This window comes from Haliotis rufescens, unplaced genomic scaffold, assembly GCF_023055435.1.
Source record: "Haliotis rufescens isolate VD_foot unplaced genomic scaffold, xgHalRufe1.0.p SCAF_54, whole genome shotgun sequence".
NCBI lineage: Eukaryota > Metazoa > Mollusca > Gastropoda > Lepetellida > Haliotidae > Haliotis > Haliotis rufescens.
The window spans coordinates 1-53449 of record NW_025964268.1 but is presented as its reverse complement, the minus strand read 5'-3'; the positions used below and the strand labels follow the sequence as shown (position 1 = coordinate 53449).

The following is a 53449-nucleotide window of genomic DNA, read 5'->3' as shown; positions in this document are numbered from 1 at the left end:
TGTGTAATTCTAAGGTAGCCGAATCAGCGAGAACCATTAATATGCCCACAAAAGACATAAATGTTATGGCCACATAGCCAATGCTTTTAGAACTAGCTCGTTCATCCGGAGCACTCGTCCTTTTGCGAACCTGTTGTGCAAGCTGATCTGTCTCAATTAAGAGTTTTTCTTTGATCTCTTGGATAATCTTCTTTCTCTCTTTCTCCTCCACGTGTATATTGCACTTACATGGGCAGAGCTTCACTGTTGTCGCCGTAGTTGCCTGCTGAGGAGAAGTTGTAGGAGACGTTGAAGATGACAACGTCACGGCTTCAGAAGGTAGTAAAAGATAACCTGACGTGAGACTACTTTGTAAAGAGTTCTCAAGAGAAGGGTCTGGCGTTGCTACGTCTTGTGTGGACTCCATTGTGAAGGGGAATATAGGATGAGAAGTCACTGTTGAAGGTAAACCGACCAACATGTCTGTGCCTGGATAAGTGTTGTATGTCCCACTTGGACTTGATGCTTCCAGGAGTTCCTCATCAGTTGACATAGGATGTGACGTATGTGTTGCTGATAGAGATACGCCGACAGTTCCAATAAAGGACGATTCATCAAAACCAGGCGAAGGAGAGAAAATACCTGAACTGCTGGGAGTGTCTTGTGTTAGTGAAGAAGATTTTGCTGATATTGGCTCGTCTGTGACAAACGGAACCGTTGGTGCAACTGAAGATTCGTCTGTACGAAAGACAGATTCAGTTGGTACAACCGAAGGTTCCTCTGTACCAAACAAAGATCCAGTTGGTACAACCAAAGGTTCCTCTGTATCAAACAAAGATTCAGTTGGTACAACCGAAGGTTCATCTGTACCAAACCAAGATTCATTTAGTACAAGTGAAGGTTCCTCTGTCACAAACACAGATTCTGTTATCTCAAGCGAACTTCCCACTGTACCAAACACTGAGACAACGGTAGTGTCCTCTATTACGGACTGTTCAAAAACTGACTGTGATAACACATAACTGGTAGACGTACTCTCCACAGACATACTGGAAGTGCTCTGCAGATCCGATACATTCAAACCTATAAGATAAGAATGAATGAATCAAGATAATGAAGATGAGTGAGTATGGTGTCATGTTAATAATTTATCAATATCATAGTGAGTGAGTATGGTGTCATGTTAATAATCTATCGATATCATAGTGAGTGAGTATGGTGTCATGTTAATAATCTATCAATATCATAGTGAGTGAGTATGGTTTACGCCGCTTTTAGCAATATTCCAGCAATATCGCAGAAATGGGCTTCACACGTTGTACCCATGTCGGGAATCGAACCCGGGTCTTCGGCGTGAAGAGCGAACGCTTTACCCACTAGCCTACCCGACCGCCCCTATCAATAACGGGGAACACAAGAAGGTTGGGAATCGAAGCCGGGCCTTCAGTGTGACGAACGAAAGCTTGAACCACTGCGCCCATGGAAAGTACGACATATGAATAATTGAATTCCGGTCCTCTTTTCTATTGACAATAGGGCGGCCGGGTGCCCTAGCGGTTAAAGCGTTCGCTCGTCACGCCGAAGGCCCGGGTTCGATTCCCTACATTGGGACAAAGCGGCGTAAAACCATACTCCCTCCCCTACTATTGACAATGGCGTATTGTCCCTATATTATACATCGATGAAACTGTCATTGATATTGCTTAATTCAGTGTTAAATATCTAATTGTCTCCAAATGTCAAGGGGGAACTGCATTACTGAAACTGTAACAAACTTTAATACTATATTGGAAAAATGTTATTGTGACAAATACATTATGTAAATAAGCCAAATATTGCCAAATGACGATTTGATCTTACCTTGAATTGGTTGGACATGAGTGGCTTCGCCAAAGTATATACCTGAAACGTATAGGGCATATGTTCAACTAAACATGGCCAAACGTTACCGCTATTAAGGGATTCGAATCTGGTTATTTATACTGATGGACATGAAGAAACAGATTTAAAGGGAGGCTCTTGTCTGACAGGAAATATGGTTGGTAACGTATTTTTGAATTATGGGTCATCAAACGACCTACCCATGTCATTTTAAGTTTATGTGTACCAAAAGATAATAAACCAAAACAATCCCTATAAACTTGGCGTCCATTATCATTAGTATTGGTTTTCTATACGGTTGTCTCCACAGCTATATCGCATGGATTAAAATTTGCTTTGGATTTTCTCTGATTTTCTTTAGTCTACATTTGCACTCTGCCCGAAGTTTCTTCTTGATATGGGCATTCTGGAGTTTGTCCCTAATCTGCATCCCTAAGTACGTATAAGCCTGACCTTCCACAAGATGGTCAATAACTCCTCCTCCAAGTAAACTGACTGATCCTCCCTCCTCTACCTTGCCACGTTTCAAATGAAGAATGTTGCATTTGTCCAAAGGATATGCCGATATCATTAGAAAAGGACCCGACAAAAATGCAAGCAGAATCTGGTTGAGTTTTTTTAGTATAGATCCTCCATTGGCAATAAGTTGAAGGTCATCCATGTAAAGGAGGTGCATAAGGGGTGTTGGGCATCTGTGCTGAGGAGGTCCCGGGTGATAACCTTCCTCTTTGCTGAGCAAAAAGCTTAAAAGATTTAGTGACAAACAGAAAAGCAAAGGGCTAAAAGAATCGCCCTGAAATATTCCTCTTCTGATAGAAATGGGTCCCGAAGTCACCACCTGTCCTTGCGAATACATCTCAAGTTGAGTTGACCAGCAATTCATTAAAGACTTGAGTAAAACAAGTAGCCGCTCGGGGAAGCCAATACATTCCGTTGTGACCTCAAAATCCATTCGTGAGGTACAGAATCGTAAGCTTTTCTGTAGTCTATCCAACACATTGAGAGGTTACGGTGGTAAGTTTTAGCCTTTTCAAGGATCATTTTCTGAACTAGTAGTTGATCCTTACAACCCCAACATCCCTTTCTGGCTCCTTTCTGCTCCATGTAAATAATGTCATTAGATGCGCAGTATGATGACACGATCTCTGTAAGGCCTCTTGTAAATACTTTGTATTGTGTATTCAGATAAGTATTGTTCGACCCTTGCACAACCAAGTCGTAACATCCACTGTATGCACAAGAGAATTAAAACAGTGAAGTAATGGTGTTTTTGACACAAGGTAACGGTTTCGAATACCACCAGGTCCTGGCGCCATATTAGATTTGGCCTTTTTAATTTTTAATGTCACGCTTGCATCCCAGGTACCAAGTTGTCCGACTCCCCATTGTTCTCGGTACATCGTAATAATGATGCTAAAATAATAAATAAAGCGACAAAACCCTTTCCATTTCCAATAGAAATCTCTACATAAAGCAGAGTCGATTTACGATTCCGACTATATCATGAGCCTGTGTTTATGAATCACTAAGAAACTGTGATGATACCAGGTGTTCGCGAAATGGTGAGCGTATCCTGCCCAAACTGTGGCATCCGTCACAAACACATGTAGAGGCGTGTAAATTGTTCACCCGAAAAAATATTGGAACATAATTGTACAACGCAAAATAGGGAATTGCATCGGACATCATTTTTGGCACTGATGCGTCAAATTTGGAAATATCTTCCACATGTATACCATAAAACTTTCTGAAACCTTTACTGAGGCCTTGAATGTTGTAACCTTGATCAAGCAACTTTTGAGCAAAGAGTTGTATGACGCGCTTTGAAATCTTGGTAGAAAGTGCATGCTCGATTGTATCTCAAAAGTTGCAAAATGTAAACACCAAAGGCTGGAGCTGCTGGAATATTGCTCAACATGAATGGAAAGTTGATTTTGGGAAGGTTAAGTCATCTCTCTTGTCATACAGTCTTGTGGAGAGTGTTTTGTCACTCTTTATGCATGAATACCCCTATAATGAATGGCCAATGTGTATGAGATCAATAACCTGAAGCATAAGCCATATATATTATTTCCAGAGTATACAAAATTTTTATGAAGATTTACTGATGTCTTGGTGGGATTTAATAGAAAACATTTGTATTCCTGCCGTTAGGATTTTTTGGAAAATGTCTCGTTAAAGGATAAAAGCCAAACGGTTGTCTACCAATAATGGTCTACAAAGGGCAACAGATTTATTAATGATTCATAAAAGGGACACATTCTCCCATATGTACAATTCACGGAGAAATACAACATTGAAATTAAAAATCTTACCTTCCTTTACTTTTAATCTATTTCATTTGTTAACAACCTGAAAAGGTTCTCCATATTTCTTTAAAATATTTATGGACAAACAAATTACCAGGAATCAACACTTTTAAAAATGGGAATGCCTGCTTAGAAGTGAAATCTACGAAGCAGATCGTAAACACAACTATCTTATACTGTTCAGGTGTACAAAGTCATGTAAATTTCAATGGTTTCAATATCAAATATTACATCATATTCTCCCTTTATAAAGTTGAATACACCGTTTTGGTGAGTGTCAAAAGGTATCCAATATGGAAAACTGGTTCACAAAAGGGAAAACAAACAACGTGCGTAGGAGTACAACTTTGGTAAAATGGAAACATGGAGCCGCATCTCTTCCTGCATGCATACCTGACACTATTGGGAACTAAACATGGAGACCGCTGAATTATTTAGAAAATCAAACCCAATGTCAAATGGTTGTCACAACATAGTCGACTTTCATTTCTTTTTGTGTTATTTACTTATCTTACATTAAAAGAAATAATTTATTTGCCGGCGATAGCACAAAGCTCGGCAAGCTGCTTCTGACATTGTGTTCACAGAGCGCGATACTTTAAAATATGATAACAACAAGGAGGAACAGGTTTGTAGTATAACCAGCAAATTCAAGAAAAAGTATTTTTAGTTTAAGTTTTTATCACATAATGAATTGCATCGTTGTGGGAGAGCGGAAGGTCTATGGTTCGATCCCCGTCCGCGTGATACCAAAAGACGTTAAAAGATAATACTTGTTGTTACCCTGCCTGGGGCTCGGCATTAAAGGGATATAACAAGGACCGGTCATCAGGGAGTTGGTACACTGCGTCTGGGTGGGATATCCATGTTAAACGTCGGCTAGCATTATTAAACCGTTCACCTCACTCCATCGCTGTTGATCCACCAGAGCTCGATGCGACTTTTGAAGTCATATTACTTTTTGCGATTACGAAGTTGAGTTTGATAGGATTTCACGCATTCTTGACCGTATTATTTAAGTGAAATTAGAATCTCATCAGCATAATAAATTTAGCCGCCTACTTTTACAAATATGTTAGAGTCTCAAGGGGAAGCAGTATATCCGAAATCATAGTTAAATATCTACGCATTTACTCATGTATTCCACCTAAACTATATAAAGTACAATAGATCATTATTCTTCGACACTGATTTTGAACAGTTAGTGACAAACATTATTCGTATAAGACCCCATGAAGCCTAGGGTACATTGTGTGTATTACTAGAACTATTATTGATCCGGGATGTCCATTCTTGTTCAAAATTATCTTGCAATCTCCGAGTAAATATAACATCAGGAACTTTTTGTGCCATCCATACAAATCCAAATCCATACAAAAACAAGCTTTTCTGAAAACTTACGCCTAGAATATATCCTCTTCATTGTCGGAAGTTTGCAACATAATGTAACAGCTCTTATCATACCTATTCTGTGGCAATCTCGTTAACCTAATCAAATACTTTATAATCCGGTTATATATGTATATATATATATAGGGTATCGACCAAATTCTCAAAGGGCTGCGTAGTTCGAGGCTTTCTATCCAATGTTTAGTCAGAATTTACAGAATTTAGTGTTAATTATTTCAATTGTTTCCAAGTTGCGCCACCTCAAATTTACGAGCCATATAAAAGTATTGGCTGAGTTTTGCAATCAAAGATTTTAAAGGCCGCCTGCATAGATATATCGTAAAAAAGTATCTCAAATTGCTTTACCACAGTGGGGGCCTTTTCTGCCTTCTTTGCCAAAGTATAATATGTTTTTGAAAACTTATTTGAAAACCAGAAGAGATTAGACCTAAATATCTATAATATACTCAACAACAAAAGTTCCTGTGACACCAATATTTTAGTGTATTTTTCAGGAAGTAAAGTTTGGTTTTCAATGGTGTTGTACATGTATGGAATCAAGTCACAAAAACGCAACTGCAACAGAAAAGCATGCATTCCATGCAAAAGTTGACTTTTATGGAAGCACCATGCATTCCACTACCCAAGAATGGGTATAAAAACATTAAGCGTTAACGGGATTCCATGTGCATTGTTTAGCATCGTGCTGACAACAACCACTCAGGAAAACAACAAAATTACGCAATTATTCAACATTACGAAATGCCACGCCTCTCCGAAAATGAGCGTCTGCGAGCCATTTGTATGCTTGAAGCAGGATCGAGTCAACGAGATGTTGCAAGACAATTTAACGTCCACAGATACACCATTTGGTGTTTATGGCAACGTTGGCAACAGACGAATGCAGTCAGAGACCATCCTCGGAGAGGCAGGCCACGCGTTACCAATAATCGACAAGACAACTGGATTCGAACAACACACCTACGAAATCGATTCCAGCCAGCAACAGTGACTACAAGAAGCATCCCTGGCCTTCGACGAATATCTTCACAAACCGTACGTCGTCGCCTCAGATGTGCAGGAATTGTCGCCAGAAGACTCGCCAGACGTCCCATTTTGACAGGAAACCACCGTCAAGCAGACAGCGTCTACGCTGGACGGCCATGCCGTTGGGACAAGTTCTACTCACTGACGAGTCTGGTTTTCACCCCAGTCACATCGATGGACGGATTCGAGTGTACCGACGTCGAGGTGAACGTTACGTCAATCATTGTGTCATGGGAGAAGATCGGTTCGGGGGCGGCATCGTTATTGTATGGGGTGGGATTACAGCAAGATAGAGGACCCGTTTGATAGTGGTAGAGGGAAATATCAATGGACAGCGCTACCGCGACGAGATAATCGGCCCTGTTGTTCTACCGTTTTTGCGTCGTCGTGGCCTAGGCATAACCTTTCAACATGACAACGCCCGGCCTCATATTGCTCGACTTGTTCAGGAATCTCTTCAACAAAACAACGTGAATGTCATCCCCTAGCCGGCTCGCTCCCCTGATCTCTCGCCAATCGAGCACATGTGGGATGAGATGGATCGGCGCCTTCGACGTCAACCACGTGTTCCACAGACACTCCAGGAACTTCGAAACATGCTCCAGCAGATATGGACAGATATCCCACAGGACTTTGTGCGACGCCTGGTCCATTCCATGAGACGAAGATGTGTTGCTTGCATCGCAACCAGAGGTGGTCACACACGCTATTGATTTGTAAATTGACATTTTGGCATGTTCAAGGTTTTTTATGCAATCACGCATTTTTCGAAGTCAGTATGGCAAATTAAACCATTTGAACACTTACAGGAGTCTTTTATCTGTTTCAAACCGAAATTGTTTCCAAAAATAGTTACTGGGGTAGTCTGGGCTGTAGGATGGGTAATTTTACTGTACAGCCCAGACTTGTTTTGTTCGATGTTCTTGAAGATTAAACATTTGCGCTGTAGAGTTCTTCAAACAACAGAAACATGACAGAAAAGAGTAACAAATCCAAACATCTTAACTTAAGAATTATGATCAGTGATGTCAGTAATCTCAGGTAATGATATGTCAGTTCAGTTTGCAATTAAGTAATTTAAAACACAAGTAAATATATATCTTGAAGTTTCAATTGAGCGGATAGCTCAGTGCGTGATTAACTTTTGAACTAAATGGTACCAACATCTTTACACTGATAAAATGTAGTTCCCAAACACAAGCGAGACTCACCAAAGTCACATGACCATCGGTACAGCTTCCAGAAGTATTCTCCAGTTTTGTAGTTACTTGGGTCATACAGATGTTGTGGATCTGGACTTTGGTGATGGTAGCACTTCTTACCCAGTCCCTTATAATGAGAGTAACCCACGCAGTCACTGAGGGCTTGGCATTCGCCTTCACATTCCGCCTGATCTAAGCTACCCTTATCGCTGTAAGTCACGCCTTTAGCCCTGTCCAGTATAAGGTAGGCACACTTGACTGGAATGAGAAAATATAAAACGCCCACGTCAGAAAATAATCAGTTCCGTTTATCTGCCGAAAAAGATTCATTATACAATATATGAATGTCTTCTTTGAGAGGCATTTAGAACTTGGAGTACAAAGGAAGGAAAAGAATTTATGGATGAACAACTTCTTTGAACCCACACCGAAACGTCGCTCTTAATAGTAATAAAGAAGTTGTTCATCCATAAATTCTTATCCTTATTTACTTAATATATGAATTCTTTCACTGATAATCAATGATGACACCAGGTATTCGCGAAAAGTGTAATTATGTCCTCACAATTTCTAAGTGAGTGTTGGATGCCAAACGCCACACAGCAATATTCCTGCCACATGACGGTAGCCTGTGAACCATCGAGTCTTGACCAGGCAATCCAGTGACACAATAGCGCATGTACTGATTTAGTTACTTAAAACGATGTGTCGATTTTCAAAATACATCCGCTGTATACAAGTGCAGATATTCCGCACAAAGTGTTGCATTTCATGGTATATTAGTGATAGTATCATAAAAGTAAGTATGATATATGTTAAGAATAATGCATACATGTTACAGTGCATGTTGGCCTAGATACAATTTCCGGCTTCTGACACACAAAGGATCGCTTGTGCTAGCCGTATGTGTAATATCGGGGACTATCATTACATACTTTCCGGCTTCTGATACACAAAGGATTGCTTGTGATGAAAGTATATCCAATGGCAGTGAAAATCGTCGTTAAACCATGGCTAGATACAATTCCACGCTTCTGACACACAAAGGATCGCTTGTGCTAGCCGTATGTGTAATGTCGGGGGCTATCGTTGTTATACCGTGGGTAGATACAATTTCAGGCTTCTGACACACGAAGGATCTCTTGTGCAGGCCGTATGTGTAATGTCGGGGACTATCGTTGTTATACCGTGGCCAGATACAGACCTTCCGGCTTCTGACACACAAAGGATCGCTTGAGCAGGCCGTATGTGTAATGTCGGGGACTATCGTTGTTATTCCATGGCTAGATACAGACCTTCCGGCTTCTGACACACAAAGGATCGCTTGTGCTAGCCGTTTGTGTAATGTCGGGGACTATCGTTGTGATACCGTGGCTAGATACAATTTCAGGCTTCTGACACACAAAGGATCGCTTGTGCAGGCCGTATGTGTAATGTCGGGGGCTATCGTTGTTATACCATGGCTAGATACAATTCCACGCTTCTGACACACAAAGGATCGCTTGAGCAGGCCGTATGTGTAATGTCGGGGACTATCGTTGTTATTCCATGGCTAGATACAGACCTTCCGGCTTCTGACACACAAAGGATCGCTTGTGCTAGCCGTTTGTGTAATGTCGGGGACTATCGTTGTGATACCGTGGCTAGATACAATTTCAGGCTTCTGACACACAAAGGATCGCTTGTGCAGGCCGTATGTGTAATGTCGGGGGCTATCGTTGTTATACCATGGCTAGATACAATTCCACGCTTCTGACACACAAAGGATCGCTTGAGCAGGCCGTATGTGTAATGTCGGGGACTATCGTTGTGATACCGTGGTCAGATACAGACCTTCCGGCTTCTGACACACAAAGGGTCGCTTGTGTTGGCAGTTGTCGGTGATCCAAGTGTTGTTACTGTTGTTAGGGACAGCTGCTACACACAGAGTCTCTGTGCCAACGCTTGGAAACCCAGGGTGGAAGTGATTCCAGGTCATTGCTGTATAGTCGACCCAAGTATACCCGCTCGCTGTCGCTCCACTTAAATCCATCCAGAAGGATATGCTAGAGAACAATGTATCTATAATTAACAAGTGTAGCAGTTGGCACAAACCAAATTACATTTGGTTGCCCTGAAGGAGATTTTGTTTTAGGGCAAATTTCTTATAGAATAAAATAGTTGTTTCTTCTCCTGGTTCATATACGCATCATATAGGTACTGTTCTTAACTGTCATGAACAATTCATTACCTGAGAAGATACTGTTGGGGTTCCAAGATTTTTCCCCTACTCTTTGTTCATAATGGACTCTGCTTTTAGAAGAGATTTCTTATGATTATGGAAAGATTTGTGTCTCTATTATTCGACTGAACAATTGGCCTTTTAAACATTAAGAGCTGTCTGGTGCCTTGTTTGTGTGACTGTTTTAATATACCGAGTAAACGCAATACATATTTGGAACATATATTTGTGTATGACACGAATCATGAACAAAAGCCTGCAGTTTGAGATACAGACCCATAAGATCCGAATAACTTGTGGAGCTTAAGAGTATCATCTGTTGTAGAGAGGACAACGAGCTGCTGACTGTTGCTGGTACAGATGGCCATTGCTTCAAACCACGTAACGTTTGTAGAAAAGAAGGTATACACTGAAACGAAAGAGGTTTTGATAGATTTGCGTCATTGTTTTCGAAGGGAAGCGTTATCATTTATTCTTGTAGTTTGTCCGAACGAAAGAAACGATTTGCGAATATTGTCTGTAATGGCTGACAATACATCAAATGGGGCAGGTAGGGATAATAATGGCATGATTGGCTTTTTGTATTTTGTCAAATCAATTATTAAAATAATTGGGATTTTAATGTGAAGGTCACAGAGGGCAGAAACATGAATGCCCCTCGATCGACACTGGTTGACATACTAGTTCGAAAGACTGTTTCCCAGGATCAGAGTAAATGACTTCTTCCACATTCCAGTTAGATAAAGTGTAGTCAAAACTGTTTCGGGATGAGGGATGTCGATGGATGGGTGTGAGATGGGATCTTACTTTCAAGACGAATTACGGACATCTCGTCATCAAAGAGAGAAAGCACACGTTGCCGAATCCAAAACATATTCGGCGCAGTGGATGGTCTGGTGGTTAAAGATCGACTCCCTCACTCACTCACCTGATACTAACGACACCCCCACCCCCATCCCCCATTCACTCATCTGATACTAAGAACTCTCTCACTTGAGTCTTAACACTCTCACTCACTCACTCAACTGATGCTAAACGCCCTCATTTACTCCCCTGATGTGACCGCCTCCGTGGTCTAGTGGTAGAGCGTCCGCCCGGAGAGCGGAAGGTCCGGGGTTCGATCCTCGGCCGCGTCATACCAAAAGATGAAAGATGGTACTTGTTGCTACTCTGTCTGGCGCTCGGCATTAAGGGGCTAAAACGAGGACTGGTCGGCTCGGAGTCAGTATACTGTGTCTGAGTATTCATGTTAAACTTCGGCATGGTATCTCAGTGAGCTAGCACTATAAATCGGCATCCGTCCGGACTAGTACAAGCAGCCACACACACACACACACATGTGTATGCACGTCGCTATATAAGTGCAATAATCTTGGACGCGACGTTAAACCCTACCTCACCTCACCTCACCTCACCTCACCTCACCTCACCTCACCTCACCTCATGTACTCTCAAAACCCACTGATCCCGGACATGGAGTGAAAGGTTTTGCCGAGATGAGGTTGAAAGTTGGTCCCAATGACCACATCTGTAAAACGTAACACGCAGACATCAGCCGGGTTATAACGGTAATCTGTGAAAGCATCTCTTGTCCTGACAATCTCACTACTTTTGTTTATGTTTCCTTGCGCGTCATTATGAACACTGTGTGACATTGTGCCGACTTGGCTTCAGTTCGAAGAAAACAGAGGCACTTTGAAGCTCTTTGTCTTTACATATAGTGACCACCAATTAGATGAAAGTATTTTAAACAATTGGCGATGTTGTGATGTTGTACAACTCACTTGCAAAACACTTCTTTTTATACAGCTGTTCGCCGTTAGAGTTGGCCACATTCGTCGCAATGTCAAAATGCGTTGAGTCTGAGGCGAAGTGTAGATCACACTTAGTTGGTGATGAGGTATAAGCCCAACACTCCTGGGTACCCTCCACAGCCGCGTCACACAGACCTTGGCACTCACTCAAAGGCAGGGCACCTGCTTCTACGCCACGACTGTCAGGGACCATCTCATAATTGCAGGCGCCTGGAAAAGGTAGAATTCTGGTCAAATGATATTATGAGAGACTTGTGTTCAACGCCGCTTTTAAAGCGTTTCAGTTGTGGTGGAAAGCACAAAGAAGCAGGCGATTGGGTGAAACCCACCACCACATGTATGGACAAACCCGCAATCCTGGCACCACGAGTGAGTGAGTGAGTATGATCTTACGCCGCTTTAAGCAATATTCCAGCAATATCACGGCGGGGGACACCAGAAATGGGCTTCACACATTGTAACCATGTCGGGAATCGAAACCGGGTCATCGGCGTTACGAGCGAACGCTTTAACCACTAGGCTACCCGACCGCCCCTCCTGGCACCACGAAGGAGTGCAAGACAACGTTTGTGTTGAGTTTTTTAAACGAAATTGATTAACAAATACAATGGGTCTGGGGGCATTCCATGTCATAAGTATAAAACGTCAACGCGAGGAAATAATCATCCTCGACTGAAGGCAAAATAGTGGTGAAAAGTAGATGTTGTCGTCCTGTAGAAAACATGACAGCGTATCCTTCCATGGCATCATTGATGTCTCACACAAAATCGACACACATGTTACAATGCTCATTTCACACTAAGGGTCACGGGTGGTCCAGTCGTCTAAGGCTCCGCAATTCGTTGTGCAAAGTTGCGTCCCTTGGGCAGGCCAGAATCCTATGATCGTAGGTTCGTATTCCGAGAAGATGGGCGAAGAACAAGCGGGATTTAGACGTGGGTATTCCACTACGGATAACATATTTATTTTACAGGGCTAACATGGAAAATTGTATGCAATTATTGTGGACTTCTCTGCATTCGATTCAATAGGTAGATGTGAATTATGGTTATATTTCTTTCTCAAAAGATAAGTAACCAAATGGGAATATTAATATGTAATATCTATCCAGATATAAAATCGTGTGTTGGAAAAAATGGTATATATTCAGATATTCTTAACTTTGAGACTGGAGTGCGATAAGGTTGTGTGTTAAGCCCTTTTCTCTACTCATTAGTAATGAACTTGCCTAACAGATAAAACGTAATTGAATCGGGGTATTCAAATACACCAAGAAACTATGAAAATATTTATGTTACTCTTTGCTGATGATATAGTTATGATCTCAACTACTGTAGTAGACCTAAAAACGGTTAATAAGTCAATTAGAAGTAAGAGAAGAAGGCAATATGGTATTTCAAAGGCAAAACATTAGAAAAAGTTACTTTCTATAAATATTACAATGTTACATTACAAATAAGTTATCGTGGAAACAACATACTTGTAATGCAGCGATTCAATGGAAGAAGGCACTGTTCGGTCTGTTACATAAGTTACAAAATGTAAGTGAGACATTCTTTAAATGGTTTGATAACATGATTTCTCCAATTCTGTTATTTGGCTCTGCAGTATGTGGCTTTGTGAATCTCAATCGATTAAGCTATTCATATTAATGCCTGTAAAAGATTTCTAGGTACGAAACAAGGTACGTCCAATGTAATAGTGTAAGGAGAATATGGGTGTTTACCGTTATGTTTCACAATATATTAGTCATAAAATACTACTTGAAATAGCTTAAAATGTCATGTAACCAATAACCACGAAAATGTTACAATGTGATGTTGTTGTATGAAACACATGGATCTAAGAACTGGGCTTATTATGTGATGAACTTACTCTATAAATGTGGTTACGGTTATTATGGAACAATCATTGTGGTGAATGGCAATTATTGGTGATATGTCCACCCAACAGCGGACTTCTATTGTTGATTTATCAAGTAAATGTATCTACTATTAGTTATTATCTACAGAAAACTTCTTTGAGTGGCATTTAGAAGTTGGTGTGATGAAGTAAGACGAGTTCTATGGATGAACAACTTCTTTATTACAATTAGTGCGACGTTTCGGTGTAGATCCTAACACCTTTATCAAGCAAGTGATGGATAGGGCTAAACAACATAGGTATATACATACTTATTGACATGTAAGTTTATACAGTGACTAGTGATGGACACAGAGAGGTGATTAAGATAATTGGAAGCCAGTGGATGACTAATGAACTGAGTATACTGAAAGCTGTTTAATGGATGTGAGACTGAGAAAGGGCTGAACATCAAAGTATACTTATCATGCCATGCCAATCAGAAAGTAACTTGTGTGTACAGCATCTCCGCTTACACATTGTAATACAAGTACTATGGGCCTGTGGCCTTTCAGTATTGAGAACATGAAGATTGATTGATTGAGACTGGTCCCCCGTCATAACCATGGTAATAACCATGATCGATTGACTGATAGTGAATGCGATGTCAAGAAGAAGCCAGCCTTTAATCTGTTAAACAATTTACTTGTGATAATTGTATATTGACGTGTATGCTTATGAACATGGTCCTTGGGCAAAGACACAATAGACTGAGAATGAGTGTCAAAGAAAGCTCCGGTTAATCTTAACGTTGCGGATGTTTTCAGTGAGCTAACCCAAACGAAGTCGACCTTTTGTACTTATGGCTAGCCTCGATATATACAGATTGCTTGGTCGATGGTGTACTTCTCAGCCGCCACGAGAAATTGTTAGAGCCGGAAACGTGAATTCTAGTCTATAGATAATTTAGTTAATGCATTTGTCTGTATGCTACAATATTAATCTGCTCGCTACAGCATTAAGCTGTTTGCTACAGTAATAATCTGCACGGCACTTTATTACTCTGCACAAAACGTCAGTAAACTGCACACTACAGCAATGTTTTGCATGGTACAGCATTAAGCTGACATAGCTCAGTTTCATTCTAAGTTATGCAGTACACATATACATATATAGACAAACAAGAAAAATACAAGTTTGATACATCAAGCATAAATACACGTTTTTCGCAGATTTCTACATGAAAAGCCTCATTAATTCTCTGCGGGTTTGTGTCACAACAGTCTGGCAAGATCACCGTTGGCGGGTAAGGTGAAGGAAGACAAGAGCAGTAGCCAACACTGACACTGACACCTTCAAGAAGGCTGCAGTCCCCTGAAACAAAATACTCAACAACAAAAGTTCCTGTGACACAATATTTTAGTGTATTTTTCAAACAAGTAAAGTTTGGTTTTCAATATTGTAGTACATGTATGGAATCAAATAAAAAAACGCAACTGCTACAGAAAAGCATGCATTCCATGCAAAAGTTGACTTTTATGCAAGCCCCATGCATTTCACTACCCAAGAATGGATAAAAAACAAGTGCGTTAACGGGATTCCATATGCATTGTTTAGCATCGTGCTGACAACAACCACTCAGAAAAACAGCAAAATTACGCAATTATTCAACATTACGAAATGCCACGCCTGTCCGAAAATGAGCGTCTGCGAGCCATTGGTATGCTTGAAGCAGGATCGTGTCAACGAGATGTTGCAAGACAATTTAATGTCCACAGAAACACCATTTGGTGTTAATGGCAACGTTGGCAACAGACGAATGCAGTCAGAGACCATCCCCGGAGCGGCAGGCCACGCGTAACCATTAATCGACAAGACAACTGGATTCGGACAACGCACCTACGAAATCGATTCCAGCCAGCAACAGTGACTGCAAGAAGCATCCCTGGCCTTCGACGAATATCTTCACAAACCGTACGTCGTCGCCTCAGATGTGCAGGGATTGTCGTTTTCATCTCAACCACAGCGATGGACGGATTCGAGTGTACCGACGTCGAGGTGAACGCTACGTCAATCATTGTGTCATGGAAGAAGACCGGTTCGGGGGTGGCAGCGTTATGATATGGTTGGGATTACAGCAAGACAGAGGAACCGTAGTGATAGTGGTAGAGGGGAATCATAATGAACAGCGCTACCGCGACGAGATCATCGGCGCTGTTGTTCTACCGTTTTGCGTCGTCATGGCCCAGGCATTACCTTTCAACATGACAACGCCCGGCCTCATATTGTTCGACTTGTTCAGGATTCTCTTCAACAAAACAACGTGAATGTCATCCCCTGGCCGGCTCGCTCCCCTGATCTCTCGCCAATCGAGCACATGTGGGATGAGATGGATCGGCGCCTTCGACGTCATCCACGTGCTCCACAGACGCTCCAGGAACTTGAAACATGCTCCAGCAGATATGGACAGATATCCTACTGGACTTTGTGCGACGCCTGGTCCATTCCATGAGACGAATATGTGTTGCTTGCATTGCAACCAGAGGTGGACACACACGCTATTTATTTGCAAATTGACATTTTGGCATGTGCATGTTTTTTTTATGAAATCATGCAAATCAGTATGGCAAATTAAACCATTTGAACACTTACAGGAGTCTTTTATCTGTTGCAAACCGAATTTGTTTCATATTTGGTATAAAAACATAACTTTGCATTAAATCTTATTCAATGTCACAGGAACTTTTGTTTTACATTTACTTTTATCTCACTTTGATCGGAAGGTCCGGGTTCGCGTCATACCCAAACATGTTAACAGATGGTACTTGTTGTTACCCTGACTGGCGCTCGGCATTAGGGGCTAAAACAAGGACTGGTCGGCTCGGAGTCAGTATACTGTGTCTGAGTCGGGTATTCATGTTGAACTGTGGCATGGTATCTCAGTGAGCTAGCACTATTAATCGGTATCAGTCCGAACTAGTACAAGCAGCCACACATGTTACGTTTGTTAACTGCTGGTTAAATTATTTAGAGTAAAGAGAAACAGTCTTCTGGACTGGACGCTGTTTACTCAACAATCATACAGGGGAGGCAACTCTGTGCTCTCTAGATATACCGCTACAACACACACACACACACACACACACACACACACACACACACACACACACACACACACACACACACACACACACACACACACACACACACACACACACACACACACACACACACACACACACACAAACAAACAAACACACACACACACATATATATATTATATATGACCTAAGAGACACTAAATATAAAATGATGTTATAACGTCATAGATCAGAATATGATAAATTGAGACATATACCCACACAATGTTTAATGTTTAATTCGCTAATACACACACACACACACACACACACACACACACACACACACACACACACACACACACACACACACACACACACACACACACACACACACACACATATAAGTGCAATAATCTTGGACGCGACGTTAAACCAAATTTTACCTCACCTCACTACACCTCAGCTCTGGCATTTTTGTAATTCACTGAGGCAGTGATAATTTTATATGGTCATAACATATTTCATAATTATTTTCCCATTGCACCAAAGGGTTATTTCAACAAATGTTTCAGAGTGATGAAATAATTTTCTCAAAACATATTGATTAAGTATTACATTGATGATGAAGTGTCCAGTATGTACTGTTTATATTACTCTATACTAAAGCCGAATGGGCATGCAGATCACTGTTTTATGACGTCATCGCCTACAGACCAGTCTCTGCTCCAGTATCAGTAGGAAGTACTTTGGTAGAAAGTTAACGATTTGATCAAGTTAACCTTTTTCATCTTTACAATCTTTTAAACTCGCTTCTGTACTCACGTGTGGGGCACCGGCCTTACCAGATGTGTTGTTCTGAAAAAAATACACCTTATATGTTAATGCTTATGGTTTTTAACCACTCTGCCAACCACATAACTTTAGTACGTTTATATTATGCAGACTCTGTTTAAAAATAATGTACAATAAACACAGACGATCAGTGTTGTTCAAATAAGTTGTATTGAACAAGAATACTCTCTCAAAATATACAATTCAATATCGTCACTGTATGTCATGTTGTCCGAACAGAGTGTGCACTTTGGTGTAATGTGTGAAATCCATTTCTGGTGTCCCCCGTGATAATGCTGGAATATTGCCAAAAGCGGCTTAAAACCACACTCATTCACTCACGTACGCAATGGTTGCAAATGGTTTAAGTGCCAGTAAAATCTTAAATACTGTTGTGGCTAGATTTTAACAGATCGGCGGCAGCGAATAATGTAGAGATATCCGCTCTTGTGTAAACATGAGAGTCGCAGGCTTGAATATTCAAGAGGTTTCGGGATTGAACAGTTTCTAGAAGGCTGGCTGTATCTATATGGGGGCAATAACAGGGCGATTCGAAGCCCTTTCAACGTGACTTGTGGTGTATCTACTTGCCCGGTGCAGATTTGAAAAGTTGCAAACACCGACAGCTTTCTGACAGCTTCCAACACCATCAAGAACGACAGTGGCACAATTCTAGACATTTGTGAATGCATTTACATTAACTAGTCGCCGGGCGTGACCATCCGATCCATTTGGTCGCCTCTTACGACAAGTATAGCTTATTGGAGACCCACATTTTTACCCAAAAGGAGACAAGTGTAGGTTGAGAAGGCCTATACTCTTACATGGAATCCCCACCGGGAGTCAAGTATAGGTTGCGGGAGACCTATATTCTTGCCTAAAATCCCCCAAAGGAGACAAGTATAGGTTCCGGGAGACCTATACTCATACATGGAATCCCAACAGGGAGTCAAGTATAGGTTGCGGGAGACCTATATTCTTACCTAGAATCCCCAAAAGAAGACAAGTATAGGTTCCGGGAGACCTATACTCTTACATGGATTCCCACATGGAGTCAAGTATATGTTCTGGGAGACCTATACTCTTAAATGGAATCCCCACAGGGAGTCAATTATAGGTTGCTGGAGACCTATACTCTTACATGGAATCCCCACAGGGAGTCAAGTATAGGTTCTGGGAGACCTATACTCTTAAATGGAATCCCAACAGGGAGTCAATTATAGGTTGCGGGAGACCTATACTCTTACGTGGAATCCCCACAGGGAGACAAGCATAGGTTGCGGGAGACCTATACTCTTACATGGAATCCCCACAGGGAGACAAGTATAGGTTGCGGGAGACCTATATTCTTACCTAGAATCCCCCACAGGTAGTCAAGTATAGGTTGTGGGAGACCTATACTCTTACATGGAATCCCCATAGGGAAACAAGTATTGGTTGCGGGAGACCTATACTCTTATCTAGAATCCCCAAAAGGAGACAAGTATAGGTTGCGGGAGACCTGTACTCTTACCTAGAATCCTCAAAAGGAGACAAGCATAGGTTGCGGGAGACCTATACTCTAAGCTGGAATCCCCACAGGGAGACAAGCATAGATTGAGGGAGACGTATGCTCTTACCTAGAATCCCCACAGGGAGACAAGTATAGGTTGCGGGAGACCTATATTCTTACTTAGAATCCCCCAAAGGAGACACGTATAGGTTCCGGAAGCCTGTATTCTTACCTAGAATCCCCCAAAGGAGACACGTATAGGTTGTGGGAGACCTAAACTCTTACCTAGAATCCCACAAAGGAGACATGTTTAGGTTGCTACAAACCTATATTCCTACCTGTATTCCCCACGGAGTAAAGTATTGGTTGCTTGAGACCTACAGTCTTACATGGAATCCCCACGGAGAGACAAGTTTGTTAAACCCTGCCCCCAGCAATATACAAGCTACATGACGGCGGTCTATATAGAATCGAGTCTGGACCAGACAATCTAGTGATTGACATCATGAGCATCGATCCACTCATTTGGGATACGATGACATGGATCAACCAGGTCAGCGAGCGTGACCACCCGATCCCGTTAGTTACGCATGGTAAACTTCACGGCAAGCATGGGTATATTCCGTGTTCTTGTTCCGTGTGTTCTTATCGCTGTTCTTGTTCCGTGTGTTCTTATCGCTGTTCTTGTTCCGTGTTCTTGTTCCGAGTGTCCTTTCGGGCCGGGTAGCCTAGTGTTTTAAGTGCACGATTCCCGACATGCGTACAATGTGTGAAGCCCTTTTCTGGTGTCCCCCGCCATGATATTGCAGGAATATTGCTAAAAGCGGCGTAAAACCATACTCACTCACTCACTCCTTTTGGTGCAGGCTTCTCGGTCCGTCAAAACCATACCTCTGTTTCACACGTCAACGTCTAAGACATATTCCATCGTTGTGATCCTCCTGCATTAAGCTGGCACTTTGCAACTGGACGTTTACCTGAACACATTCTCTCTTTATGTCACCCGGGGAGATCCGGGTTAGAATAGGTCTTCAACAGCCCCTGTTTGCCGTAAAACGCGACGTTACCTGTCGTAAGACTTGACTAAAGGGATCGGGTGGCCACTCTCGCTGACTTGGCTGATGCATGTCATCGTACCCCAATTGGGTTGATCGATGCTTATGATATCAATTACAGGATTGTCTGAATTATGTATAGACCGCCGTCAAATAGCTGGAATATTGCTGAGTGCGGCGTTAAACAACAAACAAACAAATAAAACACACTCCCTATTTGGCAGATTGTCTGCCACAAAACAATACATCGTTAAAAGATAGCTTTTATATTATGTTTAGACTCATAGCTTTAATAAAAAAATGTCTGGTTTAGCATCTGTAACTGAAAAATATCCAGTCTTCATGCAAAATCTCAGGCACCCCACCTAAATCCCAAATATCAAATGGTCGGTCCATCTTGACTTGACAATATTGTATATATTGTGTATATATCACCTCCAGCTCATTTAGTCAATTGGGTCAGGAATAGATTGATTAATTGTGATGTCCTTTCACGCCGATATGAACATCTAGGGTGTTAGCTTAATCATGTTAATACGGATAAACCAAAAGTAATGCATCTCTGGTGCGCAAACCTATCGATGCCACTTTGGTGGCATAATTATATTTCATAAATCGCAATTTCCCGTCATTTCAAATATTTGCTTATGTTTTTGCTTTTTTAGATTTCCATTTTAAATTTCCATTCCATACTTCCATTATACTTTCATATTTTCGATTATTCCCTCGTCATTTCAAGTGCATTTCAATAACTCGATTATTTTTTTCTCGTTACTTCGATTATTTTCTCTTTATTTCAAGTATTATAGAGAACAAAGCTCGAAATTACGAGAAATGATTAAGAAATGATTGAAATAACGAGAATATGATTGAATATAAAATTTGATAAAATTTCGAAATAACGAGTAAATAATCGACATTATGAGATTTCGTTATTTCTTTAGAAATTCCAAAGAACGAGAAAAAACTCGAAATTTCAAAAACAAAAATTGAAAAAACATGAAAATAACTTCGAAAACAATATACAATTATTGAAATAACGAAAAAAATATTCGAAAATGATGCTACCAAAGTGGCAACATTACGCTGTGTGGCCTTCATTAGCCACATCATCCCACCAGACCCGCACCCACAACCAACACCCACAGCCACCCACCCCTCTCATACAGTTGTGATAAATGTTGGCGTCCCCCTCTTGCGCTGTGTTATGTTTTCATGACACCACCCCCACCCCCACCCCCACCCCCACCCCCACCCTGAAATCTCGACCCACCCCTTCCCATCCCCATTCCCAAACCTAACATAAATAATAACCAGTCCCTTACTCTCATACCTCCAATTACTACCACCCATTTTAGGTACACATACTTATGTCACAGAAAGGAAACTATACATAATAAAACAGACCGGTTTTCTTTATGGTGACATTCGCCCCAACTCGTCTGATTCTAGGTATCTATTTGCGTAGCCGCAACAATGCAACAAAACGAAAGAGAAAGGTACTTAAGGAATCCTACTTTCGTTTTGATAATATCACGACGTGTCATTTCAAAATGGCGCTTGTCTTGTAACAATGTCGAGCCGAGAGGAACTCACAACGCGATCTGTTTTAATCACAGGTCTCCCGGGCAATGTTAATGTCTTGGAGTTTGTGAATGCTTACTTATCTGAGATTGGTATCCAAACGTCAGCTGAAACTGTGGACTATGTCGGTGAACCCGAAGAGACCCAGGGCAAGCACGGATATGTTGTGTTACTTAAATCAATGATCGGTGAGTAGACTGTGACAGGGAGGTTATATGTAGCCGGAGTTGTTGTGTCACTGTGTATGTTGTGTGTATGATAAACTCAATACTGCCGATAACAGGAGTGATTTAACAAGCCTCTAGCGACACGCCATTACTAAACCCTCATAACACGGTATGACTCAGCTGTTTTCGATTAACAGTGTGCAGCCATTCATATATTTATCTGATCACGTATTTTTCTTTCCATTAATCAATATTCATGACAAGATTAAGTTAACATCCATAATCAAATTACACAGTCTCGTTATAGGCACACACACACACACACACACACGCACGCACGCACACACACACACACACAAGCACACTCACACAAGCACACTCACTCATACATAACTTACATATATGTGTAACATTTATTCCACAGTAGTAATTACAGTGATTTTACTTTCGTTTCACAACCAAGAGGAACTTCAGTACTCACCATATTCCAAGAAATCCAAAACAAATATATTCCACGATACAGAAAGCGAAAGGAGGATATGTCTGTCTTCCTTAAGCAGAGTAATGGCATCGCCAATGACAACACAATGACACAGACATATGTACAGTAAAGTACGGTTATAACGAACTGAAAGGGACTTCTAATTTGTGTTCGTTATGAGTGTAGTTCGTTATAAGCATATATACAGCATAACTACAGCAAATAGTCGGGACCAAAAATGTAAGTTTGTAATATCCGTCAGTTCGTTATAAGCGTGTTCGTTATAACCGTAGTTTACTGTATTTACTTTGTTCATAAATATATATCATTCTTCTAATAATGAAAATGACGAATACCGAAGCAGTATACCTCTTATAGAAGATATCTTTTGAAACACACTATCGACAACCACGCTGCATCCCGTGCATCACGTGTGTATACTAAAACACGTACATAAACAATACAATATAACATCCCACCAGGTATGACCTAAGAGACACTAAATATAAAATGGAATGTATGACGTCATAGATCAGAATAAAATACATGAAGACATATACCCACACAATGTTTAATGTTTAATTCGCTAATACACACACACACACACACACACACACACACACACACACCATATTCATCCCTCTCTAATACCTACTTACATACACACAAGCCAACAACCGCACCCCCACCCCCACCCACACACACACTCACACTCACTCGTATATAACTTACATATATGTGTAACATGTATTCCATTAATAATTACAGTGATTTTGCTTTCGTTTCACAACCATTAGGAACTGCAGTATTCACAATATTCCAAGAATCCAAAACAAATATATTCCACGATACAGAAAGCGAAAGGAGGATATGTCTGTCTTCCTCAAGCAGAGTAATGTGGGGCGCAATGACAACACAATGACACAGACATATGTATTTACTTTGTTCATAAATGTATGTAATTCTTCAAATAATGAAAATGACGAATACCGAAGCAGTATACCTCTTGTAGTAGATATCTTTTGAAACACCCTATCGACAACCACGCAGCATCTCGTGCATCACGTGTGAATACTAAAACACGTACATAAACAATACAATATAACATCCCACCAGGTATGACCTAAGAGACACTAAATATAAAATGATATGTATAACGTCATAGATCAGAATAAGATAAATTAAGACATATACCCACACAATGTTTAATGTTTAATTCGCCCATACACACACACCATATCCCTCCCTCTCTACATACACACACACACCACCACCACCACCACCACCACAACTAACAACCCCATGCCCAAACACACACACACACACACACACACACACACACGCACGCACGCACGCACGCACGCACGCACGCGCGCACACGTCCACGCACACACAAGCGCCATTGGAACATTTGATGAATTAATGTACAAGGAGTTTAACATCTATTAAATATCTGCTGCATGTGTGTCAGTGCGGATGTCTTGTGTATGTAATGCATTTACGACCCGGTCGCTTAATTCATAAGATATACTATCTCCGGTAGCTATTTATAGACACAGCGACATCACTTAAATGGGACACAGTGAAGCCCGGGTGTTTGTAAGGGGGAAGTGTTATATCACTTGATGTCAGGCATTGCTTCACACACGGGGTAGATCTCATTCGTGACCAACTCGTGTTATTCCGGGACAAGCCGAATAGCGACTCGTGTCCATTTATGCGACCGGGTTCCGTCTTACCGCAAACGGCATACCCAAAATAATTGTCAACTCGTTGCGTCATGGTTCACATATATTTTCACATATATCATATATATTTTTAGATGTAATGTCAAAACTGATATGTAAAATCAAAAATTATTCCTGAGGGATTCTTTGACGAAGAACTTTAAGTCATACGCGCATTCTGATTGGTTTGTCGTATTTTCGCACATAACATTCATCGATAGGGGGACGAGTCTTCTTGCAGGTTACGGAAGTGGTGACGAATGGGGGTAGATCTATGAACGCCTCCATTCCTGATTGACATGTGTAATTCCCGTTCAATTGTGACCCGTCTGGAAGGATTTAATTTTGGCGAATGAACATCAGAACTACTTCAGACAAGAACGATAACTCTATTAGTAGTATAGGTAATGATGGTTCTGGACCACTTCCACTGGAGCCAGATTCATATACCTATACTGCTACTACAGGGGGGATTTTTTATGCCAAAATGATTATGCGATTCAACGATAGTCATGAGATTAAGTTAAATCGACTCTAGCTTACCACCACCAGGAGCCAATCATTGCTTTAGATGAGTCTAAATGGTAATAAAAATATTCTTTATTATTTTTATCGATAAAGCGATATTCAACATTTTTATTAAGTTATTCGTTCATTTTACTAGGAGACCAGACTATATAACTACACTCTTTTTGTAAATTGATAAGAAACAATTGATAACCGTATTTGGTTGGTTTGACATCACTGATATAATAAAAACCTTGTGGTAATTCTCTCCATTTAATAGCTTTCTCCATTATTATATATTTATGTAAGCATTTGTCTAAATGTGATCAAACGATAGTAAGCAATCTATTTTTAATCTCCAACCAGTTCTTTGGTTTTGTCACGGAATAATTGACGCGCTTGTTGCCTCCCCTGTTCTATGAACTTTTTTTTCTCATCCTCGCTAATACCACTGGTCTTATGAGATTTTGATAGAATCTCCTGCTTCATTTCGTTGTATTTGGTGAGTTCCGACAGCACTAAACGAAACTCATCCTCGGATATCTTACAATCGGCCATTGCTGTCGAAATATGATCCTCAATGCTGTTCAACTTTGCTTCGGCGAGTATCCGAATACTATCGTGTTTTAATGCTTTCTTTTGTAACCTACGAGAAATGAATTTTATCGCTATTCCTGCCAGTCCCGAGACTCCAGCTGTTATTTCCATGCCGAGCAGGATAGGCGCGGCGATTATAGTTGATAGTAAACCGATACCTGCTACACCGAGTCCCATGCCAGATACTACAAGAGCGGTGTCAACTCCGTCCAGAGCATTCACGGCTCTGCGATACTTTTTATACAATCCAAGTCTCAACTCCCTATCCTTCTCTATTCAATGTTTTATGTCGCTTATTTGATGTAATCGAAATCCATCAACAGTTTCCATCTTTTCAAATGCTTCATCGAGCGCTGGATATAAACTCATAGTTTATATTACGCTCATATAATAGTCTTTAATTGGTCTTGCTTAAATGTTTTGAGACTATACATCAACCTTATCAAATGTATATTATACGGCAAGAATATCTTAGAAAGAGAAATGCTGTCACTTTTAATAATTTGAACCCCCTCGAGGGTTGCAATGGGCGATGCTCCGATATGAATAATACTGCAACATTGACGCTCGTGTTTCTTGAGCCATTTAATCGATAGACCTGGTAATATTTCGAAGGCATCTTCCGGTGCATCTCCGAACAAGACTTCAATAATAAGCGTAGAAAGATTAGGTATTGCACTCAAGTTATCTTTAATATCTTCGAATTCAGTAATCAAATTTAAAGTAACATTTTTTAAGGCCGGACGACTATATAACATATGACCTGGGATTTCTGGCAGGGGGGTAACTAACACACTTTTTCGTTTTGATGGGATATAAGCCGCGAGTAAGATGCCACTATTTATTATCTAAGTTAAATTATGTCCCTTACCCATCATCACATAAGGTGGGGTAATGACGATATTCAATAGCCACTCGATGTTTGCTTCGATCATAGTCCATTTATTATCGTCGTTGCGAGTAATATTGTACGAAGTGTTTTTAATGAGTCTACTAACGTCGACATCGCTAAAATCTTCTAGATTACCCGTGAATGTGACTTCTTTCCGCTTGTATACATTATCGTGTAAGTGTAAAGCGTATAACTTACCATTGTAACCGGGTTTATCAAATCCTTCTGTGTCTCCGAGATCGGAAAGCGCAATTGTATTACATTGTCTGAGCGTTCCAGGGCCTGATGCATCAACCATTATTTTTAATATGGAGTGTTACACTTAAGTATCCTATATGTACAGGTTGATGTTTTACATCTAATACAGAAATTTTGAGGTCTGAAATAATACCACGCTTCAATTTTTTATATTGTAATGACGAGAAAGATTCCGTTCTACCGCTATTATATTTTTCATTTTTCACTGGAACACTTCTGAGCAGAGTTGAAGGACTTTCTAGTTGAATATTATCCGTCGTGCTTATTTGATCAAGATGGATGAACAACTCTTTATAGGGAACTAAATCGGGTAATTTAACATAAGGATGTGTGTCAATTAAGCGACTAAATTCCTCTCTACCTGGTTGGCCCAATGCAACTATATTATTTGCATGGTCGAATTTCACTGTCCCAGTCGCCTCATTTTGTGAGAGACTAACTCCATTAGGCTTTAAAATTTCATCATTGAGTGAGCTTACGCTGTAATACCCATCAGGTATAGTAATGGATTTGACAGTACCAAGTACGGATAATATAATTATCCTATTATTATTTTTTGCAGCATTTATATTGGTCCACCTCGGGTAATACGTTACATCGCATAGAGCGACTTCGAGCTGTCCATCCGAGTTATCGATAGTACGAAGCAGTTGAATAGACTGACCATTTGTTATTCCCAGGAGTGTAACATACATATCAAATATACAATGATACTATATCATAACTTAAATATGGAATCAACCATTATTTTTAATATGGAGTGTTACACTTAAGTATCCTATATGTACAGGTTGGTGTTTTACATCTAATACAGAAATTTTGAGGTCTGAAATAATACCCTGCTTTAATTTTTTATATTGTAATGTTGAGAAAGATTCCGTTCTACCACTATTGTATTTTTCATCTTTAACTGGAACACTTCTGAGCAGAGTTGAAGGACTTTCTTGTTGAATATTATCCGTCGTGCTTATTTGATCAAGACGGATGCACAACTCTTTATAGGGAACTAACTCAGGTAAATAGAGTCCCTGATCTGATGTCTTGATTACTGTTATTTCTCCTCCCCATCCAAGGGTGTATGCTAAGTTCTCGTAAAGCTTTACATCTTTTGTTCCAGCGTTTAAAATCAGTAACCCATTCAACTCATTTTGTGTTAGACTAATTCCATTAGGCTTAAAAAATTCATCATTGAGTGAGCATACGCTGTAATACCCATCAGGTATTATGTATTTTTGACCATTTATTTCTGTCTCATTATTATAACCCCTCGTAGCATTTATATTGTTCCACAGTGGGTAATACGTTACATCGCATAGAGCGACTTCGAGTTGTCCATCCGAGTTATCGATAGTACGAAGGAGTTCAATAGACTGACCATTTGTTATTCCAGGTAGTGTAACATACATATTAAATATACAATGATACTATATCATAACTTAAATATGAAATCAACTTACATTACTAATCTATCGATTATAGTAACTGCCTCCGGTGCTGAGTTTACCGTTAAATTCCACGATATCTTTGAAAAATACAGTTTCACGGCAACTAACGATAAAATGATTGACGATTTAACCGTCTGATGCACTTTTGGCAGAATCAGTTAAACTTTGCCGTATGGTGTGCCACAACGGGATGTGGCGTATCTGTTAATGCCCCAGGATTTAAACTATATAAGTCTGTTATATTATTTCACGTGTACTATCAGATTAGACGTATACTTAAAGAAATAAGTGCTCCATAACCGCTTGATCCAGCATGGAATCACGCAAATAATCATTATAATAAGAGGGCCTTCGAACGTATTTGTAATGAATTTAATGTTTCTACGAGTAAAGATTGGCGCATTAAAGGACCTATCCATGGTCTAGGTATTCCGTACAATGCACAAAGAACTATTAAAGATAAAAGCGATTATTTAATTAAAGAGGGTGTGATCCCTTCAGGCTTTGCTCTCTCTAGTAAACAGTTTAGAGCAGATCGTATGAACTTTGAGAGTGGCATTCCTTATATTATAACAAAGTTTGTGCATCCAAACGATACAACAGACGCTTGGAATGAATTTCTTAATGATAAAACGGAAAATAATTTTACTAACCCAGGATTTGAAAGAGTTAATGAATCGATAAGAACTTATGTGCAATCGCAAACACGAACGTCCATCATCGGTACTGGGACGGCGTTCGATGCGCAAAAACAGTTTGTCTCAAACGTGGAGGACGCCATTAATTCACCAGTTGACATACCATCGTCTATAAAGCGTTTTCAAGATGCATTACAGTACGCTCAATCCAAAGTGGACTACGTTTATGCACCGGGACTATACATGTCTCCGAGTAATATGGAACTTAAGATCGGTCAAGTGATAGGCTATAATAATAAAATTGTTATCGCTACCGATCAACAAAAACCAGGTATAAATTCAGATATTAACGTCGAATTAATAACGCAAACGATCACGGGAGAAAAGGGAATAGTCAAGCCGCAGTTATCTACTAAAACATCTTTTAATGCACAACCATCTACTAACGCATAAACACAAGTGTCACCGCATATTGAGGCTAAAAATCAACAACATATCGATGAAAAAACAGCGCTTGTAGTGGGTGGAGTCTCGGTTGGTTTACTCATGATTTGGTGGTTAAATATTTCTTAGCAAACTGATTTGGTTAAATAGTTCTTAGCGAACACGTACAGCAGCCCTGCAATTGCTACGATCAACCCCCACAAGTTTTGACTAAGCCAAATGGTGGTCTTAGCTAATAAATTCAATAGCCAGGAAACAACACTCCCTATTATACCGGGAAGTGCAGCCGCGGCTTTCTCAGCGAGCTTTCCCAGTGCTGAACCTAATGCTTTTAAATGCTTTTTTATCCACTCTTTTATACCATTTTTATCGTTAGGCAGTGTACCACCACCTGTACCACCACCTGTTAACACGAGAGTCAAAGTCGATATAATAAATCCCAACGCGGTTAAAATACTGGCAATTGTTATTCCCTGTTCTCTGAACAATGTTTTAATTTTATCGGCCAGTGTAGTATCATCGTTGAGGACTTGATCGATAGTTTCTCGAATACGACTGATTTGAGAACGAAGTGCCTTTCTATTACTGGAAGCCGCTTCGAGGCGGGCCAATCTTTCATCTTCCAAGTTACGCAATCTTTCCGCTACGCGGCGTCTACTGAACTCATCGCCCGCCTGTTCAAGTTTTGTTTTCTCTTGAGCTATATGCTTGTCGATTTCGGATATCTTGGCCATATTATTCATCAGTTCTCCCCACATTGTTCGCATTGCCTTGTCAAGACCTTGTAATTCCCTAATACTAAACTCCGATACCTGTAACGTGGAATTATCGTAATAGGTATCTAAGATTTCTCCGAGTCCGTTCGAGGCCACCATCGAGGCTGCTTCCAAATCATCTGTATTACCGAGTTCAGTACGCACGGTTCGAAGAACCTTAGTAGTCTTCGCGGAAAGACGCGAGTAGTCTACAAAACCTAATTTATCACGAAAACACGGTGCCGTGTTTACCGGCTATAGTAGACAAGGCTAGGGGCTTACGAGTACGAGAATTCATAAGATCAATATCCGGAGAGTCACGCAGTCGCAATATTCCTTTACTATCTATCGTAAACTTTGAAAAGTCACGGCCTATTGGGTTAACATAATTTTTATCTTCTTTTAAGGCATCGTAATAATCATTGACGTTTGATTGTAAAAGTTCATCGTTAAGACTACTAAACATGGTTTCATCAGTACCCTCTTCGGTTCAATTCGGATCATCAAAGGTACTTAGATCAAAGTCATTAATATCAAAATCAGTCATTTTTATATTAAACATAGGGTACATGTTTTCAATATAACAATGTCTTCGCAATATGGACGCAAGTTAAACCCACAACGTAGACTTCGAGATCCATTAGGGGTCAAAGCAATTCGTCAGTCTGTAACTATAACTAATAACCCTAGTACCATCGATCAGATTCAAAGCTTCTGGTTCGCTTTCCTAATCTCGGCGCACACGATGTGTTAGTTCCGGGAACTGTCCGACTAGCATTTATGATTAGTTTGACTTCTACAGAAGTTAACAGGGAGCCCGTTCAGAACATAGGTCGTGCTATCGTCAAGAAAATCGCCATTAAAATTAGTGGTAATGAGGTATTGAGTATCGACGATAGCGATGTATACTATTGTTACATGGATCTCTGGAGAACGGATAAAGAGCAGGAAAACTTACAGTACGAAGGTATTTGTAATAAGAACACATTGAGACTGCGCGTGGGCGCTGAAAATGGTGTTGATACCAACGAAAAAGATAAGGCCATTGCCGACGCATTAGGTAACCGATTCTATGTTCCCCTAGACTTTGAATTACTAGATTCCCACATGCCCTTTTATCAAGCATCCCTAGGCGATAGGTTAGAATACGAACTAACTTTTAATGACTACGGCAGAGTAATCAGAGCTGCTGAAGATACTAGCTATTCCATTGACAATATCTCGCTGGAGTAGGATATGATAACGGATCCTGAATTAGCCAGACAAATTCGTAACCAGTATACGGGAAGTTTAGCCATTTTGTACGATCGCGTGCTGCGACATTGAAAGATCACGAGGGACAGAAAAGATACGATGTGGAATATCAATCTTAACGTTCCCACGAGATCGTTGAAGGGTATTTTAATGTTGTTCGAGGACCCCTCCGATGCGTTTAAAAGAAATACCGAGAAGTTCTACAATCCAAAGATTACAAAAGTAGAATTGACTATCGAAGGTGTTCCTAATCAACTATATAGCCAAGGAATGCTAGCGTATCACCAGTGGGATGAGATTAAAAAACTTCCTTCTATAAAACGTTCTCCGGAAGTTAACGCAGTCGTGAAAGATCTGTCTCTCGGGAGTGTATCGATGGGTGAATACCTCACCACGAAGTACGCGCTATGGCTCGACATGCGAACAACGGACGATGACCAACTACACGGCAGTGGGAGGAGAATAGAAAATGCCAGCGAGAGATACAGATAACGAAGCTTCAGGAATCAGCTGGTAAATTAAACATATATTTGTATGTGATTATGGATGCGCAACTTAATATACAGAATGGAAGATTCGTGCAAGCAATCTATTAATAATCTTTTACCTAAAGATCCGCACTGGGCTATCATATGCGGGCAAACGGGCTGCGGAAAAACTGCTTTTATTCTAGATATTTTAGAAAGTCATTATCGGGACGTTTTCGATCATATTACTATTCTGTGCCCGACTATAAGCGTTAATAAAACCTACCTATCAAGAGATTGGATAATGAATGATGACGGGGTACACAGAGTCGATCCGGGCGATCGTTTACAAGACTGCCTCCGAGTATGTCACGAAAAATACAAAGGAGAATCAACCCTTTTCGTAATAGACGACTGCAGCGCGAGTAAAGAACTCACAAAAAAGAAAGATATGCTTTCGTATTTAGCATTCTCCGGTCGGCATACTCAACATAGCGTTGGGTACTTACTCAAAAATACAACTCTGTCCTGAAAGATCTCAGAGAGCAGACCAGATGGGTAGCGCTGTTTCATTGCAAAGATCGAGATACATTCGAGGAATGTTTACGCGAAAATGATGTCATTTATACCAAGGGCGAACGAGATAAAGTCAGAAAAGTGTTAACGGCAACGAAGCACTGTAAACTCGTATTAAAAACCGATCAACCAGCTGCTTATGCAATTGCTTAGCAAATTATAGCAAAATATAGCAAAATTATAGCAAAAATGTAGCAAAAATGTAGCAAAATTATAGCAAATTGAACATTAGCGGTTAATATTACATAAAATGTGGTTCGAAATCCTCATTCTTTCGCAACAGTTCATTATTACGGGTTGTATTGGATATGTCATATTATATTATGTTAGACTTAAATATCTCCTTAGGTATTACATTATGGAATGCGACGAACTCATCGAACAATTGCTCAAAGAATCTGAGCCTGATGTAGATACACATCAACATGTAGATAAACATAGAGAAAGACTCGCAGCTTTGGTAGCCGGTGGAAAATGTTCTCAATATTTGGGAGAAAATTATACCATCGAAAAAATTGATAACATGACCGACGAAGAAATTAAAAAACTGTACGAGCGTTACGAGTCTAGACTGGGAGCTACCATGACTAAAACGATAGGGTCGTCTATATTACAACTATACACAGTCGTAGCTAGTACGTTTCTCCCCATCCCGGCAGAACATCGCATGTATTTATGCGAATCTCTAGAGAAAGACCCATTCATCGAACACGCTATAAGCTCAGTGAGCTGTGAGTTTTATCATAGATTCGGAATGTTCTTAGCTCCGTTCACCACAGCTTTAATAACGGCTAGGTATTGTCAATTTAAACATACGTGCCCACTTAATAATAATGGAGACACAACAGATGACACCACAACAGATTGTGAACACACATCAACAAGTGAACGAGGAACAACAGATTGCGGAACAACGAGTGAATGAGGAACCACCACATGTGAATGAGGATGCACCACATGTGAATGAGAAAACAAAAAAACAACCCAGAGTGACAAAGAATCCTTTGAAAATAGTCGCAGGAAGAAAGGGAGGACTGGCGCGCAAAGCGAAATTAATAAATAATTCAAATATTAATCCGATTAAAACATGGACACTAGTAGGAGTTGCTGGTATAGCGGCTGTATGGTTCTTTTATAAGACCGGAGAAGAGAAAACGTCACCCCCGCCGCAACAGCAAGTTCAATTAGAGGTTAGCCCACATATAATGCTATAAGAAGCATGACTACTCCAGTTACAGACGGTAAAATGTTGGTAAACGCGACGTATCATTCAGCGGTGGTCACCGGCTTGGCCATTGGCTATGCTCGTATGGCTAAAATGATTACTAAAGCCACACCTCCCAAGCTAGATTTTAATGGATTTGATATAGGTATGATGAATCTGGATATTGGATTAGCAATGGCAACGAAGGATATGCTCATCAAACAAGGGCTTATCCCGGAAGACATAATGAAGTAATTAAACATTTGAATATATTATATTCATATAAAGATTTGAATATATTATATTCATATAAACATTTGAATATATTATATTCATATAAATATGGCAACAATTGCGATGATGGTCGGTGGAGCTGTTGTAAATGCTCTAGCTTTTTCGGGGAGTAATTATTTATTTTCCAGTATGAGGGAATCAAACGCTAAAGAAGTTGAAGAGGAGCGTAAACGACATAACGAAGCTTTAGAACAATACCAAGCAGCCCAGTTACAATATACACAGCAGAGAATGAAGAGATTAGACTTTATTCATGAACAATTGCTTAAGGAAGGACATTCAATTCAAACGTTTAAGGATGTTGAATCTGCCATGCACGAATACTTCCTCGTTTATGGGAAAAAACTCGACCCAATACCCAGACCAACAAAGAGTCAGTTTTATACAACGTCAGAGGAACAAAAGAACCGAGAGGTCACATTTGTGATTATGGGGTTATCTGCTGTATTGATTTTCAGCTACTCAATAGTGTAGATGTGATTTACCTATATCACAAATGATATCATAAGTGTATAACCATGAATCTATGCAAATATACACTCATGAGGAAATCGATTCAATGTCAGAAGCCATCGGTGGGTATTTACTGTGGCACTCACGCTTATAACATCAGAAAGGGTTTTAAAAATTACGTTTGTTCTGTATGTGGGATTGGAGTCAAATGTAGTTACAGTTTATGTAAGAGTCACGGTGCTGATAAGGTCAGGAAGCAGATTATTTATGCTAGGAAGAGAGATTACATCAATGAGAGGAATAGGTTGGGGAGAATACGTATTTATATATGAAAAACAACCATTTAGACAAATGAATCATTTTGTATATACCATTCAACCACAATGGTTTTTGTCAGAGAGTTGAAGGCTATGACAAAGCAAAGTGGCCTACGTGGATATTCTCGTATGAGAAAAGCTGAATTGATTACCTTACTCGGTTTGGAATACAACAAACCCCAGACTGTTAGAGAACTCAAAGTTCGAGCGAGAAACAGTGGGCTGAGAGGTTATTCTCGAATGAGAAGAGCTGAATTGATCGCTTTACTAGATAATAATCAACATAATGACGATGATGATAATGATGATGTTGAGAATAAACAACAAGAATTAATATTTGTACCCACATCCGCCGGCGTTGGTAAATATCTAAGAGGTTGGAAGATGGATATTAATTCCAACATGGATGTTAACGATATTAAGCCCATCATATCGATTAAAATTAATGAGGAATTAGATGATTTACATAGTATAAAATACCAGCTGACGATTAAAATGTTATTGAGTAAAAGTAACACAGACGATAGCACCGAATATACCGAACCATATTTCCGAAGCAATCAAGAAGTTGTAACCGAATCCGATACTATAAACGCATCATTAGATACATCAATTCAGAGGATACAGGAAACTTTAGAATGCTGGACTAATAGAGGTTCGGGTTGGGGTGTGGATAAAATCGATAGTTTATATTTAGATATAGCAAATTATATGCCCTTCAAAGGTGGATCTTATATAGATTTACCCCCATATTATAAGAAGAAAAAAGCCATAATTAACGTAAAAAATAAATCTGATGACTGTTTAAGAATGATGATAAGATCTGCATTGTTCCCCGTAGACAAGCATCCGGATAGACCTTCTAGCTATCCCCAAAACGATTGACTCAACTTCGATGGTATAGACGAACCTACACCAATATCACAAATTGATAAGGTGGAAAAGCAAAATAATTTAGCTATAAATGTTTTCGGACATTCTAAAGGAATTGTTGTACACAGGATAAGCTCCGCTCCGGAACATATTCCCAGAATCAATTCATTTCTGATCGAAAAAGATGGTAAATATCATTATACGTGGATAAAGAGTTTAAACAGGCTAATATACGATCAAACAAAACATGCTATAAAGAAATATTTCTGCGAAAGATGCCTGCATGGGTACAGCAGACAAGATCTATTAGAAGCGCATAAAGAAGACTGTAGAGGTGTTTGGCAGACCGCTATCAGGATCGATATGCCTAAAGAGGGGAAAAATATATTAAAATTTGAACATTATTGTAATCAAATGCCAGTACCGTACGTAATTTACGCCGACTTCGAAGCGATTATCAAACCCATAGAAAATACCAACCATAATAATCAAGATAATAGTTTTACGTACAAAACTCAAGAACATATTCCTTGTGGGTTTGGATATATAGTTGTAAGGTATGATGGGAAAACAAACCCGCCCGTGATTTACAGAGGTCCCGATGCAGCGGGAAAGTTCCTAGAATATCTACAAAATGAAGAGAGAATAATCAGGGAAAATTTATCGTGTAAGAAACCCATGCGTATGACGAGGGATGATTGGAGGGCCCATAAGAAGTCAACGAGTTGTCACGTTTGTAATAAACCCCCGGATGGGGATTCCGTAAGAGATCATTGTCACGTCACGGGTAATTATCGGGGAGCCGCTCATAACGAGTGTAACTTGAAACTAAAAATGAACTCTCAAACAATACCCATCCCCGTTGTGTTTCATAACCTTAGGGGATACGATTCACGTCTCATTATGCAAGCTATCTCAAAGACCGACGGCGGTTTAACTGCATTCCTAACAATATGGAAAAATACATATCGTTCTCGTTGACTAAACCTATACATTATAGGGACAAGGATGGGAAATCTAGAATAAAGCAAAGTAATGGGCTTAGATTCATAGACTCCGTACAGTTTCTGTTATCTTCCCTGGACAATTTAGCCAATGCGAACAATCCCGATGACTTTGCGATAACAAATCAATATACCGATAAGATAACTCGTCATTTGTTGCTGAGAAAAGGTGTATATCCTTACGAATATATGGATGATTGGTCTAGATTTGAAGAAACTGAATTACCACCCCTCGAATCATTCTATAGTAACTTAATAGAATCTAGAACACGCTCTGACGGTCTGGGATAAATTAGGTTGTAAGAATTTAGGCGATTATCACGATCTGTACTTAAAAACCGATGTACTGTTAGTCGCCGATATATTCGAGATATTTAGAAAGACGTGTTTAAAACAATACGGCTTGGACCCGGCATGGTACTATTCCAGTCCCGGACTATCGTGGGATGCATTGTTGAAGAAGACCAGCGTAGAACTAAAACTACTCACAGATTACGATATGCACTTGTTTATTGAGAAAGGATTAAGAGGTGGTATATCGATGGCAGCTAAAAGGTATTCTAAGGCTAATAATAAATTAGTGGAAGGATACGATCCGAGTAAACCCGACACTCATATATTATATCTCGACACTAACAATTTGTACGGATGGGCTATGAGTCAACCTTTACCCACGGGTGGTTTTGAAGGGGTAAATGTGAATGATATCCATAATAATGATGCGAATAAAGGGTACATACTAGAAGTTGACTTGGCATATCCAAATTCCTTACATAAAGACCATAACAGTTATCCGCTAGCTCCCGAAAGATTAATGGTTAATAAAGACTGGATTTCGGAATATCAACACTCCTTGATCGGTAATAGTAGGTTAGCTAACGTAGAAAAACTCGTACCAATTTTGATGGATAAGACAAAATATATAGTTCACTACAGAAATCTCCAGTTGTATCTATCGTTAGGTATGAAACTTAAGAAAATACACAGAGTTCTAAAGTTTGATCAAAGCCCTTGGATGGAGCCCTATATAAGGTTGAACACAGATTTAAGAAAGATAGCTACCAGCGATTTGGAAAAGAATCTGTATAAGCTCATGAATAACTCAGTATTTGGTAAAACTATGGAGAATGTAAGGAAGCGTGTTGATGTTAAATTAGTCAGATCTAATGAGGAAGAAAGACTCAGGAAACTTATAGCCAGTCCGGCCTTAACAGAAGCAAGATATTCGATAACGACTTAGCCGCGTTACATATGCAGAAGAGTAATATAAAATTCAACAAACCGGTGTACGTCGGTATGAGTATTCTCGACTTGTCAAAACACTTAATGTATGACTTTTATTACAACAAACTTAAGAAGCAATACGGCGATAGATGCGAAGTGTTATATACCGACACAGATTCTTTGTTGATGGAAATACAAACCGAGGATGTGTATAAAGATATGGCAGAAAAAAAATATATGTACGACACGAGCGATTATCCTACAGATAATCCACTGCACAGCGTAGTAAATAAAAAGGTGTTAGGTAAGATGAAGGATGAATGTGCTGGGACCCCTATAGCGGAGTATGTAGGATTAAGACCTAAGATGTATTCTATAAAGAAGTCCGATAATGGAGAGATAAGAAAAGCTAAGGGTGTTAAGAAGTATGTGGTAAAAAAGCATATCAAACACGAACAGTATAAAGAATCATTATTCAACCGTATAACGTTCAAACACGAGATGAACTCTTTAAGAAGTTACAATCACAGGATATATGGATTAAGAATGAACAAGACATCATTATCCCCCTTAGATACAAAGAGATGGATTGATAATGATGGTGTAACTACCTATTCTTATGGTTATGGTGGTAATACCGTACCGTCGGGAACTATGAACAACTCTTCTCGTACAAATGCCCTACCCAGTCCATCTTGAAGATAATAAAGAATAGGCTCTCCTTCTTTCGTAACCAATCGACTAATGTCATACGTCTTAAGGGACCATATGGGATCGGTTGCGGGACGTAGGCCTCCTTCGAGTTCACCGGCCTGGTATAAATATCTTACCCTTACTCTATCCGGAAGTTTTCCCTTTTTTTGCCTCTCCTCGTTGCTGAAGATTCAGAAGTCACGGATTTCATTTTAATAGCATCGGATGGTTTCTTCCCTATTAATCTCGTCACTTCATTATTCAACGCTGATACAACGGCTGGTAATCGTGTCACCCATTCGGTTGATCTCAATCGTTCCGATTTCATTTCGATCCCATACTGAAAGCCAAACAAACGTTCCGCTAATGTCCGGTTAAATCTTTCAACGATAGCTTGACTGCGGTGGGCCTCTCTTTCACCAAGGACGATTTCGACATCGTGCTTTGTTAACAGTTTAGTTACCGATCCCATAAACTCGCGACTGGGATCTACTTGAAATAGCTTAGGCCATTTTAGCGGTCCGCGTTTATATATGCGGCTCAGTGCATTAGCTACTTCTGTTGAATCTTTCGAGGTTAATGGCTCAGCCTCTTTGTATCGACTAACCACATCCACTACTGTTAAAGCGTATTTATACGTTTCGCGTTTTTCCTTATCATGGGGAAGAAACAAGAGGTCAGCCTGATGAACTTCATTCGTTGTAAAAATATCAAACTTCCTCCTCGGTATATAACGCGGTGCCGGTAAATATATCTGCCACATCGCTTGTTTCTTTAACCAATCCTTGGCCACATCTTTAGATACCTTAGCCACAGTGGCTAATTTTTTTATTGCTCCTATACCTTTCCAATATCCTCGTGGGCTATAGTAAATTTTATCCATTATTAATTAATATTGATGTTTCGTTCAATACAACTCATGACTATCATTGAATCGCATCATCATTTACACAGAAAAAATGCCCCCTGTAGTAGCAGTATAGGTATATGAATCTGGCTCCAGTGGAAGTGGTCCAGAACCATCATTACCTATAAAAATTTATACCATTGGCTCCAGGAGGTGGTGAGCTGGAGTCAATTTAACTTAATCTCATGACTATCGTTGAATCGCATAATCATTTTGGCATAAAAAATGCCACCTAGTAGCAGTATAGGTATATGAATTTTGCTCCAGTGGAAGTGGTCCAGAACCATCATTACCTATACTACTCTATTTCTGTTTTAGTCCAGTAGTATTCCCCTATTGCTGTTTTAAAAACAAATTAAACTGAATTAAGTTGGAAAGCCAAACAGATCGTCACACATAAAACTCAATGGAAAAGCAACTTGCTGTCAATTGAGCCGTAAACGGAATGCAAGCAAGCGCACGTGAGTGGATTTCATTCTCTCGCCCTGCATGGCCTTGTAACTGTCGAAATGACGCCATACATTTTTACGGATTTTTTTCATTTTTATCAAAGTACCCATTCCCTTCCGTGCATATACATGGTACAAGTCTTTCTGTAACATCTTGGTACAAGTGTATCAAAGTTGAATCACTGATTGGACGAAAAGTGACCTGTTCTCGTTGTCCCATCGCACAGATGCACGCAAGATACTGGCCGAGCACCTGATGTCAGAGTGTAGGTATGAGGGAGGCGTGTCGACAATATCGGCGGTGAGGTGTCCCGACGAGCTCATACCCGAACCTTGGCTGGAAGATCCTCCACGTTACAGCACGGTAATGATAACTCTTATATTTGAAAAAATAGAACTGTCATTTATTCATGAAAAATACTTTGAGATCAGTGATTAAATGTGTAGCAATTTCAGTCGTAACGTTTGTACGTATGACAACAATATCCCTGATATTTTCAGGACAAAACAATATTTCATTGGGACAAAAAGTCAACATTTAGGAACATTGTTTGAAAAATATATGTGTTTAATTAACCATTATGTGTAGTGAAAAAGTTGATATCTTAATGAAGCTTTTATGTTATACTGGACCAGACACCTAATATCAAGGAAGAAGGTCCACCATGTAACTCAAACATCCCCCAACCCCTAGCAAAACACGATCCTGTGCCAAGCTCAGTTTCCGATTTTCTAATACCATCACATGCTCAAACAGCCCCAACATCCCAAAAACAAATTACGAAATCGCAACAATCCGAAGGGGACAGCCAATTATCAAACAATCAAGACCAATCTCCCTCTTCCCAGGTATCTCCAGGCCATGGATCAAATTCCCCATATCAGACACCTGGTAGTGGGTATCTGGCGCATCTGTCAACTAGAGATCATCCGACTGCTGGCCAATCCTCACAGTTATCTCCAGAGACACCTAGAATTCCCCAAGGCCCACAACAGAATGACCAGGGACCCAGAAATCAAGGGCCACAGGACGCTCTTCAGAACATGATCCCAACAAGAGAACCTGGTGGATCACCAAGACTGCAACATGTCGAATTCACACAGAACATGCATCAAGGACCTGCTCGACAGATGCACCAAGTAGGTCCTCCGCAGAACATCCAGACAGTCTTTCCTGAGACATATCCACATCCTGACACTGTACAGCCATGCAATTATGACCCTTGGAATCTCCCGCAAAACCCGCAACACCCACAACACCCACAACACCCACAACACCCGCAACACCCACAACATCCACAACACCCGCAATACCCGCAACACCCACAACACCCGCAACACCCGCAACACCCGCAACACCTACAACACCCGCAACACCCGCAATATCCTCAAGCAACTGGACCCCCTCAATATGGCAATCCTGGGAGAATTCCACAACCAGATCCAAATAACTATTTCCCATACCCACGTGGGACCTATCCACCACTCCAACCACATCCAACACAGGGTCAGCACTACCAATTTTCAATACAAGGCGAACCATACCAAAATCCAACACCAGGTCAACCACACCTACATCCAAATCAACCCCAGGCATACCATCATCCACCACTCCAACCATACTATCAAGAACCCTATCAACCAGCTGAACAATATCCACCAGGAAGCTACCAAGGAGCTCAAAACTATCCACAAGGACGCCAAATGCATCCACAGGGTGCACCTTCTCCCCACCAATTGTTTGGGGCACATCTCCAAGAGCAGACAATACCCAATCAACAACGATCTGCCTCTGAACACCCAGGTCCCCAACCTATCCAGGACTCACACAAACAGGATGAACTGAAGCGTAGAGGTATGGTATATCTGGCTCAATTATTTCGAGAGTTCCACTGGATATGTCTATGTTATACCAGATACAAAAGTTAAAAGATATTGATGTCACAGAATGAAATGAACACCATCTTCCACAATTTAGATATCTCGATCAAGGAACGCACAATACACATAAGAATCGAATGTAATATCTTTCCGATATATGCGCATATGTATTTTGGCAAGTCTCAATCAAGGTCAATTTAAGTCATATGTCGTCACAGTGCTAGACTGTGGAAAAAATATACACGACGTCATCCATTGTTCATGACGTCACAAATCGATTACACTACGTAAGGCTGCCTTCATTTTTCTTCATTTTCTCTCATTAAATGTCAATGAATAATACATAGGACTCTACCTACCCTTAACTCAGAAGTACTGATGATCTATCCCTCGTGAATGGATGGTGCAGGTCCTTCACGAAAGGCTCGGGATAAACATCATTCATTTACTCGAGACAGAGCATCAGTAATTCGTCGTAGCTTGTTGTCTAAAGAGTTCTGAGTTGTATACTGACATTGAAGTCCTTCCTTGGTTTAACGGGTATATGATTTGAGGCCTTCATAGCATTATAACTAAGTATTGTAAACCTCTGAAAAAAATTAATTGGCCACATGCTTACATGGTATTTTCCAGCTATTGTGACCAATCTGAAATTTTGGTTTTCGAAATATTTATAAATAAATTATTCATGCATATGTTAATCGTTTCATTAATAGCCACACCAGAGGACTGTCCCACTATCCTGGAAGTGAAAGGTATACTGCCCTCCACGACTGAGGATAGTGTGAAGCTGTATTTTGAAAACAGGCGGAGAAGTGGTGGAGGAGAGGGAGAGGTGGTTAAGGTGGATATGAAGAAGGGGAAGAACAAGGCTCTGGTCTTCTTCAAAGATCCTGAAAGTAGGTTTCTGTGTACACTTTTAAAAGTTCGTATTAACACTTGGTAGTAATAACACTCGGAACCCCATCTACATAAAACAATACTACAGTGACAGGCAAATTAGTCCCTTGGATTTTCATCGGTGTAATATGGAAATAACGGAGGCCATCGTTTTTTTAGCTGCAGAACGTATCCTCAAAATGAAGTCCCATCTGATTAACAAACAACGTGTGGAGGTTTTGGCTTACACGGAACCCCCCTGCCATACGTCCGGTGCTGCTGCTGCTGATGATGATGATGACGATGATGAAGACGATGAAGATGATGACAAACAAGAACAGAGCACTATTGAAGTTCGGGGATTTGAACCTAATACAAACCCTGAAACTCTGGAACTTTACTTTGAAAACACTAATAGAAGTGGAGGCGGAACGGTGACAGGAAGTGAAAGAAAGGATGATGTCATCTTCATTACGTTTGAGTCTCCAGAAGGTAATATTGACTCCTATGTTTTTGTAATACATAATTGACGATGTTAAATGATTTTCGATGTTTGTTTACAGAGAATAAACTGAAGGTGAGGTGAAATGTTGTTTAATAGTACGCGCGTGCGTGCGTGCGTGCGTGCGTGCGTGCGTGCGTGCGTGCGTGTGTGTGTGTGTGTATTTTAGTGTATGTGTATACATTGTGTGTTTTGTGAATGTGAACGTCAGTCCATGTATGTTTTGTCATATGTGTTGCGTGTGCCTTGGCGTTAACGCCATGTCGATGTGTGTATGTCTGTGCGTGCGTGTGTGCGTGCCTGCTTGTACAAGCCCGGTTTAATAGTACGAGCCAGATGAGATACCATGGCTCAGAATAACATGGATACCCCAGTCACTCACAATATGCTGACTCCAGCCTTGTCCAAGTCCTTGTTTTATCCCCGTAATGCCCGTCAGGCAGGGTAACAAAAAATACCATCTTTCGTTGTAATGCGTCGGGGAAACGAACCACACACCTCTGAGGACAGACCAGAGATTCATTTGAAGCCATTCCCAGACACATGCATATTATCCAAGCAGAGTCTGTTATGGGTCTGTAATGTAAAGCATGAGCTTTAATAAAGTGTTCAATGCAATTATTGCACTATTTTCAATTATTATAACATGATTAAACACAGTTCACACACGAATGGTCTTATCTATTAAAACAATTATATCATCTTGTTTTACAAATTCATTATTTCTGTGTTCAGTGGTCCAAAAAGTACTGAAAAGGAAACACAAGGTCGATGGAGCAAATCTGACACTGAAGTTACATCGCCCAATACCTTGCTACAAGAACAGGTTTCTTGTGACTGGCGTGAGCAGCACAACTAACAAGGAGAACTTAATGCTCTTGATGGAAGCACGGGCACATGGAAGCATCGTTACTGAAGTCCTGTATGGGGAAGAGCCCGGGAAAGCATTGGTAACTTTTGAGGATCACAATTTCCCAGGTAAGAGATAACATTATACATATTGTAGCGCAGCTACGTATAATCTACAAGAACTACAGTACATGTAGTTAGTCATGTGGTGAGTCTGCTTGGATTGGCAAAGAAATGGAATTTGGGCAAGAAGTTTATCTTAAGCTTCGGGTATGTCGATGATCTTATCTGATCTGATACCGTTCAGTTCTAATTCAAATAGCCTCTTCTCTTCCTATGATTTACCCACCTGAATCAGAAATATAAAGAGTCCAGTGAAACCGTCTCATCTGTTTCATATCAAGATCTATGTTTAAAGATTCGGAGTAACAATATCTATCCAAGACTGTATGACAAGTAGGATGACTTCCACTTTCCAAAAGTCAAATAGCAGTTCCATCCCTTGGGGTCTACATTTCACAAACTTTGAGGTACAATCAAGCATGCTCTTCCTATGAAGATTTCAAAGAGCGTCATACAACGCTTACTTAAATGTCCTTTGATCTGCCTTACATTTCAATATTCACGGCTTGAGTAAAGCTTTCCAAACGTTTTAAAGTAAACACATGGAGGACAAGTATAATGTTCGATACCGTTTGCAAGTTTACTTTACCGTATGTTCCCGTGGTTATTTTTTAGATGAACAATCTATGAATGAATATTGCCTTTGCAATTTTTGTTCCACCGGTGCCACCTGTAGGGAATTATACGCTCATCTTTTCGCGAACAGGGGGCACGTGTGGCCCTGTCGTCTAAGGCGCCGAGATTCGATGTGCAGAATTGCGTCCCTTGGGCACGCCAGAAACCTGTGATTGTGGGTTCGAATCCCGGTTCACCCCGATTATGTTTCTAGGTTTGTCAGCACCATACCCATGCTCGTGGGTTTCACCGAAGTGGTAAACGTCCGAGACCTGCATCACTTCGGGCTTTCCTCCCACATTAAGCTGACACGCCGCGATATAACTAATACTGCTGCGTTAAACCCAACTCACTCACTCAATATTCGCGAACGCCTTGTATCATCACTATTTGGTAGTGATTCATAAGCACATGCTTATAAGATAGTCGAAATCGTAAAATCGACTCGAGATTTATTATGAATAAGGAAATGGTTTAATTTAGTTTATCCATGTCATTGTAACATTGAAGTGATTCATACAACAGATGCCCACCTAGTTGTGTTCAAATTAAGACGAAAGCTCATGTTTTCCCTTTTTCGTTATTACAACACTATTCTAACATCGTTACAAGTGTAACGGGTTACACTAATATCTGTACCTGAGGAGAAAATCTGTGAGGGGGTTTAACGTCGCGTTCACGATTATTACATCTTTATAACAACGTGTATGCACGTGTGTGTGCATTTGCGCGTGCGTGCGTGTGTGTGTTTGTACGAGTTCATACTGATGTCAGTTGTATAGTGCTAGCCAACTGATATATCATGCCGCAGTTTAACATGGATACCCTACTCAGAAACAAGATACTTACTTCGAGCCGACCAGTTCTTGATTTAACTAGGCAGGGTAACAACAAACACCATATTTTGGTATGATGTGCCTTGCTGGTAGACACTGTCCACGAGACCAAGAGACATATTAAAGATGAAAATAGATAGATTATGAAACATTTAAATGAACTCAACGTCAAGCTATCTACGACCGCCTCCATGGTCTAGTGGTAGAGCGTCCACCCGGAGAGCGGAAGGTCCGGGGTTGAATCCCCGGCCGCGTCATACCAAAAGACGTTAAAAGATGGTACTTGTTGTTTCCATGCCTGGCGCTCGGCATTTAGGGGCTAAAACAAGGACTGGTCGGCTCGGAGTCAGTATACTGTGTCTGAGAGGGGTATTCATGTTAAACATGGTATCTCAGTCTGCTAGCACTATAAATCGGCACGGTATCTCAGTGTGCTAGCACTATAAATCGGCATCAGTCCGGACTAGTACAAGCAGCCACACACACACACGTGCATGCACGTCGCTATATAAGTGCAATAATCTTTGACGCGACGTTAAACCCAATTTCACCTCACCTCAATCTATGTACAAGTGTAAACAACATTCTATCGGTATCGTTTGATAGTAATTAACAATTATAGCTTCCTTATCATCTCACCTTTCAGACTTCGAAAGATTGCAAGAAGAGTGCAGGAGAAGGAAGTCTGGCGGACAACACATCATGGTTCATAAAGTACCTGTATGTGACAGTGTGGTTGTAAGGGGACTGAAGGCAGAGTCGACTGAAGACACTGTGCAATTATACTTTGAAAATATAAGATCTGGCAACACTGATGGAATCCCAGCTACAGCCTCCTTGCACAATGGTGATGGGTATTGCATTGTCAAGTTTGAGGATTATAGAGGTAATTTAAATTTCATCTGTTCGATGTAGTGAGTGAATTCGTATGGTTTAACGTAACTTTGGGAAGCATTTTAGTTATGTGTCTGCGTGTCAGCTTTATGTGGAGGAAGCCCGAAGTGATGCATGTCTTAGATATTTACCACTGGTGAAACCCTCAAAGGAATATAGAAATATAATCAAGCTGTCGGCTGGGCCACCCATGCCCAAAAAAATAGAAAACACATCGAGACATCACTACCAATATATCAGTACAGCCATACCGTGAGTGAGTGGGTGGGTGAGTGAGTATGGGTTTACGCCGTTTTTAGCAATATTCCTGCAGTATCACGGCCGGGGACATCAGAAATGGGCTTCACACGTGGTACCCATGTCGGGAATCGAACCTGGGTATTCGGCGTGCCATACCGCCTGGCATGGGTACAATGTAGCACGTAATGATGACTAGCTTAATTGAGAACTTCTCAACTTAATTATTGCCCTCAGCTGACTGTGCCAACCAGGGCCCCTTGCCTGGTGTGATATGATTGGCTTATTTTATATGAATTATGCATTTATGTGTTATGACTTTCAAACATCTCGTACATGTATTATATGAAATGTTGATAGTGAAGCGAATGCTTGGAGTCCTCTGAGTGTTTAAAGGATTGCAGTCCTATCCATATTTTGACTGTTTACAAAGCGTGAAGATCCGGGTAAGAATAGGTCTTCAGCAATCCATGCTTGCCGTAAAAGGCGACTATGCTTGTCGTAAAAGACGATTAACGGGATCGGGTGGTTAGGCTCGCTGACTTGGTTGATGCATGTCATAGTATCCCAATTTCGTCAATCACTGGATTGTCTGGTCCAGATTCGTTTATTTACAGACCGCCGTCATGTAGTTGGAATATTGCTGAGTGCAACTGTTTACTTTCTTGTATTCTCTGAGCTTATGTCATTGCAATATAATGCCAACTTTGGCGTGAGACTCGATTTCTGATATACTGTGGAGTTAAACACTATTTATAATCTCTCTATCACGGCGTGTCAGCTCAAAGCCGGACGTGGTATAGGTCGGGTCGACCTGGATTCGAACCCATAATCATGTTTCTGAGGTGCCAAAGGGACGCAAAACTGCGCAGCGAGTTGCGGAGCCTGAAACGATTGCGACACCTGTACTCTCATATGGTACAGGTAGAATTGGTAGGGGTAATAAAATGTGCATGTTCTGACACATGGGCCATGGCGTGTTTATATCAGCAACAACCCCTACCCGATACCCTGCTGTGTCATCAAAGTTCGATGCAACAGAACTTTTGCTGCATCATCAATAAAATTATATATATTTCATTTATTGATCTAACTTCAGTCTGAAATCAGATGAATATGTGTTTTCTGGTTTCAGCCATAGATAAAATCCTTCCAAAGCAACACACGATTGGTGGTGCAAAACTGACTGTGACGCTTTACATGGAATGTCTTGGACTAGGCAGTGAGGATACGGATGGATCTTGGTACACACAACCAAAACCATTTACTGTCCAAGACCTTGACGAAACCAAATGTAGGTTTCTGCAAACCTCAAAGACTGATAAGGAGGAGCTCAAACGGAGACTGAAAGAGCGACATGCCGAAATCATATGGCTATCTGTCTTTTCTGCAACGATGACATGCACGCTCAACAAGGATGCCCCAAATGCTGTCAAGCTAGCAAAATCTTGGCATAAAGACACAGAGGACTATCTGAAAGGTTTTATTGATCACTTTAAAACTGAAGAATTTACAACCCTTGAACAGATGTGGGGGGATGTGAAGAAGAATTTGACCGATATCCCCAAGTCAAACTCTGTTCTCGTTGATACGTTTGATGCAGAACATAAGGTGATAGTAGTCGGTCATGCCAGAGAAGTACAGCAAGTCGGTACCAAAGTGAAGGAAACTGTAGAAGGCGTAGAGAACGAATTCAAAAGAAAACAGAAGGAGATTACTGAGCCGATCAAATATTTGAAGCCACTTCAGCTCCAGCTCCTTGAGATGGATGGATATGTAGCAGATATTGAGAAGCGGTATCCTACAGATTTGAAAGTGACCATCAATGTCGAACGTAACGAGATGATTTTCAAAGGTCAAGTGAACGAAATCAACGAGTGTAAAGTTTTAATGTATGAGAGATGTACGAGTTACAGTTCACAAAGACTTACACTTTCCCAGGGACTGGTTTCCTTTCTAGATCAAAAGGACGTGAAGACTATGGTCATGAACAAACTGAAGGATAAGAAGATCAATGGAGTATGGGATATTGAAAGCAAAAATGAAACTGTAATTGTCATGGCAACGACGGAAGAAAATGGTGCTGCTCTAGGGCGAACGCTCAAAGAGATGATCGTAGAGCATCGTGAGCCAATTGATGAAGAAAATACCTCCCTTTTGTCTTCTGACAAGTGGGCAGCCTTTCAAAAAGCAGCAGTGGCGAGATATGGCAGTTTTGTGAGTCTAAACATTGACCGGAAGGCCTCCCATGTTGTAATTGTTACCTTTGACAACACAATTAATGAAATCAAAGAGGAGGTTCGCAACTTTATCCTACAGAACTCGGTGTATAGGCAGATAGTGAAAATGCCCAGCCCAGTCTACAGATTCCTTCGTGTGTATAGAGAAAGCGAGCTCAATGATATCAGCCATGACATGGTGAAACACAGTGGCAAACTGGACTACAAATCGACAGCACAACAGATAACAGTTAGTGGCTGCCAGGAGGCCCTTACCAACGCTGTGCAGGATTTGACAAGTCTTGCAAGGAAAGTCATTAATAAGAAACACACCCTCAGGAAGTCTGGGATCGGAAGGTTCATCAATTCTGAGAATGGGAAGAAAGGCATTGGCTTAACAGAGAAAGAGAGTCAATGTATCATAGAAACGTCATTTGATGAATCAGTCAAAGTAAGAGTCGAAACGATTGGCGTAATACCTGCCTCAGTCTCTTCTTCCCCACGGGGTAGAAACCCAACTGGGACCAGAGTTATCGCTAGCTGTGACATAGACTCGAAAAGAAGAATTGATGTTGTCATAGGTGATATCACAGCTTTGGAGGTTGACGTCATCGTCAATGCAGCTAACAACAGGTTAGATCACATTGGAGGATTGGCAAAAGCCATAGCAGATAAGGGTATGTATATTGTTTTTATTTAATGTTTTTATGATGTATATGTGTTGTGATAGGACATGATTAATTCAAACATACAAACAACTTGTTGTGATTTTGTCAATATACACAACCTGATAACAATACCAGGCAATTTCAAGGATTCCTACCCTTTCACATCTAGTTTACAATAAACATCATGTTATCAGGTGGACCTACAATTCAACGGGAGAGTGATGAATACACTAAGAACAAAGCTAAGAACAAGGCTTTGAGAGCGGGGGATGTTGTAACTACTGGTGCAGGACGTCTCCCCTGTAAAATGGTTGCCCATGCCGTCGGTCCGTGTTGGTCTGGTGGTCATGCTGGAGAGGAAAGAGACCTGAAAGATGCCATCATGTTAAGCATGGAGAAGACAGACAGACATGGATACAAGTCTATTGCGTTACCTGCTCTTAGTGCTGGGATATTTGGGTACCCAGGAAATCTTGCTACAAGGTAAGATCAAGACTGAATGGTGTCGTCTAGACTTGTGTCTTTACAAAGTGTACCTCACAAATGCATTATGTCTAAAACAACGTCACGAAATGCCTTTTAGTTTGTTCAATTAACTGAAATAGATAATATTTCAAAACGTTTGACATGTATGTTGTGGAGTGAGTGAGTGAGTGAGTGAGTGATGTGGTTTACGCCACTTTGATATTCCAGTTATATCATTTATGTGCTTGGGAACGTTCAGGTGAATGAGATATGCATTCATGTCAATAAAGTTGTGTATGTCATTCGTACATGATACTTACGTTCATCAACCAAATCAAATCAACCTTGCCATCAACTCGAAACGTTGAACTCATTGAAATCCTCAAGTGTATGTTAGTCTCGTAAATGAGAAACCACATTTTAACTCATATGCACATACTATTCTAATGCTATTTTTATAACAAATAATAAGTAAATATGCACACGAATGGTGTGTTTTCGGGACTCTATTGCAGGAACATCTAACTACAGTCAATATCCTTATTTCTAGATGATTAGTTTCATGTCTCTTTTCAGGCACATTGTTGAGGCCATTAAGAAATTCTTCACTCTGGAGAGTCCAAACAGCGGCGTGACGAATGTGTACCTGATTGACATGAGCGGGAAAACCACCCAGCTGTTCGCCGAGGCTCTACAGTTCGTGTTCAGTGATCGAAGAGTGGCGCTGACACAGAGCAACAATACAACTGATTTACGCCCTCCAATAGCTACAAAACCCAAACCAGTCACTGGTGGTGTCCGTAAATATTTTTTGGAGTTGTTCGAAGCTTAAGATATGTAATATAACTAGCTCTTTTTCTAGTGACCGCCTCCGTGGTCTAGTTGATACAGCGTCTTTCTTTGTCGGTGGTTCAATCCCCTGGTGTTTCATACCTAAAGACGTTAAAAGATGGTACTTGTTGTTACCCTGCATGGTGCTCAGCATTTTGGGAATAAAACAAGGACTGCTCAGCCTGGAGTCACTATACTGTGCCTGAGTGGGGTCTTCATGATACACGCCAGCATGTTATCTAAGTTGCCTAGCACTATAAAATGGGCATTAGTCCAGACTAGTACCGGCAGCTACGAACAGATGCATGCCCATAGCTGTATAAGCGCAATAATCTAGAAGGCTAAACCTCATTTCACCACACACCCCTTTCTCTCTCAACTATGAGTTTTTTAAATATTGAGTTACTTGGGCCTTTTAAAGCTGTTTTTGACGGTATTCAGTGTTTAATCATTACACCTACGAGCATAGTCACGGTTCTGGCAACCCAAGGTTGTCTTTATGAGTTACCTTCACTTAGAATGTGCACACAAGTCAGTGTTTGTGGCACTCAGGGTGCTTACAGACAATTCCCTGTCTGACATCATGTTACTTGAATATTGATTTGATTAGTACATGGTGGCTGTGTTTCTTTCTCTCACAAGGTGTCCTTCCAACTCAAGGACAAAAAGCATCTTCACACAGCAAAGTGACAATTGTCAAAGGCGAAATTGCGAAACAAAAAGTAAGTATGGTATATTAAGTGCTAAGCTGTGTAATATGATGATCGCTCTGTCTTGTGTAGTGCGTGTCTTTCAATTGCAATGCTTTGCGTGATGTATTAGAAGTCTTAAATGGATGATGAAGTGAAGGAACAGTAATAAGGGTACTCATGTTGGCATCTACATTAAGCTTTCCCAATCAGTATAAACGGTCTTACTATTGTGTTGCTATTGTAAGTCAACTAAGATGTTATCTGATCATTGAAATTGTAGATATACACAGAAACACGCCCGAGCACCTTCTTTTTTATTTCATATTATCGCAGTCTCAAAGTTTTTGTAATCAGCAAGCATTTTCAATAGGCTGATGCTATCATAAACTCAACGTCCAACAACCTTGATCTTAACAACGGAGCTGTGTCCAAGTCGATTCTGAAAGCTGCAGGGAACACAATACAGGATGAGCTGTCAGTGAAGTATCCCCAAGGAATAAAACCGGGAGATGTTGCTGTCAGTTCTGGAGGAGACTTGGGATGTCGTGTGTATCATGCCTGTCTGTCCACTGCAAGTGCCTCTAGTTCTGATGTAAGTTAACCCAGTTATTTTTGTATCTCTGAATCTGAAGCGTCTTTTGTAACCAACAATTCAGCCGTTTTGGTTTATTAGCCTGATAAAGTTAAGTGAGCTTATGTCGTGTCCTGTTTTGACCAGTGGCTATCATTCGTCGTCCGTCGTAAACATCTTCTCCTTGGAAACCATTCCAGTGAAACTGAACTTTCATATGCTTCTTCCCACCAATGACAGCCCAATTTGTTCAAGAGCTAATCTGATTTTCACTATGGCCGTCTCGTTAGCCATATTGGCAAAGCTATTTATGGCCATTATTCAAACATGTTCTTTCATAATAAAATAAAATTTGGTATACGTTTAGTTAGCAGTGGTGCTCCAAACATAGGTTCCTTTTTCACGATATTCAAAACTTTGATCCTATTTTTTACACTTTGACCATGCCTGTAAATTCGTAAAGCTCGTAAAGCTTCACACTTGAAACATCATCTCCTCAGTGACCACAACCCCAATGGGGCTAAAATGTCACATACCTGTTCCTAAAAATGATGACACCCCAATTTTTTCAAGAGGCTCGAATCCTATCTGACATAGCAACCATATCAAGAATCTATTTGTGGACATTCATGAAAGATGGTATTTGTTAAGATGGTATGTATTTTTCTCCATATTGCCTTTCCCCTGAACAGGTTCTTCAGAATATCATTCTGAAGTGTTTGCAAACAGCTTCTGATGACGGATGCCGAACCATTGCCTTCCCAGCCCTAGGCACAGGGAACCTGGGCTATGCACCTGACTTCGTGGCTCAGACTATGTACACAGTTGTCAATAACTTTCAAGAGAGAAGCACCGCACTGGAAGAAGTTCGAGTAGTGATTTATCCATCAGACAAACAAGTCATCCAGGTAAGAGATAACACATAATTACAGCATTATTATTATTATTATTATTATTCCATCATTCCAAACTGACTTTCGCGTGAGATGTAGTATGGGTGTGATCAAACATATTTCCATGTGTTAGAAAACAACACCTGATGACAAATGACGAACCATTGCGTTACTAACCCTTGACATTGGGAACTTTGGCTCTGCAACTGATTTCATGGTTCAGACTATGTACACAGTTGCAAAGGAGATAAGGCTGTAATTGCATTCTATCACAACGCTTTGCGTGTCATTGTGAGTTTGTGACGTCACCAGTTACCATAAAAAGGTCGAAGATTCATGCGGGATGACCTGATAGAATCTCACACTCATACTGTTATTAAAAGACACTCGATGGAGATTCTTAATCTTAAACAAGGAATATATTTTATTTTGTGTTATTTCTGTACTCAAAGAGTATGTATGTGTTTTCTTTTTCAATCCTTCACAAAGGCCTTTGAAAAGTATAAAAGACAAATGGAGACAGGAGAGATAACTGAGCCAGCAGTTGGGATAAAGGATCGCCGTTCTTTCTTTGAACAACTGAGCACTGAAGGTATGCAGAGACTTTTGTTTTCTGTGTTGAGGGAAACCATTTATTGTTCTTTTGTTGAAATAGGGACAGTATCTCGTTCATTAAATTGTTCAGTTATATTTGAATACATACATTTTAACTTGTATTGAAGATTCATTGGTATCCGAGACTGAATCGGACGGACTTCAGATTGGACGGCTCAACGTTCAGATCAAACAAGGGGACATAACCAAGGAGGACGCTGACTGCATCGTCAACAGTACAAACCCTGACCTGGACCTACAAAGAGGTAAAACAAGAGCGGATTGACGCTGTAGATCAGTAGTAGTTTGTATTGCTTGTTACCGTTAAACTGTTAGAAGGATATC

At 40.5% G+C, this 53449-nt stretch overlaps 1 protein-coding gene across 1 annotated transcript; it reads left to right on the top strand.

Moving 5' to 3' along the window:
• Positions 1-21709: 21709 nt before the first annotated feature.
• Positions 21710-53370, top strand: LOC125374223 (protein mono-ADP-ribosyltransferase PARP14-like; the record flags this gene model as incomplete). Its single annotated transcript, XM_048385155.1, has 16 exons — positions 21710-21917; positions 39583-39719; positions 40205-40823; positions 41019-41210; positions 41953-42135; positions 42296-42607; positions 43353-43595; positions 45687-45926; positions 47307-49067; positions 49253-49541; positions 50100-50323; positions 50997-51076; positions 51417-51638; positions 52310-52525; positions 53000-53102; positions 53233-53370. Coding segments are annotated over exons 1-16 (5158 nt in total), but the record flags the coding sequence as incomplete, so codon positions are not given.
• Between the last annotated feature and the right edge of the window lie 79 nt (positions 53371-53449).